This window comes from Salmo trutta, chromosome 20 (assembly GCF_901001165.1).
Source record: "Salmo trutta chromosome 20, fSalTru1.1, whole genome shotgun sequence".
Taxonomy (NCBI): Eukaryota; Metazoa; Chordata; class Actinopteri; order Salmoniformes; family Salmonidae; genus Salmo; species Salmo trutta.
The window spans coordinates 34,211,956-34,284,044 of NC_042976.1; the positions used below are offsets into that span (position 1 = coordinate 34,211,956).

General features: G+C 41.9%; 1 protein-coding gene across 4 annotated transcripts; it reads right to left on the reverse strand.

Annotated features, from left to right (window-relative positions):
* Positions 1–2,514: 2,514 nt before the first annotated feature.
* LOC115155937 (tissue factor pathway inhibitor) lies at positions 2,515–39,905 on the reverse strand. 4 transcript variants are annotated; one of them, XM_029703037.1, is made up of 7 exons: positions 39,749–39,905; positions 14,410–14,610; positions 7,211–7,387; positions 6,251–6,352; positions 5,503–5,559; positions 4,429–4,626; positions 2,515–4,123 (listed from the first exon to the last, which is right to left on the reverse strand). In XM_029703037.1, the coding sequence occupies exons 1-7, from the start codon at positions 39,834–39,836 to the stop codon at positions 4,056–4,058; spliced, it is 891 nt and encodes a 296-aa protein (XP_029558897.1). In that variant the 5' UTR covers positions 39,837–39,905; the 3' UTR covers positions 2,515–4,055. The 4 variants fall into 4 exon arrangements, with proteins under 4 accessions (XP_029558897.1, XP_029558896.1, XP_029558898.1 ...); XM_029703036.1 differs by having other exon boundaries at positions 14,410–14,613; XM_029703038.1 differs by lacking the exon at positions 6,251–6,352 and having other exon boundaries at positions 14,410–14,613.
* Positions 39,906–72,089: the final 32,184 nt, after the last annotated feature.

Sequence of the window (72,089 nt, forward strand, 5' to 3'; positions counted from 1 at the left end):
CATTACAATGTTTTTCATGAGGCCTTATTTTGAGGGCTTACACTCTAAAAAATATTGGGTTGTTTGTATGACCCAACTACTGGGTTGCAGGCATTTGTAAAAAGAGCAAGGTTGATCAGTTGATGCTGTGTAATTGAGATATGACCCAACGGATCAGATCAGAAGACTGGAGGCTTGGCTTAGTAGGGGTGTGGCTTTAATTAAGTACTTTTTGGCCACCTGTGAGAGTAAATGTCATTCCAGTTCATCTGTTCTGTTGAATTGGTATCACTAGTTAGGGTTAAATTGTTTTTATTGCTTAAATGAACTGTATAAAGGTCAATGAGTTTCTTAAAAGCGTACACAAATCCTAAAGTGATAGTACTCACCTTGTTGAAATATGTAAATGATCATGTAAATATTTTTCTACTAGAATATGTATTGTGCAATAATATTAAAAGAAAATTATACATTGCAGTATACAAACGTAGCAATTTTTTTCTATTTCTGTTGATCTTGTGATCTAAAAGTAAGTTACTGGCTAGTTAGGTCTTCAGCCAGCATGGAACAAAAGGGAGTGAAGAGTCGTTCAAAACTCTGACACAGTTGTCAAGTCAACGCATCACAAGAGACATGCCAAACGGGAGATGTATAATTATTGATGCAATTGACTCTGGTTTCTCTTCATTATGCACAACCCTGCTATCCTCTCTCTCATGATCCTTTTCTTTGGACAAACCAGGAGGCAGCAAAGGTAACGGTGGCTTGACCACGGCTGGCGCAGTCTCACTGGTCCAGCGGACAAGGCCGGAATTGCTGGAAGGACTGGGGAAGACGAAAATGTAACTGTGGCTTGACCGCGGCATGACCTGACTCCAAGGACCACCCCAAACCCCAGCACCAGACCAGCTGCCTGTGGAGGAAACGACGGACTGCAGGCCTTGAGGCGAGTAGAGTGCTCCCGACGCGGGCCTTACTCCCTCTACACTTGGCCTGCAGCCCTCCTCCCCTGCCTTTCTTTTTCTTTTTTTTTTTTTTACATCTGCCCTCCTTAGGCAACCACCGACCAGACCAGAACCAGCAGAAGACCAACAGAAAGAGAAAAAATACCAGACTGTATCACCACCAGAACCAGAGGGGTGAAGAAAGGATCAAAGACACCAACCTATGCCTGGAGTGAGCAGACCACAAGGGAGTGCCTCCATTGACCTAAAGGTCACAGGCTTCCAGGTGTGTCTGCTCACTCTGAGGTTTGTCCTTCCTCCCCCTGCAGGACCGGAGTAGATCAACACCCTCCTCCTTCAAATCCCCCCCACCCAACCTGAACAAAATGACCGGGATGAACCCAGGAGTGATGCACAGCTACAACGCGGTGAGGCTGGCACTAATCCCCATCGAGGAGGCTGCCAAGGACGGAGCGCCGCCAATCGCTGGGGAGCAGCTGGAGCAACTTGAGCAGCAATAACAACCGCCAGACCAGAAACCATGACCCGCCTGGAATTCAGCAGGGCAGTTCTACAGAGAGGTATGGGCTTTGAGAACTGCCTGGTGAAACCCCCAGGGCCAGGAATAATTTGAAGCCAGTTTCAAGACCCCCTAGTTACTAGAACAGTTTAGATTAAAATACAGAAATCATAAAGATAAAGGTCCCACTTCACAGTAATTACACTCTCAGACACAGAATCAAAAGTATATAGTTACAGTCCAGTTCCACAACAAAAGCATCCAAGAGTATGACATAGAAGTTTGGTTTACACCATTTTGCCACTCAAGGCAGTGGCTAGGAGGGTCCTGGACGAAGACAATGTCTGGACTGGGGCACGAAAATGTCTGGTTCAGTTGAACCAGACCCAACAGGAGTGGGTGGAGTCTAACATCTCCCAGTACCATCATGCTCCGTCCACTACAACGGCAAGCCCAAACGATGCAGGAACTGCGGCCAGACAGCCAGGTTGGCCGCAGCCATCGTCTGCAGAATCTGTAATATGACCCTGCAACCTGAGTGGGGAAGGGGGTCACTTCTTTAAAACCTGCCCCAATTCCTATGCCGGCAGGGCAAGGGCCACCGCCACCAACCCCGCTAACCCAAATCCCAACCCCTCCACCCAAAATCCCAACCCCTCCACCAGACAATGAAGACCCAGACCTTTCCACAAGTACTTTTTCTTTAATTTTGAGCATTTCTATGCAAAACAAATTTTATGGGTGATATTTTAGTCACTCAAAAGGCTATTTTACATGGGAATCAGAACGGCTGTTCGGGACCTTTAAAAATAGATCCAGCTGCTTGATCAACCCAACATGAATGAAAACCCAAATGATGGTTAAACTAACTTGTGTTGGGTTATTTACGGAACCTGTTACATTATGCTGGCTTGCAAAGTGAGGTGCAATTCCTATTGAAATCCAGCCAGAGTAGGGATTTCCAACCCTGTGAATTTGTAGGTTATTTTATTTGCTTATGCATTAGTCATACATAATTAAAATGCCATTCAAGTTAAAGTTTAAAGCATGGTATTAAATCAATTCATATCATTTATATTTAATAAAATGTAAGTTTAATTGTTCAATCAATGCACATGCAAAAACATAGATATTGAAACAAACAATTCCTAAAATCAACCTGCAATAGAGCATGCTGGGAAATATAATGATGGCAGTGGTTTCAGCTCAGGTCTGGTTATTAACGGTCCTGTTTATCATGAAATTGGATGATATTTGAAGGAAACCAGATCAAAGTATGATGCTAATTATTTTTGATACATCTCCCGTTTGGTAGGTCTCTTGTGACGTGGTTTTCAGCAGCACCGACGGATGTGCTGACTTGACAACTGCGTTTAAGTTTTGAACGATCCATCCCCTCTTTTGTTCCATGCTGGCTGAAGACCTAGCTAGCCAGTAACTAGTTAACGCCAGACACAGATGAAAGGGGAAACACAGTATAAGTATCTTCACCACAGATGAATAGGGTCAACTTTTAAATTATATTTGCTAACACCCTACAGTCAAATTTTGGCACCAGTAGAGTAGCTATCTAGCTATGTAAACCATATCCCTCTAAGCACACCTTCTCCTATGTCGGTTACAAGGCAGTACTTATTTAAATTAGGTAAATATCATGTTACCATTAGTGTATTAAAATGTGAGTTAGGGTGATGTCACCCTATCCCCTTAATAAAACTGCCTCCTGAATCCAAGTGTTTGACATGGGGAAGGGGACCAGTAACTTTATGATCAAACTTTGTAGAAGCAACATTCATTTTTCATATTTTGGTCATCATTTGTTAATCTGGTTTCATCCAAATATCATCCAATTTAATGAAAAACATGAATTTTACTGTTCATGACCTTTAATGTAAGGGTTATGGTTGAGGTTTGGGTTAAGGATCCTGTATAGTGTCTACGATATGGAAATGTTAGCCTATTCTGATAATACAACACTGCCCCCTTGTGAATGAATAACAGACTTATCAGCAGAGTAAATTCCAATAGCATACATATTGCAATATAAAACGGGGCTTTGAACAGAATGAAAATATCCAGAAATGCAATGTTGATGACTATGCAACATTTTATTTAGGCTCCTATTGGTTGATTATATATGTTCTTTCCAACTATGTTTAACAAAAAAAATGTAATGTGCATTTATTTCCATGGTAAGACATTACTCACATGAAGGAATGATCTTGACCTGGGATGAAATAATTACACTGATAATGTAATTGATAGAGATTGTGCTTTATAGTAGCGCTATTTCATGGGTGCTATTGGGTTCCTTAATGTTAATCACTTGTCAATAAAAACAAACTTGTCTGGTGTCCTCAGGAAGAAAATTACAATGATATACCGTCGTTTAGGATGTGACAGTGAAAAAAAGTGTACAATTTTGATATTACAAAACCCCTCCTCATACAAAGAACTAAAAGGTTAAAATAACAAAATTACATAATAGGCCAAAACAAGCCTTTTATACAATTGCTGTAAGACTATAACATAATACCACAGTCAAATAAGAATCATATAAATAAAGTGTAATTAAAAAGTAGTGTAAGAATGATTTAATACAAAGCCTTGATTTAGACAGTTTGAAATAAGATGTTGGTGTTCTTCTTTATCCTGATGGTCTTCCTTTTGTGAGTGGGATCTGGAAATGGCACAACACAAATGACAAGTTGCAATCTTTCAAACACTTCTCTATGGCACTAGTCAAGAAGAAACATTGCATTCTTCAGGTAAACGCTATTTAGCAAAAACACACCTGATTTTTAAACGAAAGGTCAAAGAGTGAAACAAGTGCGGCACTAACACACCTGATTCAACTAATCACGGTCTTCAGTCTGGATGTTGATCATTTGAATCAGGTGTGTTAATGCTGGGCGGGAACAAAAGCCTGCACACCCAGTAGCTCTATATGACCGGTGTTGGAGAAAACGGTAACTTGGATCTTACTCGGCTTCATACACATCTTCATGCAGTGTCTCTTGAGGACAAAGTTGTTCTTGCTGCCCCCACAGCCCCTGTTACGCAACCAATGACATCTCTTTGTCTTGGGGTTGTACACATATCTCCTTTCCGTTCTCCTCTCCTCTCTGTCACACGTCGTGCCCTTGTCAATGGTACTGAGACAGAACTCTGGAGGACTGAAGTCTGAAAGAATTACAAAAAGGCAATAGTAAACTGAAATGACATACAACAAATGACTCCATAATACCAAAGACACATTTTATAACACTAAAGAAAGTGTGTAGGCTACATCGCCCATGCAACTCTGATAGAACATACTTTAATAAAAGCTTTTTATTTTAGCTTTATGGAAACGAGGTTAATGGTAACCTACTGTAAAAGTGACTACGCACTGGGCACACACTGGCTGAAACAAGGTTATTTCCACACAATTTCAATGAAATTACACAGAATGGAATAGACATTGAATTGACATCTGTACCCAGTGGGTACTTGATTCTACTACTTTTCTTTTACATTTGGAATTTACCTCAACAAAGGAAACATTGTTTTTACTACCTCAAGAGTCAAACTGTGGAAAAGCCACAAGATGTCAGCCTTGGGTTACGGGAGTACTGTAGGTATCCTATATCACTTCACTGGAATGACAAATACGAATACAGAAACACTCCTCTCCTGAATTCACTGACCTGGGTGGAATTTTGAGACATGAATTATAGCTACTTGTCTGTGACTGAGGGATGGCAGACTCCCTGTGCCCCTTTTTTACTGTGTTGTGACCTCTGTAACAGACAGTGGTGGTCTGAGTACTTACTCACTTACTCACTCACTCCTCATACACTCCCATTTTAATAGCAGTGAACCAGTGTTACATGGAAGAAGGAGGTGGTATGGTGGGCGATATGCTGCCTTTATAAGTTGTAGTTTGTTTACCTAACTGCTTCTGAAATGGCGCATATAAAAGTACTGTCCCTCTCACCTAGCTATCGCAGTTGCAGCATGGTATGTGTGCAATAGTACACATGAGAAATGACTGCATTCCTGGGTTACAGTACTAACCTGTGGCCTGGTGTTGATGATTCTGCTGCATGTGTGAGGCGCTTAAAGCAAACTCACCTGAAAAATAGGAAATATTCAGCATTCACATGCTGCTTTCAATATGAGACTGGAGCACGGTGGAGCGTGCATTTCTTCTGCCTTTTACCAGTATTAGAAGTTGTGATACTGTAGTTAACTTAGAAGGAGTTAATATCAACTCACCATGACAGAAGAAATATATACAGTAGCAATTCATTTCCACAAAGGTACATGGTGTTGTCATTTCTACTATCTCTATAAAACTTCTCCCTCAGCTTTTTCCTCCCTCCCTCAGAATTCTCTTAAACAGAGCTGACAGGATATCAGCCCTTCCACTTAGTGTCTGTGGTTCATAGTCTTCAGAGACCCCACAACCCCACTTTCCTGTCCCTGCCAATCAGAAGGGCTGACAGAAGGGCAGACTGGCATGCTGGGAAAATGAAAAGCTTCTTGGACAAACAGTTTAATATACTGATGCTATGTACAGTATCATGAACAAGTACTGTAGGGCTACATGCAAAATTAATGCACAAATGAAACAATTACTTTCTCTCTGGTTATTGAAACATTAGATCAATATATGGTTATGTTTATAGACATCCATTTTGTTAAATCAGAATAGGCCTGCCTGAAATATCTTTGGTGCTACTGTACAATTAATTGTCTTCTTTAATCAATTTCTAGAGCTAACATTTGTTTAAGAAATAAAAATACATAAACATTGTCTTACCAGTTACTTTGACAGGTTGTACATTAGGTTTACTAGTGGGTTTTGGGACGGTGACCTCCAATTTAGGAGTCACATCCAATTTAGGGGCCACATTGGCGTTTTCTGCCATGAAACCAAAACATGGTTAGGGTTTACTTACATAATAAGTTACAGCATATAATAGAAATGTAATATAATACAAACAGTTTACTACTCTATTGTTAAAACCTGTTTACAGAGGAACTATTGTAATATGACATACTGTACAACATACAGAAGTTATTATGCTTATGGATTCAGATTTATTAAAGAGAAAAGTTATTTTGAGGCCAATGAAAATGGATTAAGGATTCTGATACAGAAGGAAAATGTAATTATCTTTGAGTTGTCGTCAATATTGTTTTTTTTACATTGTTTGTCAATTTATATTAACACAGACTGCCAGCTAGCGTTGGTCACAGTAGAACAATTTATCCGTTATTTTCTTTGACAAATGCAGTAAATAAATGAATTTAAATTCATTGAAATCGGACTAAAATAATTAACTATGCTCAAAAGGCCAAAAAAAACGATCTAAATGCAAAATGAAGATGAAGCATGACTTGATGGTTTGAAAAAAATCCATCAACAAGATCATTTGCAAGGTAGAGCAATATCGACTGGGCAGCTACATTGAAATTATTTATCTCCTGTGGGTATTTGGTCTTTTAAAAAGGTATGACTGCCTAAAAGCCCAGGCATCACAAAAATGACATAAATGCACTTTGGAGAAGTAATATACTCCCCTAGCACATTTCTATTAAAAGAAGCCTTGACAGTGCTGCTACGGCCATAAGTCCAAACCTTTTTCCTTACATTTGAAAATACTGATCAGCCTCACTGATCAAATCTTTCTTGCAAACCATGTGATTGGTTGGTCCCTTTTAGACTACTTGGGTGTAATGCAGTGTTTTGAAGGGCAGTTTGATGCCGATGCACTACCTGGGTTCTGGCACCTGGCCTGGCACGCTTTCATACTCTTGAAGTTATTGGCGTTGCCGAAGCAGCCTCCGTAGTAGAAGTGCTTGCACTCCTGGCTCTGGCTGTCAAAGAAGTAGCGCGTCACCAGACCTCGGCATGGCCCCGGAGCCTCATTCAGGTGACAGGGACTCTTGTCAGCTGGAGAGAGATGGACAAAGAGAGATGGAGAGGGCAGAGAGAGAGAGAGAACATTATTGAGAAACTGAAAAGGGGAGAAATGGGTACTAGCTACTGGGTCATTTGAAAATATGATAGCTGGGAAATGTGAAAAAGTGCAGTAGAGGGAATGGGCTACTGAGACATCCTGTTCACTGAAATCAAATACAAATCTACACTAAGGACCCTTGGCACCCAGTCAATTGATTGCAAGGGAAATTGTGAATAATAGAAAAAAAGTGGTGGCACTAAGACTGGAGTGCTAGAGAGACTGACTGAAAAGATGGAGCAAGGAAGAGAGAGAAGACATACTTAGGCACGGAGGAAGATTGTGTCAGCAGCCCACACTGTCATGAATAGATAGATGTAAAATAGATGTGGCGAGAAAGATGAATTGACTGGAGACAGAAAAAGAATGAGAGAGAGAGCGAGAGAGCGAGGGGAAAGTGGAGGTAAGAAAAATACACCACATTACACCGAGGAGAAATGGATTTGCAGAGATGCTGAGTTGAAAATCTTACTGGAGCCATAGTCAAATGCTCTAGTGTCGATGAAGCATGTGATAAGAACTAAGCAGATACAGTGCATTCGGAAAGTATTCAGACTCCTTGACTATTTCCACCTTTTGTTACATTACAGCCTTATTCTGAAATGGATTAAATAGTTTTTTCCCTCATCAATCTACACACAATGCCCCATAATGACGAAGCAAAAACTGGCTAAGAATTCTTTTTAAATTGATAAAAATAAAAATCTTAAATATCACATTTACATAAGCATTCCGACCCTTTACTAAGTACTTTGTTGAATCACCTTTGGCAGCGATTACTCCTCGAGTCTTTTGGGGTATGACGCTACAAGCTTGGCACACCTGTATATGGGGAGTTTCTCCCAATCTTCTCTGCAGATCCTCTCAAGCTCTGTCAGGCTGGATGGGGAGCATCGCTGAACAGCTATTTTCAGGTTTCTACAGAGATGTTTGATCGGGTTCATGTCCAGGCTCTGGCTGGGACACTCAAGGACATTTAGAGACTTGTCCCGAAACCACTCCTGCGTTGTCTTGGCTGTGTGCTTAGGGTCTACAGTGGCAAGAAAAAGTATGTGAACCCTTTGGAATTACCGGGATTTCTGCATAAATTGGTCAAATGTTATCTGATCACAAGTCACAACTATAGACAAACATAGCGTGCTTAAACTAATAACACACAAATTATAGTATTTTCTTGTCTATATTGAATACATAATTTAAACATTCACAGTGTAGGTTGGAAAAAGTATATGTGAACCCCTAGGCTAATGACTTCTCCAGAAGCTAATTGGAGTCAGGAGTCAGCTAACCTGGAGTCCAATCAATGAGACAAGATTGGAGATGTTGGTTAGAGCTGCCTTGCCCTTTAAAAAACACTCACAAATGTTGTTTGCTATTCACAAGAAGCATTGCCTGATGTGAACTATGCCTCGAACAAAAGGGATCTCCGAAGACCTAAGATTAAGAATTGTTGACTTACATGAAGCTGGAAAGGGTTGCAAAAGTATCTCTAAAAGCCTTGATGTTCAGTCCATCAGTCCACAGTAAGACAAATTGTCTATAAATGGAGAGAGTTCAGCACAGTTACTACTCTCCCTAGGAGTAGCCGTCCTGCAAAGACGACTGCAAGAGCACATACTCAATGAGGTTAAGAAGAATCCTAGAGTATCAGCTAAAGACATACAGAAATCTTTAGAACATGCTAACATCTCTGTTGACGAGTCTACGATACGTTAAACACTAAACAAGAATGGTGTTCATGGGAGGACACCACAGAAGAAGCCACTGCTGTCAAAAAAAAACATTGCTGCACGTCTGAAGTTTGCAAAAGTGCACCTGGATGTTCCACAGCACTACTGGCAAAATATTCTGTGGACAGATGAAACTACAGTTGAGTTGTTTGGAAGGAACACACAACACTATGTGTTGAGGAAAAAAAGGCACAGCACACCAACATCAAAACCTCATCCCAACTGTAAAGTATGGTGGAGGGAGCATCATGGTTTGGGGCTGCTTTGCTGCCTCAGGGCCTGGACAGCTTGCTATCATTGACGGAAAAATGAATTCCCAAGTTTATCAATACATTTTGCAGGAGAATGTAATGCTGTCTGTCCGCCAATTGAAGCTCAACAGAAGTTGGGTGATGCAACAGGACAACGACCCAAAACACAGAAGTAAATCAACAACAGAATGGCTTCAAAAGAAGAAAATATGCCTTCTGGAGTGGCCCAGTCAGAGTCCTGACCTCAACCCAATTGCGATGCTGTGGCTTTACCCCTTGACGAGCAGTTCACACCAGACATCCCAAGAATACTGCTGAACTGAAACGGTTTTGTAAAGAGGAATGGTCCAAAATTCCTCCTGACCGATGTGCGGGTATGATCCACAACTAAAGAAAATGTTTGCTTGAGGTTATTGCTGCCAAAGGAGGGTCAACCAGTTATTAAATCAAAGGGTTCACATACTTTTTACACCCTACACTGTAAATGTTTACACGGTGTGTTCAATAAAGACATGAAAACATATAATTGTTTGTGTGTTATTAGTTTAAGCAGACTGTGTTTGTCTATTGTTGTGACCTAGATGAAGATTAGATCAAATTTTATGACCAATTTATGCAGAAATCTAGATATTTCCAAAGGGTTCACATACTTTTTCTTGCCACTGTGTCCTGTTGGAAGGTGAACCTCCGCCCCAGTCTGAGGTCCTGAGTGCTCTAGAGCAGGTTTTCATAAAGGATTTCTCTGTACTTTGCTCCTTTCAACCTACCCTCAACCCTGACTAGTCTCCCAGTCCCTGCCGCTGAAAAACATCCCCACATGATGCTACCACCACCATGCTTCACCGTAGGGATGGTGCCAGGTTTCTTCCAGACGTAGATTGATGAAGAAAAATATATAATTTTATCCATTTTAGAATAAGACTGTAATTAACAAAATCTGGAAAAAGGGAAGGGGTCTGAATACTTTCCGAATTCACTGTATATCATTGATGCGATTTCGATGTTTGCGTTGCTTTGTGTATCATCAACTTTGTTTGAGATTATATTACTGCAACACTGCTCACTGCATCCAAGTTACTTGACATAGGCGTTTCAAAGAGCTGTTAGTCAAGGCGAGCTCAAAAATATGAGCTCCCCACCCACAGCCTGTCTTTTCAAATTTTCTGGTAGTTAGCCATGAGAGAAAAAGTAATTTTCAGAATGACTGTTCAGGACCCTTAACATTTTTAAGAACTGTTTGTTTACGTACGCCATTCAAACTGGAACAACCATTTCAGTAAGGGATGCAAAAAAATCTAACTGATTGGATTAGTTTAGAAAAGTTATGTTATTTATCTTTATGAAGCATAAGATAAATCAATCAATCAATATACATGCAAAAACAATAAAAAAATCTCTGCAGTAGAGCATGCTAGAAATATGACAATGATGGGTGTGGTTTTGATTCAACTATGGTTAACACCAAGAGTGGGGTTATGTTACACCAATGAGTGGTTTTGGTTCGATGTGCTGTGTATGAGGTTAATGCCCTTGTATTAGAGTAAAACTAGGCCTTCAAAGTAAGGCCTTATGAAACACTTTTGGTATTGTGTTGCATTATCTACACACACACACACACACACACACACACACACACACACACACACACACACACACATATATATATTTACACACATACATACATATAAATATATATATATATATATTTACACACACATACACATATATATACACACACACACATATACACACACACACACACACACACACACACACACACATATATATATATATATATATATATATATATATATATATATATATATATATATATATATATATATTATATTTACAGTGCCTTGCGAAAGTATTCGGCTCCCTTGAACTTTGACCTTTTGCCACATTTCAGGCTTCAAACATAAAGATATAAAACTGTAATTTTTTGTGAAGAATCAACAACAAGTGGGACACAATTATGAAGTGGAACGAAATTTATTGGATATTTCAAACTTTTTTAACAAATAAAAAACTGAAAAATTGGCCGTGCAAAATTATTCAGCCCCTTTACTTTCAGTGCAGCAAACTCTCTCCAGAAGTTCAGTGAGGATCTCTGAATGATCCAATGTTGACCTAAATGACTAATGATGATAAATAGAATCCACCTGTGTGTAATCAAGTCTCCGTATAAATGCACCTGCTCTGTGATAGTCTCAGAGGTCCGTTTAAAGCGCAGAGAGCATCATGAAGAACAAGGAACACACCAGGCAGGTCCGAGATACTGTTGTGGAGAAGTTTAAAACCGGATTTGGATACAAAAATATTTCCCAAGCTTTAAACATCCCAAGGAGCACTGTGCAAGCGATAATATTGAAATGGAAGGAGTATCAGACCACTGCAAATCTACAAAGACCCGGCCGTCCCTCTAAACTTTCAGCTCATACAAGGAGAAGACTGATCAGAGATGCAGCCAAGAGGCCCATGATCACTCTGGATGAACTGCAGAGATCTACAGCTGAGGTGGGAGACTCTGTCCATAGGACAACAATCAGTCGTATACTGCACAAATCTGGCCTTTATGGAAGAGTGGCAAGAAGAAAGCCATTTCTTAAAGATATCCATAAAAAGTGTCGTTTAAAGTTTGCCACTAGCCACCTGGGAGACACACCAAACGTGGAAGATGGGGCTCTGGTCAGATGAAACCAAAATCGAACTTTTTGGCAACAATACAAAACGTTAAGTTTGGCGTAAAAGCAACACAGCTCATCACCCTGAACACACCATCCCCACTGTCAAACATGGTGGTGGCAGCATCATGGTTTGGGCCTGCTTTTCTTCAGTAGGGGCAGGGAAGATGGTTAAAATTGATGGGAAGATGGATGGAGCCAAATACAGGACCATTCTGGAAGAATGATGGAGTCTGCAAAAGACCTGAGACTGGGACGGAGATTTGTCTTCCAACAAGACAATGATCCAAAACATAAAGCAAAATCTACAATGGAATGCTTCACAAATAAACATATCCAGGTCAAAGTCCAGACCTGAATCCAATCGAGAATCTGTGGAAAGAACTGAAAACTGCTGTTCACAAACGCTCTCCATCCAACCTCACTGAGCTCGAGCTGTTTTGCAAGGAGGAATGGGCAAACATTTCAGTCTCTCGATGTGCAAAACTGATAGACATACCCCAAGCGACTTACAGCTGTAATCGCAGCAAAAGGTGGCGCTACAAAGTATTAACTTAAGGGGGCTGAATAATTTTGCACGCCCAATTTCAGTTTTTTTATTTGTTAAAAAAGTTTGAAATATCCAATAAATTTCGTTCCACTTCATGATTGTGTCCCACTTGTTGTTGATTCTTCACAAAAAATTACAGTTTTATATCTTTATGTTTGAAGCCTGAAATGTGGCAAAAGGTCAAAGTTCAAGGGGGCCGAATACTTTCGCAAGGCACTGTATTATTATAATTTTTTTATGTTAACATTCACTTAGGATCTCATTTAGTGAAGTCCATTTGACCCAAAAAGTGATGAATGCAACAACCATGTCTCTGTCACTAACAAATAGACATGGGTGGTAACTCTACAATTCACTCGAAAGTTAAGGCACTCTGGGAAATGTTCAAATAGGTTTTACACTAAACCAGTGGTTCCCAACTCCAGTCCTCGATTACTCCTAAGCGTACACATTTTTATTATAGCCCTGGACAAGTACACCGGATTCAAATTGTCAACTAATCCTCAGGCCCTCAATACAACAAAAATGTGTGCTGTTGGGGGTACTCGAGGACCGGAGTTGGAAACCACTGCACTAAGTAGGTGCATGTTTTGGTTTTGTCCTAGCACTAAACAGCTGATTCAAATAATCATCAGCCTTTCATAATTTTAAATCAGCTGTGTAGTGTTAGGGGGGAAAAATAGTGATGTTGCGTTTGATACCGGAGTGATGAGGCATGCGTCGAAATTATGAAATTTGAAGCAGTATCCCGATGCTTATATGACTTTATTAGAAGCATGTGATCAATGACATCCAAAGATTACATTTTGCCGAACAACCACCTAATTGGTTTAGTATTGGTTTCGGTAGAAGACAAAAAGGCTGTCCTGCGTGTGTGACGTCATCTATAATAATTCTAAATTATTTTCACCAGCAGGTACCACTAGTGTAGACAATGTTGCTCAAAGCCTCGCGTAATTAACCTATTTGACACAATTGGCTGGAAATGCTCAATGGCTTCAGGAAGCATAGTATCCCCATCACTAACAAAAACCAAACCGTTCACCCCTTGGGGTCCCGAGGACCGAGTTTGGGAAACGCTGGAGTATATGGTCCCAATACTAATTTGCTGTGCACGTAGCCAATCAGCCAACAGCATCATTGTCCCAGTCTTGCCAATAGATTTGGCTGATAGTTTAATAGAAAAACATCCACATTTCTTTGAAATGGCACTGTGTGCATTATGGGAATGTGTTTGTGAGTAAATGTTTGGTCTGACAGTCTTATCAAAGTGAAAACAATGATAGCGTTCCTCCCAAAACCATAAAGCACTAAAACTATATTGCTAATTTTAACAGTAAGTAGTTCCCAGTGTCATATCATATATCATTCAATAAAACCTGCATTCCAAAGCAACTACGTCAACGATGTCATTGCGTTCATTGTCTCAAAGATAATGTCTAATCTATTTTGATACACTGGTAACATGGCTGATGATTGTCTTGAAGAGGACTCAAACCAATAACATAGTAACCAGGGAATAAGTTGACCAGGGAACAGGGTAAAGCAAGTACAAACTACAAAAGGTACATATCCGAACAAAATGTGCATGCTTGCTTCAGGTGTAAAAAAAAATAACAAGTGTCGCTCTGAATATGCAGAATGTTTCCTGGTAGAAAAAGGAAGCATTTTTCACATATCAACAGTCATATTTTCACATTTGACCTGCAGAGAAATCAGAGAAAGGGTCCAACCACTCACCAGACACCAGGCACATTCCCTCACACGCTTCCAAGGTCTCAAAATTGTTGGCGTTGCCTCTGCAGCCACCGAACTCGAAGGACTCACAGCGGCCCGTGTCAATTTCGAAATAGAAGCGCTCCTTTAACGTCTTGCAGGGCCCTTCATCCTTCTTTAGGGCACACAACTCGTGGAAAATGAAGAGCTCGGGCTGGGCTCCATCTGCTATGAAAGGAAGAAAGCCAAAGTTGGCATACAGCCATGCACAGAATTCATGGAAATGCTCTGGTGTAATTTAGGTCATCGCTGTGCTTTAACCTGAGGCTTTGGACTAGATTAGACCTTCTCTCTGGTACATTCCAAACAACTCCAATTTTAGTAGTTCAAGACCCCTTGTTGCGTTCAGATAAATTATTTGACATTACAGCCTCGCTGGTAACTCTCAACAATCCTGAATAGAATTCAACATGTACAGAATTCTCAAGAAATGCACCTAATTAGACGGACTGGAAGTAAGCGCACTCAACAACAAAACCCTAAAAAGTATAGCTGTGACTTTCACAGTGATTTTTAAATGTATTCCACCAAACGCACATACCACGTGTTCTACAAAACATGGAAACAGATGACTTGGAATAATATCAAAACACTGTAGCAAGCCATCAAGATGTTAAATCACCATCTCAGTCTGGGGCTAGATTCAGCCCGTTGTGAAAGTACCGTTCCTTTAGATCAGGGATGATGGTGGGGGGGGGTTGAGTGACAGCCTGCTTTCCAGTGGTTGGATCACTTAACCTTCAACATCCTGATCTTCATCTGCCAAAAGGGACTGGGTTTTCCTTTTCCACACACTGTAGATCAAGTAAGTTGGCCCCTCTGTTTGCCTTAAGGCTACCTTCTATCATATACAGCTGGTCACACATATAATGATTCAAACAACTGCAATGTGACAATCAAGATCGATACCCCTCTATTTTATATCGAAACATGTCAAACATCAACAGTCATCCAGCGTGTGTCGCTTTGTTTGTGAGGGTTGTTTTGATAGCAAACAGCCTGACAAGTAATAATTGCTGCAGGATTCTATGCCCAGCAACACCTGCAGACTCCAGAACCCCACCACATTGCTCAGGCCCCAGCCAGCCCACAGCAGGTCAGCTGTCTTAACAAATACCCTCTCGCCAGCCTGCTGCTAATGAGAACACAGGCGTGGCATTCCAATCTGCCACCTCTTCCACGGATACAATCATGGCCTTCTAGAATGCTGAAGACTTCTTCCTGTACCATTGTTTGATGAAAGAATCTTCCAGAAACTGGCAGTAGGTTTGGGAGTTGAGTTTCAGTCCATCTTCAACCCGAAAAGGTCCAACTACCTCATCCTCAATGATAGCAGCCCATACCAGTACCCCTCCTTCACCTTGCTGGCACCTGACTCAAAGTGGTGCCCTGTGTCCATTATTGATCCAGCCACGGGCCCATCCATTTGGTCTATCAAGAGTCACTTTCATTTCATCTGTCCATAAAACCTTTGAAAAATCTGTCTTCAGGTATTTCTTTGCCCAATCTTGACGCTTCAACTTGTGAATCTTATTCAGTGGTGGTCTTGTTTCGGTCTTCTTGACCTTGGCCATGTCTCTGAGCACTTGACACCTTGTATTTCTGAACACTCCAGGTAGGTTGCAGTTCTGGAATACGGTGGAACTGGAGGATAATGGGTTCCTGGAAGTTTGACATTTAATTCTTCGCAAGTCTTTTGCAGTTAATTTGCGTCTTTTCTTCCCCATGCGTTTTTTTTGCGCCCCAGTTGACTATTCGCAACAAAATGTTTGAATGTCCGGTGGTCACACCTCAATAGTTTAGCTATTTAAAGAGTGTCGCATCCGTCTGAAAGGCATTTTACATTTTTGGCTTTTCAGTGTCAGTTAAATTTATTTTTTGGCCCATTTTACCTGAGGTAATGAGGCTGCCTAATAATTATGCACACCTTGAAATAAGGTGTTATTCACTTTCGCCACACCCTCCCTCATTACACAAATACATATCACCTGAAAATGATAAAACCTGTTAAGGATAGGGGGCAGTATTTTTACGTTCGGATGAAAAACGTGCCCAAATTAAACTGCCTCCTACTCAGACTCAGAAGGTAGGATATGCATATTATTAGTAGATTTGGATAGAAAACAGACGCCCATAGGCGACTGAAGGTGCCCGGGTACCAGTTGAAAAAAATTTATGGAAGTACAGTATATATGGAGACTGTTTAGAGACAAAAATAAAGGGTTAAATACATGAAAAAAAATCTAAAAATGTTTCCTGACGTTTTTAATATCTCTCAGATATTAAAGGGGAGGAGGCTATTTGTTGTTCAATGCATTTGTATGGGCTAGGGCTGACCCCATTTAGTCGACTGGTCGAGTGTTTGGTCGACCAAGTATTTTTTTACTCGAGCAGTTGCATGTAAAAAAAAAGAAGTTTTTATGGCACATCTTAATTGATGCCTGTCTCAGTGTACTAATCCATTGCAGAGGCCGTGACGATGGCACAGCAGTATCACCAGTAGTACCTTTACCGTTAATTCCCATAATTTCTAATCTACAATGTTTATTTGGTAACCATAATTTCTGTTAATGCATTCAATATATTATTGTTACAGTCTTTTACTGTTCTCATTGTCAGAATGGACACATTGTTTGCAGAAAGTGCACAACCTAGCCTGAATAGTGTAGGGAATCATGGTAGCATCTAAATCGCTGTGAAATATATTTTCAATAACAAAACATTGTTTTTACAGCTGTTTGATGCTGTAAAAATGCTATTTATTGTTATTGAAAATATATTTCACAATGATTTATGGTACAATTATTAAACTTTTTTTAAATTACAATGCAGAAATACCCTATGTGTAGCACCTTTAAGCTTGGTATAGTTAGCATACTTATTATTTATACTGTATACATATAATTGACCACTTTCTTTTCACAACACTATTTAATTGGAATATGTGTATGGGGAAAATCCTTATTGGTTTCATGGTGATTATAGTTGTGTTTTCACAAAACAAGAGAACACAAAGCTCGTATACTGTATGCACACAGGAGACCTTGTGCGATCAGCAGAGTAATCACCTCTTTGTACTTGTTTGTGTTTGTTTGTTAAAAAGGTCTCCCGTCTGCCAAGTGAGTCTGCGAGGGACTATCGTGGGACCTCTACATTGTAACAGTCTTTTCAGCGATTGGCTCTGCTAGCACATCAAAGGATATCCCTTAAATTATTTAAACCCTCTTTATTACTACACATTAACCCCTTTGAAATTAAGAACTCAAGAAAAAAGGTGCTAAATATACACAGCTATTTAGCCTGAGTTTACAACAAGCAACATTTTCAAGAAGCTGAAACAAGTGTACAAGCGATACCTGAAGAAAAAGAACAAGCCAAAAGTGCAGCGACTGTCTCTAAAGTAAACCAATGTATACTTGAGGTAACTATGAGGTTATAGTGCTGATGTTGGACCGAGATATCTGAAGTACAAAGCAAACAAGTCAGATGCACCTGAAATAGAGAGTTTCAAAGACACAATTCACTATCCAGTATCCATGCGTAAATGTTTTCTGCCTACCAACGAGTCCATCCTTGAAGGGGATGTGATTATACTGTAGAACCAATGGAATAGATAGGAACCCAGAAAGAGCTGTCTGATGGCACCCTTAGACCGATCCACAATGTAAATGCGCTCTTGATTAAATGGTAAGATCAATATGTACTTATTTTCTGCAATGCAGGCTATCAACATTCAAACAACACAAATGAGAAAAAAGGGAATCCCCATTCAATATACAGTTGATGTCGGAAGTTTACATACACTTATGTTGGAGTCACTAAAACTCATTTTTCAACAACTCCACAAATTTCTTGTTAACAAACTATAGTTTTGGCAAGTTGGTTAGGACATCTACTTTGTGCATGAGACAAGTAATTTTTCCAACAACTGTTTACAGACATATTATTTCACTTATAATTCACTGTATCACAATTCCAGTGAGTCAAAAGTTCACATACACTAAGTTGACTGTGCCTTTAAACAGCTTGGAAAATTCCAGAAAGTTATGTCATGGCTTTAGAAGCTTCCGATAGGCTAATTGACATCATTTGAGTCAAATGGAGATGTACCTGTGGATGTATTTCAAACTCCCTGCCTCTTTGCTTGACATCATGGGAAAATCAAAAGAAATCAGCCAAGACCTTAGAAAAACAATTGTAGACATCCACAAGTCTGGTTCATCGTTTGGAGCAATTTCCAAATGCCTGAAGGTACCACGTTAATCTGTACAAACAATAGCACACAAGTATAAATACCATGGGACCGCTTAGGAAGGTGACGGGTTCTGTCTCCTAGAGATTAACTTACTTTGGTGCGAAAAGTGTAAATCAATCCCAGAACAACAGCAAAGGACCTTGTGAAGATGCTGGATGAAACAGGTACAAAAGTATCTATATCCACAGTAAAACGAGTCCTATATCGTCATAACCTGAAAGGCCGCTCAGCAAGGAAGAAGCCACTGCTCCAAAACCGCCATAAAAAAAGCCAGACTACGGTTTGCAACTGCACACTGGGACAAAGATCGTACTTTTTGGAGAAATGTCCTTTGGTTTGATGAAACAAAAATAGAACTATTCGGCTATAATGACCATCGTTATGTTTGGAAGAAAAAGGGGGAGGCTTGCAAGCCAAAGAACACCATTCCAACCGTGAAGCACGGGGGTGGCAGCATCATGTTGTGGGGATGCTTTGCTGCAGGACGGACTGCTGCACTTCAAAATAGATGGCATCATGAGGATCAAAAATTATGTGGATATATTGAAGCAACATCTCAAGACATCAGCCAGGAAGTTTAAGCTGGGCGCAAATGGGTCTTCCAAATGGACAATGACCCCAAGCATACTTTCAAAGTTGTGGCAAAATGGCTTAAGGACAACAAAGTCAAGGTATTGGAGTGGCCATCACAAAGCCCTGACCTCAATCCCATAGAAAATTTGTGGGCAGAACTGAAAAAGCGTGTGCGAGCAAGGAGGCCTACAAACCTGACTCAATTACAGCAGCTCTGTCAGGAGGAATGGGTCAAAATTCACCCAACTTATTGTGGGAAGCTTACCCAAAATGTTTGACCCAAGTTAAACAATTTAAAGGCAATGCTACCAAATACTAATTGAGTGTATGTAAACTTCTGACCGACTGGGAATGTGATGAAAGAAATAAAAGCTGAAATAAATCAATCACTCTCTCTACTATTATTCTGACATTTCACATTCTTAAAATAAAGTGGTGATCCTAACTGACCGAAGACAGGGAATTTTTACTTGGATTAAATGTCAGGAATTGTGAAAAACTGAGTTTAAATGTATTTGGCTAAGGTGTATGTAAACTTCCGACTTCAACTGTATATACCCCTTCAAATTAGTGGATTCGGCTATTTCAGCCACACCCGTTGCTGACAGGTGTATAAAATCGAGCACACAGCCATGTGATCTCTATTGACAAACATTGGCAGTAGAATGGCCTTACTGAAGAGCTCAATGACTTTCAATGTGGCAACGTCATAGGAAACCACCTTTCCAACAAGTCAGTTCGTCAAACTTCTGTCCTGCTAGAGCTGCCCCGGTCAACTGTAAGTGCTGTTATTGTGAAGTGGAAACGTCTAGGTGTAACAGCCGCGAAGTGGTAGGCCACACAAGTACACAGACCGGGACTGCCGAGTACTGAATCGTGTAGCGTGTAAAAATCGTCTGTTCCCAGTTGCAACACTCACTACCGAGTTCCAAACTGCCTCTGGAAGCAACGTCAGCACAATAACTGTTCGTCGGGAGCTTCATGAAATGGGTTTCTTTGGCAGAGCAGCCGCACACAAGCCTAAGACCACCAAGCGCAATGCCAAGCGTCGGCTGGAGTGGGGTAAAGTTCGTCGCCATTTGACTCTAGAGCAGTGGAAACGCGTTCTCTGGAGTGATTAATCACACTTCGCCATCTGGAAGTCTGATGGACGAATCCGTGTTTGGCAGATGCCCGAATGCATAGTGCCAACTGTAAAGTTTGGTGGAGGAGGATTAATGGTCTGGGGCTGTTTTTCATGTTTCGGGCTTGGCCCCTTAGTTCCAGTGAAGGGAAATCTTAACGCTACAGCATACAATGACATTCTAGACGACTCTGTGCTTCCAATTTTGTGGCAACAGTTTGGGGATGGTCCTTTCCTGTTTCAGCATGACAATACCCCCTGCACAAAGCGAGGTCCATTCAGAAATGGTTTGTCGAGATCGGTGTGGAAGAAATTGACTGGCCTGTGTCATGTAAAAACCTTCCCAGTGTGAAATAGTTCCCAATCGTTCTGATTGTGTTGTGATTGTGACGTCATGTTGTAAAATTTCTCACAGCGTGAAAATAATAATGGCACGCGTCTCTTTGTGTGGATGGCTGAGCTCGTGCGGATGCCTCTCTCTCACCCTCAACAAACTTTTGTGGGCGCGTGCATTTGCTAAATCTGCCAATCCGGACTCAAGCGTTAAATGCTGAGGGTTTATGTGAGGAGATGTTTTGTGATTGCAAAGACTTGGCTCTACTTTTTCGATTGATAGCCGTCTTGAACAAATATATGCACCCTCTCAAAACTAATGCTCGAGGCTGAATGGAAGCAAGTCCCCACAGCAATGTTCCAATGTTAAATAACACACTTTTTGCAAAACTGTAAACACAACTCACTGCTTTACACTCAGTTTGCAATTTAATTACACACTTCTAGCAAAACTGTAAACATTGGTCTCTACATTGCTACACTATTTCGCCAATTGCCTTTCCACATTGACACATGTGAAAACACTTTTAGACAATGAGTTCACTTACAAAATCAGAGCTAGAGCACTATAAATAGGCAACAGGTAAACATTTGGTTTGGACAACAATGGAGGCCAATAGTGGACAGAGAGTAAGAGGGGTGAGAACTAGAGGAGGACAAGGAAGTGAAGAAGTAAGAGGAAGAGGAGGAGAAGAAAGAGGTGAGGTAGGAAGGGGGAGAAGGAGAGGATGGGGAAGAGGTAGGGGAGTCAGGAACACAATAACTGATGAAATCAGAGTGACTGTGGTTGACCATTTTGACAACCATGGGATGAGCATGAGGGAGGCTGGGCAACTGTTTCAACCAAATCTGAGCTGCTATACTGTTGCAGGTATCATCTGGATGTTATGAAATGAGAACCGGTAAGTAACTATAAGTGTTGTAGTCTTACTGGTACAGTAATATGTACTGTACTTTCATAATGAGAAGGATCTATCACTAAAACCATTCAAATGTTTTTACAGAACTGCAAGAAAACCAGTACCTGGTGAAAGAGGTTGACTGTTCACCCCAGAGCCGGAGACCCACATTGTAAATATGGTCATTGCAAATAACTGCAGACTCAGAGACCTGCAGGACCACATAATGGCAGATAATGACAATTCCAGTTTTGGAATATGGTGTTGTTATTTAAAGTACTTCCATCCTTTTCTTGCTTGGTGCTCCCATATTAAAAATATGGCAGGCAAACACACACACACACACACACACACACACACTTTTAAAAGTACCTCTGCGCTCCATCACAATGTCAGTGTAATTACTGTTACCGAGGTCCCCACAGAGGTGATTAGCAGAATCCAATATGACAATATAGCATGCCCTTTCCCTGCACATTCCTCACCCCCTACTCATCCCTTTCAGTTGCTAAATATTGAAAGATATGCTTAAGCAGGTGAAAAGTGTATTTTTTCAGGGTAGATTCAGATTCCTTTTGTTTTGAAGAAACAGAAAGCCCTCATCATGACCTACAATATGTTTTTTCCATTTAGACTTTTCTCCAATAACTAGACAATCTAGCAATAGATGTCAATGTCTTCTCTGTGACTATGGTTTCCTTCATCAACACATTTAGACTACTGGGGCAATGGTGGAGAGACAAATGCAATGAGGGACACAAAAGAGCAGTAAGTATGACCAGAAGGGCTAAAGGTGTAGGTTCCAAATGTGTTCTGGTATCAGGAGAGAAGCTTTAAAATCAGAGCCACTATCAAGTGGCCAGGCCTTCCATTGTTACTAAAGGGAGAGAGGGATGAAGAAAAAAAAAGTTATACGACCTATGAAACAGTCTGAAACTAAAGGTTGACTATGCCAAGTCACTAACATAAATGTTGATCTCAAAGAGCTCCTCTTAATGCAAATCCTTTAAAGGCCCAGAGCAGTCAAAAACCTGCTTTTCCTGTGTGTTATATATACATAAAGGTTTGGACACACCTACCTATTCAAGGGTTTTTCTTTATTTTTACTATTTTCTACATTGTAGAATAATAGTGAAGAAAAGAAAACTATGAAATAACACATATGGAATCATGAAGCAACCAAAAAAAAGTGTTAAACAAATCAAAATTTTTTTAATATTTTAGATTCTTCAAAGTAGCCACCCTTTGCCTTGAAGCTTTGCACACTCTTGGCATTCTCTCAATCAGCTCCACCTGGAATGCTTTTCCAACCGTCTTGAAGGAGTTCCCACATATGCTGAGCACTTGCTGGTTGCTTTTCCTTCACTCTGCGGTCCAAGTCATCCCAAACGATCTCAAATGGGTTGAGGTCGGGTGATTGTGGCAGCCAGGTCATCTGATGCAGTAGATGATGCAGCAGACTCTACTTCTTGGTCAAATAGCCCTTACACAGCCTGGAGGTGTGTTGGGTCATTGTCCTGTTGAAAAACAAATGATAGTCCCACTAGGTGCAAACCAGATGGGATGGCGTATCACTGGAGAATGCTGTGGTAGCCATGCTGGTTAAGTGTGCCTTGAATTCTAAATAAATCCCAGACAGTGTCACCAGCAAAGGACCCTACACCTCCTCCTCCATGCTTCACGGTGGGAGCCAGATGATCTCTTCACGGAGATCATCCATTCACCTATTCTGCATCTCACAAAGAAACAGCGGTTGGAACCAGACCAAAGGACAGATTTCCACCGGTCTAATTTCCATTGCTCGTGTCTCTTGGCCAAAGTAAGTTACGATAATGCCCTTTTGGTGTAAGAGATGTTTGAAAAGACTGCCTGAAATTTCAGTCTGTTTTGGTAGGATGGATTTTTGGCCTGCCTGGTGACGTCACCAAGCGTTATATTAGTTCAAAACCTCTCTGTCAAAAAGAACTAATTTGCAGTTCTCCTCCCCACTCAGACAACTCCCAGACAGTCCTAGAAAAATGTTTTATTGAGAAATTGCTATGAAGCTATTTTTGTTCCTTTTTGACCGTCAGAGTAAGGTACTTAATTGTTACCCAGAAATTATTTCATTATGAGATCAAACAGCTGCATTGGGCCTTTAACAATTCCTTACCTTTGCCCTAACGCAGAGTACATCATTGGACCTCTACCACTCCCACCCCATTATAAGGAACAACTAATAGTCCGTATTGCTCACTCTGTTCAGATCTCTTGTGAAAGGCAAGTTCCGACTTAGTTCAACCAGGCCTATTTTCCACACCTTTTGTACACTCTCTGATATCAGTTGTTCTGCATGAGCACTTAGTATATCATTGCACAACATCTTATGACTTTCCCTACCATGTGACGTGAGAGTTCAGATCTTTTATCTCAAACATATTGTAGGCTATACACTTATCAGAATGTCAGGCTGATTGTATCATAGATACCTAAAAGGCATGTGTCTGAACAGATCTCTCTCTCTCTATCCCTGCATCAGAAGAACACTTGACCTGGATCTGCTGTTTTCATGAGAGTTAACTTCTCACAGTGTGGCTTGTTATTCTATACAGGGTGACATTTTAACTACAGAAAAATGTGAAGATGTTGCCAAAAATCCATAGGCCTAATTAGGCAAGTAATTGTCATGAATGTCAAAATTATTTATTTTTAAAAAGTGTATGTGTATTGGAAAAGGCTTGAGGGCAGTATGTAAACTGGTCACTAATGTGCAGTGGAAGATCAGGTAGATCTAGGAAAACATACACGTCTTAAAAGCAGCTTGGTCATTGCTCTTTTCATCAGGGTTTTGTTTCCAAGTCTTCCAGTAACTCATGCCACATCTCTCGTGGAGCCAGTATCATGTAAATACAATGGATTCCTGACACACATCCCTAAAAAGCATTCGACTTCAGCACTGAATCATTTTCTAAGTCAGCCAGGAAGAACATAATCCTATCCGCTAACAGATGCTCAGTGAAATCCTGATCAGCTCTAACAGACTCAAATGGCCTACATACACTCCCCCCAAAAGTTTCAGTACAAGTAAAAATATATCCGTATCAACTCAGACATGCACCAGCCTGAACTGACTCATAGGAAGAGGAATGACACATGGGGGCATTAGATGGCTGAACACAAAGCTCTTAGTGACACCATACAGTCTGTTACTCCTGGCAACTGCTATAAAAAGTGTCATTTGGCCCTTTGTTCAGTTTTCCCAAGGTGCATCCTATTGATATTAATGTTTAACTCCTAAAATACACACAAACCCATGTCTTAAATATTTTGAAAGACAGCATTGAATATTATAAGCTATTAAATCACATACTGGAAAGTATTGGAAGCCCTTATGAGATATAACCTTTTTTTTTTGCTTGACCAACTTTGTATTGCAGGTGAGGGATGGCCTGATAGCTAGTTAGTAAGGAGCTGATGGAAGGAATGGGCCAGGAGTAGGCATTGCTTCTCCAGATTAAGGCTGGGTGATATGGCCAAAATACCATATTATGGTATTTTTCAAAGTTTTGACAGTGTTTTACAGTATTTGATGTTTTAAATTTGCTTTATGATAGTGCGTGACCCTAGGGTGGCTACACATACACTCTAAGTGATTCCAATAGGTCTTTATCCAGTCTGATTGTTTTATACTGTTCAATTCAACAATAAATAATTTCCTGCACTTCCATCAATGTGCATTTCCTGCACTCATTTGAGATCATTTCCACGTCGGGCTGCAAAAAAATGACAAGGCCTTATTTTTAAACAATTGTTGCAATTGCGATTTGACTTGCGATTTAGATCAAAACATTTGGGTGAAATGATGGAATCACAGAAATATAATTGTTATTCTAATTCTACAGTTAGAATAAAAATAATAGTGGAGTCTTTGAATACAGTGTTGTTTGACATGACAACGAATTAAAATGCCAGGGAGGAGTTATTGTGACAGGGTAGGAACCAAAGTGATGGTCAGTGTTTCCTAGGGGACCCTATAATCTTTGACTACATTAAATGTTTCCTCATGGCTGCGTTTCAAACAACTTACTTATGCCCTTGGGGGAATCCTCGTGACCATCTTTGCCGTCGGTCCAAACAATTAGCAAAGTAAGGGAAGTTGGCAATGTAAGCTACAATTCTGTTCACTCCAGGGCATGATACACCCCATAATTCAATTCGCAATGATTGTACATCCACTAAGAACATACAAGTAAAAACTAATGTAAATAATTTTGAAATGTTGCTACTAATGCACATGACGGTACTAACAGGTATAGTAAAAGTAAGGATGCTTTTGTTTGTTTAGCTTTAGGAAACATTAGCTAGGGCATACAACTTCCCATGACATCCCACTTATACATTGTAATTTTTGATTTACCTGATATCGTCAGACGGCTAGCATTCGACATCTGCGGATGCGTTGTCTTCTAGCCAATATATGAAATGAAATCATTATTGACTAGCTTATATAAAGCGTGCAACAGCTACCGGTGGTTCCAGGATGACTGAAAACACAACCGTGGGATGAACGACTGACACATTTCCGGACAACGGCGGGCCATTTAAAATGTATTAATTCTTCCCTCGCCCTGCAAGTGTCAACTCATCATACGACATGATACGTCATCAGAAGTGTCCACTTCACCTTCGGGGAGAGGGAGTGTCTTTTGTGTTTGGAATGCAGCCTGTGTAGCCAACATATTCATGCTTCGCCAATTCCTCTTTGACTTAGATACTGTTGCACAAACAATGATTTAGGCCTACAACAGCACTGGTATCAGGCTTTATTAGCTAGCTATGTTTGCTCTGACTCTGTAGATGTATTAGCTACCTAGCTAGCCATTTAACTAGCAATTAGTATTAGTGGCTAACACGATTTACCTACAACTTGCTAAGAAAAGACAATCTACCTGTTTGCAGATGTAAGAAACATAAATAGTATAATAATAGTATAATATTTATAGCAAAGTGGAAACGTCGTTGTCATCGACATTGTTGCATGTGCTGCAATGACCATGCAGACGGAACATGGTCTCGTGGTCAAGCAACAACAAATGCGCTCTTTGAGTGATAAGGGGCGGGGCAAGGTCTGTGAGGAAAGTGGCATAGAGAGCGCGCGAAGAGGGAGGACTCAAGTAGAAGTGTAAACTATAAAAATGGATGTTGCACACGGCATATCACATTTTAACAAACCAAACATTCAAATACTGGTATAGAAGGTAAAGTCAAAACCCAAACCGGTCCGTGCATCAATACCGCTATATAGTAAAATACGGCATACTGCCCAGTCCTACTCTAGGTATAGCATCGTAAATTGAAGCACACCAATTTCTCCAAGTGACAGTGGACAGGACGTAGGGATTAACCTGTGGCTGATGCTCCAGCCTGTACTGTACATTTGTCATTTCAACGCTGTGTCAAGCAAAAGTGCACAGTCATTTTCTCACATACTCCACTGTTTGTCACTTCATCCCTGTGCAGTGCAGAGCCTGTCTGGAAGTGGAGAAACAGACCTTTATATGTGCAACTGAACTGACTCCCAAGAGAAGACATATCTTTTCCTGCAGCGACGGAAAAGTCTTGCTGAGTATCTTTGTCGCTCTGATGAAGATAAAGCTGAATATGTATGACAATGTTTTACACTGGCTATTTCTCTTTTTTTACTCTGGCTGGGGGAATAGGAAGTGACGGAAAGTGAAAGTAAATAACAAAAATATAAACGCAACATGCAACAATTTCAAAGACTTTACTGAGTTACAGTTCACATAAGGAAATCTGTCAATTTAAATTAATTCATTAGGCCCTAATCTATGGATTTCACATGACTGGGAATACAGATATGCACCTGTTAGTCATAGATACAGTTCCTTAATAGAAAGTTACAAGTAAAAATGTAAGTCACCCAGTAAAATACTACTTGAGTAAAAGTCTAAAAGTATTTGGTTTAAAATATACTTAAGTATCAAAATTAAATGTAATTGCTAAAATATACTTGAGCATAATTTCAAATTCCTTATAAAATGTTCAAATCAGACGGCACCATTTTATTGTTTTTAAAAAGTATAGATAGCCAGGGGCACACTCCAACATTCAGACATTATTTACAAAAGATGCATTTGTGATTAGTGAGTCCACCAGACCAGAGGAAATGCAGCACGAGTACAACAATCAATGTTGATAGAATTTCGGGAGCCTTTTCCTCAAATTTGCTTTGTTAAAATCACCAGCTACATTAAATGCAGCCTCAGGATATGTGGTTTCCAGTTTGCATAAAGTCCAGTGAAGTTCTTTGAGGGCCGTCGTGGTATCGGCTTGAGGGGGGGATATAGATCGCTGTGGCTATTATTAACAAATTCTCTCAGGAGATTGTTAGATATTCTATCAAATGCCGACCGTACTAAGTTTATTCTAGTTTCATCAGCTATCCAAGTGGCTGGTAACAGACGATCCTTCAGGTGAAGAAGCCGGATGTGGAGGGCTGGCGTGGTTACACGTGGTCTGTGATTGTGAGGCCGGTTGGACGTACTGCCAAATTCTCTAAAACATCGTTGGAGGCAGTTTATGGTAGAGAAATGAACATTCAATTCTCTGGGAACAGCTCTGGTGGACATTAATGTTCAGTATAGATGGGATACTTGACCAATATAGATCAAGCAAAATCATATTTACAGAGCATTCGGAAAGTATTCAGACCCCTTGACTTTTTCCACATTTTGTTCCATTACAGCCTTATTCTAACATGGATTATATTGCCCCCCCCCCCCCCCCCCCCCCAATCTACACACAATACCCCATAATGACAGAGCAAAAACTGTTTTTTAGAAATGTTTGCCAATTTATATATATTTAAGTAAATGTGATATATATATATATATATATATAAAATAGAAATAAGAGTAAAAAAAAATTGGAAATCACATTTACTTAAATATTCAGACCCTCTACTCAGTACTTTGTTGAAGCACCTTTGGCAGTGATTACACCCTCGAGTCTTCTTGGGTATGATGCTGGAAGCCTGGCACACCTTTATTTGGGGAATTTCTCCCATTCTTTTCTGCAGATCCTCTCAAGCTCTTTCAGGTTCGATTGGGAGCGTCTCTGCACAGCTATTTTCAGGTCTCTCCAGAGATGTTCCATCGGGTTTATGTCTGGGCTCTGGCTGGGCCACTCAAGGACATTCCACTCCTGTGTAGTCCTGGCTGTGTGCTTAGGGTTGTTGTCCTGTTGGAAGGTGAACCTTCGCCCCCAGTCTGAGGTCCTGACCGCACTGGAGCACATTTTCCTCAAGGATCGCTCTGTACTTTACTCCATTCATCTTTCCCTCGATCCTGACTAGTCTCCCAGTCCCCGTCGCTGAAAAACATCCCCACAGCATGATGCTGCCACTACCATGCTTCACCATAAGGATGGTGCCAGGTTTCCTCCAGACGTGACACTTGGCATTCAGGCCAAAGAGTTCAATCTTGGTTTCATCAGACCAGAGAATCTTGTTTCTCATGGTCTGAGAGTCTTTAGGTGCCTTTGGCAAACTCCAAGCGGACTGTCATGTGCCTTTTACTGAGGCGTGACTTCCGTCTGGCCACTACCATAAAAGCCTGATTGGTGGAATGCTGCAGAGATGGTTGTCCTTCTGGAAGGTTCTCCCATATCCACAGAGGAATGCTGGAGGTCTTTCAAAGTGACCATTGGGTTCTTGGTCACCTCCCTGACCAAGGCCCTTCTCCCCCAATTGCCTAGTTTGGTTGTGCAGCTAGCTCTAGGAAGAATGGTTCCAAACTTCTTCCATTTAAGAATGATGGAGCCCACTGTGTTTTTGAGGACCTTCAATACTGTAGAAATTTTTTGGTACGCTTACACAGATCTGTGCCTCGATACAATCCTGTCTCGGAGGTGTAATGACAATTCCTTCAACCTCATTGCTTGGTTTTTGCTCTGACATGCACTGTCAACTGTGGGACCTTATATAGACGGGTGTGTGCCTTTCCAAATCATATCCAATCAACTGAATTTACCATGTGGACTCCAAAAAAGTTGCAGAAACATCAAGAATGAACAACGGAAACAAGATGCACCTGAGCTCAGTTTTGAGTCTCATAGCAAAGGGTCTGATACTTATGTAAATAAGGTATTTCATTATATACACACACACACACACACACACACTTGCAAAAAAAAGACGAAAACCTGTTTTTGCTTTGTCATTATGTGGTATTGTGTGTAGATTGAGGAAAAACATTTATTTAATCAATTTTAGAATAAGGTCGTAACAAAATGTGGATAAAGTCAAGGGGTCTGAATACTTTCCGAATGCACTGTATGGTATCTGTTGTGCAATTGATTTAACTGTAAAATGTTTTCACTTTCCGTATAGTACCAGAGCTGGTGTTTAAGACCTAGACCCTTCTTGCACTCTACAGGTTTACTATTCTGATTTCTTCTCAATTTGTATCATTCTGGTTGCAAAAGCATATTACTTAAACCGTTGAAATTATTCACCACAAAATGAATCCACCGCAATATAATATACTCATCATGACCATGACACCTTTTGTCAATAACCATCTCATTCCAGTTTGAAATTGTTTTATGAATGCTTATAAATGGCCAGAACATGTGCAGGGGATTATTATTTTTTTTACTAATTGCAAGAATGCGAATGCAACAGTACGTCTTTTTTTTCATCATGTAGGAGGGTACTGAAACAGTCTCATGTATACAAGGAGGAAAATTACCTCAATGTTCAATGTACTGAGCCAAGTCAACAGATTTCATGATATAACCACATGCACAAACAGACAAGCTCCAAGTTCCGCTGCATTAATATTTCAATGTGCCATTACGAACACCAATCTATTCTTGAAAACAGCTTTAGTAAAACATTCATGACAATAACAACCCTGTTTGGATCAGTTCATATTGTGTGTATACGAAGGATGCAGATATGCTGCCTTCATAGCTGCCTGGCAGAGAAGACAAGTACAATTTACAATCGACAGTAGGCCAGAATATTGATTGCTGTACACTCTTAGAAAAAAAAAGGTGCTCAGTAGAACCATACAGGGTTCTTCAGTTTGTCCCTTAGGGGAACTCTTTTTTTGTGTTGGGTAGAACCCTCTGTAGATTACTACTAAGAACCATTTTATCATCTAAAAGGTTCTTCCTAGAACCGTCTATGAACAGTTCCACCAGCCTTATTAGCCTTTGCATTGAATTATTCATGACAATACATATTTCATAAGGCTTTTCTTTGAGGGCCTAGTTACACCCTAACACAGTGGTGTTAGGAAACTCCTGGTTTACAGGCCACATCAGGCCTGCAAATCACATTACGCTGGCTTGCAAAGTGATGTGTAATTCCCATTGGAATTCAGCCAGTTAGAATATCCAAAAAATGTACTTGTTTCTCAGCTGCAACTTGCATTCAAAATGACTGCAATGGTAAGAAATATTGAATACTGAAACTACCTCACTCATCTAAACAACCATCTCAGTAACGGGTCCAATATATCAAATTACTACCAGATTGTATTAGTAAAATAAAAAAAATAAAAAAAAGTATGTTATTTATCTTTCTGTAGCATAAAATTAATCAATCAATCAATGTACATGCAAAAACACTTACAGTAAAACAAACCATTCTGAAAATCTCCCTGCAAAAGAGCATACTGGGAAATATTATACAGTTGAAGTCAGAAGTTTACATACACCTTAGGCAAATACATTTAAACCCAGTTTTTCACAATTCCTGACATTTAATCCTAGTAAAAATTCCATGTCTTCGGTCACCACTTTTTAAGAATGTGAAACATCAGAATAATATTAGAGAGAATAATTTATTTCAGCTTTTATTTCTTTCATCACATTCCCAGTCGGTCAGAAGTTTATATACACTCAATTAGTATTTGGTAGCATTGCCTTTAAAATTGTTTAACTTGGGTCAAATGTTTTGGGTAGCCTTCCACAAGCTTCCCACAAAAAGTTAGGAGGATTGGGCCAAAATTCACCTAACAGTGCTGGTGTAACTGAGTCAGGTTTGTAGGCCTCCTTGCTAGCACACGCTTTTTCAGTTCTGCCCACATATTTTCTATAGGATTGAGATCAGGGCTTTGTGATGGCCACTTCAATACCATGACTTTGTTGTCCTTAAGCCATTTTGCCACAACTTTGGAAGTATGCTTGGGGTCATTGTCCATTTGGAAGACCCATTTGCGACCAAGCTTAAACTTCCTGACTGATATCTTGAGATGTTGCTTCAATATATCCACATCATTTTTGATCCTCATGATGCCATCTATTTTATGAAGTGCACCAGTCCCTCCTGCAGCAAAGCAACCCCACAACATGATGCTGCCATCCCCATGCTTCACAGTTGGGATACTGTTCTTCGGCTTGCAAGCCTCCCCTTTTCCCTCCAAACATAACAATGGTCATTATGGCCAAACAGTTCTATTATTGTTTCATCAGACCAGAGGACATTTCTCCAAAAAGTATGATCTTTGTCCCCATGTGCAGTTGCAAAACGTAGTCTGGCTTTTTTATGGCAGTTTTGGAGCAGTGGCTTCTTCCTTGCTGAGCAGCCTTTCAGGTTATGTCGAGATAGGACTCGTTTTACTGTGGATATAGATAATTTTGTACCTGTTTCCTCCAGCATCATCACAAGGTCCTTTGCTGTTGTTCTGGGATTGATTTGCACCAAAGTACGTTCATCTCTAGGAGACAGAACGCATCTTCTTCGTGAGCGGTATGACAGCTGCGTGGTCCTATGGTGTTTATACTTGCGTACTATTGTTTGTACAGATTAACGTAGTACCTTCAGTCGTTTGGAAATTGCTCCCAAGGATGAACCAATTTTTTCTCTGAGGTCTTGGCTGTTTTCTTTTGGTTTTCCCATAATGTCAAGCAAAGAGGCACTGAGTTTAGAAGGTAGGCCTTGAAATACATCCACAGGTACACCTCCAATTGACTCAAATTATGTCAATTAGCCCATCAGAAGCTTCTAAAGCCATGACATTTTCTGGAATTTTCCAAGCTGTTTAAAGGCACAGTCAACTTAGTGTATGTAAACTTCTGACCCACTGGAATTGTGATACTGAATTATAAGTGAAATAATCTGTCTGTAAATAATTGTTGGAAAAATTACTTGTGTCATGCACAAAGTAGATGTCCTAACTGACTTGCCAAAACTATAGTTTGTTAACAAGAAATTTGTGGAGTGGTTGAAAAACGAGTTTTAATGACTCCAACCTAAGTGTATGTAAACTTCTGACTTCAACTGTATATGGTCCTATGTAGAATCCTTCTTGCCTTCCAAAGAATCATCAAATATCCCTTTCTTCCCAAAAAGTTTAGGATGTTGAAGGTTCTAAGTAGAACCCTTTGCCTTACAAAGAACCCTTGTCTCCCAAAAAGGGTTCTTCACATCAAAATGGTTCTTGGTAGAACCCTATCTCTCTGCAAAAGAGCCCTTTTGGAACTTTTTTTTCCAAGAGTGTAGTTAAGCAGGTCTGAAAACTTTACTAGATGGCTTACTGACAAAACAAACCCAAGAAGCATGCTGCAGATTAAATTGCCTGCAGGTGAGATTTATGCTCAATTAAAATGGACGCTGTCCCATTAAAAATACAAAATTGGGGCCGAACACTGACTAAGTGTTGAAATCCTAACATTTTCACTGATAGAACCCCCAAAAAACGTTGCTCTTTTACAGATCTCCTGTAAAAATATGTGCTCTAGCTACAGTAGCCTACCTCATAACAATACACTACAACAGAGTTACAGTAGACGTTACTGAAGCCAAACTGCTATGCAATTCCCCTTTGCATATGGCCTGGGGTTTTAGCATAACGAACCACATCAAACACTGAGTGAACAGCTAATTAAATTTCCCCACAAATTAATGAGAGTGAGATTGTTTATGCTTTTCGCCCGCACCAGACAATTGAAGGGGCCTTAAAGGGATTGTGCAAGATTTTGTCTACTTACCCAGAGTGAGATGAACTCATGGAGATCATTCTTATGTCGTTGTGTCCAGTATAAAAGAAGGTAGGTAGTTTCAATGAGTTCCTCTGACTGTTTTTATTTTATCTCTATTTAACTAGGCAAGTCAGTTAAGAACAAATTCTTATTTTCAATAACAGCAATTTAACTGCCTTGTTCAGGGGCAGAACGACAGATGTTTACCTTTTCAGCTCAGGGATTCGATCTTGCAACCTTTTCGTTACTAGTCCAACACTCTAACCACTAGGCTACCTGCTGCCCCTGTGGGTAAGTAGATTAAAGGCTTAATTGCCAAAATAACGCACTATCCCTTTAAGAGTGTGGATCCATTTCACTGTTGGTACTACCGTTGAATTTATAAAAGGGTACGCTACTCTATGACTGTTTTTCCTCAAATTCACCGAAATGATATGCAATTAGCAAATTACAACATTCTTCTATAAGCAAACACTTTTTGCAGAGTGCAGAAAGCAAACACTGCTTATTAGCAGTCAAGCATATTGTATATTCTAAGGTCATGGTTGTGATATACAGGCCAAATAATTGTTGTATGTGTGCGTTTGTGTAAATCATAACAAATGTATTATCAAACTTGTACAATGTGAGGTGCCATAAAAAGGTAAGCATGCAAACAGGCAAACTTGTTAAAGACCAATCTTATAGGGGCTCAATGAACACAACACATTTTCCAGTGTTAAATCAACACAGAGTGTTAAATGAATATTGAAAATGTGGACTTGTATAGACACTGGAACAGTGTTAAGTTAAAGGTCCTGAACTAGTCTCTCATTCCCATGTAAAATAGCCTTTTCAGTGACTAAAATACCACCCATCATATTTTTGGAGGATAGAAATTCTAAAAATTTGAGTTATTTTGGTTTCATTGCTAACTATCAGGAAGTTTGAAAAGACAGGCTGAGTGGGAGCTTATATTCATGAACTTGCCTTGACTGACAGCTCTTTGAAATGCCTATGTCAAGAAACTTGGATGCAGTGAGCAGTGTTACAGTAAAATCATCTCAAACAAATTTGGTGATACACAAAGCAATGCAAACAACAAAAATGCATCAAAGACGTACAACTTTTTAACACGTCTCTTGAGCTGCAGAGTTTTGAATGACCCTCCCCCTCATTTTGGAGGCAGGTGGTCCAAAATAGTTGAGGGTTGTCTAACTCTTATGTATGTATTTTTTGCGTTGGCGAGGGTTGTGTTTTTTTTTTTTTATTGGTCACAAGGGAGAGTAGTGTGTTTTTTCCCAGGTTTACATTCATCATTTTGCAGGTTTTACTGTATAATTTCTTCCATCCTAGACAAATCTCCTTATCTGCTTATGCACAACGCTTTTCCGCATGCTAACTATACCAGTCAGGTCAATATAGACTACCAGTCTGTCTATACAGCCCTTTAGCCACCATTCATAATGGAAATAGTGGTGGGTGGATCGTTTTTCCAGATCTGAAATATGCTAACTAGCAATTATACCACACATAAAATCATCCAAAGCTACACCAATGTTCAATATAAGCGGAGAGGCCATGGTATGCCTTTGCGAATGAAAGAACAGTGAAGACATGAGACATGCAGCTCAAAAAAAACTTCCCTATTGATGTTGTTTAGGGACAATACAAGTATTCTACCTAGACAAGCCTCCAACACCACATTGCAAAAAATAATTGCATTATTGTTTTCAAATGAGTACAAAATTCTACTTCAATGCAGTGAAAAATGTAATTAGAATAACAGCAACAAAGCCCTGTGATTTGAATATTTAATTAAATTTGGATCAGTTGTATGTCTACTCTTGACAGTTTACAAGGTATGGAAAGACATAGTAGCAGGCCAGCGTCGCTGTATTTTAATTGCTGATACTGAGATGCACTGTCTGTTGCGGATCATCATTCTCCCAAGTCGTCCTAATAATGTGGCCACATGACAGGAGGCCGCTGAGGGGAGGACAGCTCATAATAACGGCTGAGTTGGAGTGAAATGAATGGTATCAAACACATGGAAAATATGTATTTGATGTGTTCGATACCATTACATTGACTCCGTTCCAGCCATTACTATTAGCCCAAACTGCCCAATTAAGGTGTCACCGGCCGCCTGTGGACCAAATATGTTCCCAGCAGGCCCAGTTATTCAAGAAAGCTTAACGCACGCTCTGCCTCCTCTCCGATCCGAGCGGCTAATTCTTGAGCACCTAGAACCCATAATGCTACAATAGCCTAAATATTTGTAATTTCACTTTTAAAATGTATTACCTTTTATGTGTGGCATAAACACAACCAGTCACAATTTTTTAAGCTGATTAGGTTACTCTCCAGTAGGCTACCTGCGCACGTTCGTCCAAAATATAATTCCAGCAACCAAAATGTGCAGATTGCGGTGTTGAAAATGCAAACCATGATGTAATTTGTCAGTAAGCTTTGCTTGTTGGTTGTATTTGATATCATTATAAATATACAGTAGCGTCCACAATTTTGAAAATCTGATTTTTACCTAGGTGATAATTGTCTGCAGCTGCTCGTAGTGTAGGTCTAATGAATCAGGAAGGGTAAATTAGTCCACCTCTAAACACGGCGAGTTGAGTTGATGCCAAAGAGCTCCATTTTGGTCTCATCTGACCACAACACTTTCACCCAGTTGTCCTCTGAATCATTCAGATGTTCATTGGCAAACTTCAGACGGGCATGTATATGTGCTTTCTTGAGCAGGGGGACCTTGCGGGCGCTGCAGGATTTCAGTCCGTCACGGCATAGTGTGTTACCAATTGTTTTCTTGGTGACTATGATCCCAGCTGCCTTGAGATCATTGACAAGATCCTCCCGTGTAGTTCTGGGCTGATTCCTCACCGTTCTCATGATCATTGCAACTCCACAAGGTGTGATCTTGCATGGAGCCCCAGTCTGAGGAAGATTGACAGTTCTTTTGTGTTTCTTCCATTTGCGAATAATCGCACCAACTGTTGTCACCTTCTCACCAAGCTGTTTGGCGATGGTCTTGTAGCCCATTCCAGCCTTGTGTAGGTCTATAATCTTGTCCCTGACATCCTTGGAGAGCTCTTTGGTCTTGGCCATGGTGGAGAGTTTGGAATCTGATTGATTGCTTCTGTGGACAGGTGTCTTTTATACAGGTAACAAACTGAGATTAGGAGCACTCCCTTTAAGAGTGTGCTCCTAATCTCAGCTCGTTACTTGTATAAAAGACACCTGGGAGCCAGAAATCTTTCTGATTGAGAGGAGGTCAAATACACTGCTCAAAAAAAATAAAGGGAACACTTAAACAACACAATGTAACTCCAAGTCAATCACACTTCTGTGAAATCAAACTGTCCACTTAGGAAGCAACACTGATTGACAATAGATTTCACATGCTGTTGTGCAAATGGAACAGACAACAGGTGGAAATTATAGGCAATTAGCAAGACACCCCCAATAAAGGAGTGGTTCTGCAGGAGGGGACCACAGTTCCTATGCTTCCTGGCTGATGTTTTGGTCACTTTTGAATGCTGGCGGTGCTTTCACTCTAGTAGTAGCATGAGACGGAGTCTACAACCCACACAAGTGGCTCAGGTAGTGCAGCTCATCCAGGATGGCACATCAATGGGAGCTGTGGCAAGAAGGTTTGCTGTGTCTGTCAGCGTAGTGTCCAGAGCATGGAGGCGCTACCAGGAGACAGGCCAGTACATCAGGAGACGTGGAAGAGGCCGTAGGAGGGCAACAACCCAGCAGCAGGACCGCTACCTCCGCCTTTGTGCAAGGAGGAGCAGGAGGAGCACTGCCAGAGCCCTGCAAAATGACCTCCAGCAGGCTACAAATGTGCATGTGTCTGCTCAAACGGTCAGAAACAGACTCCATGAGGGTGGTATGAGGGCCCGACGTCCACAGGTGGGGGTTGTGCTTACAGCCCAACACCGTGCAGGACGTTTGGCATTTGCCAGAGAACACCAAGATTGGCAAATTCGCCACTGGTGCCCTGTGCTCTTCACAGATGAAAGCAGGTTCACACTGAGCACATGTGACAGAGTCTGGAGATGCCGTGGAGAGACGTTCTGCTGCCTGCAACATCCTCCAGCATGACCGGTTTGGCGGTGGGTCAGTCATGGTGTGGGGTGGCATTTCTTTGGGGGGCCGCACAGCCCTCCATGTGCTCGCCAGAGGTAGCCTGACTGCCATTAGGTACCAAGATGAGATCCTCAGACCCCTTGTGAGACCATATGCTGGTGCGGTTGGCCCTGGGTTCCTCCTAATGCAAGACAATGCTAGACCTCATGTGGCTGGAGTGTGTCAGCAGTTCCTGCAAGAGGAAGGCATTGATGCTATGGACTGGCCCGCCCGTTCCCCAGACCTGAATCCAACTGAGCACATCTGGGACATCATGTCTCGCTCCATCCACCAATGCCACGTTGCACCACAGACTGTCCAGGAGTTGGCGGATGCTTTAGTCCAGGTCTGGGAGGAGATCCCTCAGGAGACCATCCGCCACCTCATCAGGAGCATGCCCAGGCGTTGTAGGGAGGTCATACAGGCACATGGAGGCCACACACACTACTGAGCCTCATTTTGACTTGTTTTAAGGACATTACATCAAAGTTGGATCAGCCTGTAGTGTGGTTTTCCACTTTAATTTTGAGTGTGACTCCAAATCCAGACCTCCATGGGTTGATAAATTGGATTTACATTGATTATTTTTGTGTAATTTTGTTGTCAGCACATTCAACTATGTAAAGAAAAGTATTTAATAAGATAATTTAATTCATTCAGATCTAGGATGTGTTATTTTAGTGTTCCCTTTATTTTTTTGAGCAGTGTACTTATTTCCGTCATTAAAATGCTAATCAATTTATAACATTTTTGACATGCGGTTTTCTGGATTTTTTTGTTGTTATTCTGTCTCTCACTGTTCAAATAAACCTACCATTAAAATTATAGACTGATCATTTCTTTGTCAGTGGGCAAACGTACAAAATCAGCAGGGGATCAAATACTTTTTCCCCCTCACTGTATATCTACAATAATTTACTGGTTTCTGCGCTGTCAGTATTTTATTGTACAGTTACAGTAACCTACAGTCTACTGTGCTGACAGTAATTTACTGAAATTACTGTACATTTTTACAGTGTAGTTTGGAAAGAAAATGGCTTATGCTGGAAAGACAAGACAATAATCTGTCTTTTAGTTATAAAAATGCTCAATTTACTTGAGTGACCAATATAGCCTATGTTATTGGCATCAGCAGAAAGCATCAGCCATATTCCTGGTGAGTGCACATATTCACTCTTTATCATTGTTGGGTCAGTGCCACTTGAGTTTGTTTTCAGAGAATAATTTCCTCCTCCAGTTTAGGTGAACATCATATTGTATTTGTGTCTCCCCTTCTCGTGGGCCTATTATATGGATCAGATAATTTTTATCAATCTGATTGTCAGTGTCAGCAGAGTAGGCTAAAATGTCATTTTTGTCTCATTGAAAGTGTAGCAGAATTGTATGAAACGTGTTTATAAAAGGCAACATTTTACCCGTGCATAGAAAGAATACATTTATCTAGCCTAGGCCCAAAGTCTACGCGCTCAGCCATGTTTTCAAGTGATTGAAATATATTATTAGCCAAAATTATAATTAACTATCTAATCTACAGTACTCATCAGATTAGGAATAGTATGCTATTTTAGACAAGTCTGCAAATGCGATACAAGGAACGCTTTATTAAAGGTGCATTTCTATTGTGAAAATTAGCTTCCCCAAACATCAAACTCACGCGCCGCCAATGCGATTGTACGACATGCACATCTGTGCACAAACACAATAACCCTTATGATTAAGTATTAACAATGATGAAGGTACATGATTTGCAACAACATAACCGAACTGAAACGTGACTGTAGCATAACTCCGTTTTCTGTTTATCAATTGTGGGGATATCACGTGCCATCAGGTGATATTGAATTTGCGAAATCCAAATTACGCACGGGCTTCTTGACACATGAAGTCTATTCGGGAGAAATGTTGTAGAACATACCTTGAAGCAACTAAACAACTGTAGATCGTTGTATGGGCACACAATGGAGAAAATGATGAATCAATAAGTAAAAATGCGTATCTTACCTATTTCAGTGTCCGATTCACAAGATCCCAAATAAGCGGAATGAACTAAAACAATGCATGAAATCAACCAGCTATTCATTGCAGCCATGTCAGCGTTCGGAGAGTAGACTACAGTAAAGTTGTGGTGTGAAAACTTAATGAACTTTTCTTCAAGAGACTGATGGTTGTAGCGGTTTACCCATGCACTTCCGGTTGATAATAGACTATTGGCTATATTTATTCTCCTTAATAGTGAGCTGAACACAAATTCTTAAAACTGTTCATAGTCATATTTTCTAAATTAAAATATGACTATATTTCTGGTATTATTATCATCACTGTTGTTATTCACTCCTGGGTGATTATGCAACTTCGGGCACTTTGGCCGGGCTAGCTTTCAGAAATTAAAACTTATTCAAACACCATTTTACCAGTATTGTACTTGTCTTTGATTTGTCTAGAAACTATATCTGATAATGGCTGCGATCGTACTATTCAGGAATGTATATATTTTTGTCAATTTTCCCAGACAGCCATACACAAATGGCATTTCCATCACGTCATTAAATATCAATTTTAGTTGAAAATGAAATATCATACAATTGATTTATAACGGATGTCTTACACATTTGTACATGAACTTGTATTGAATATTATTTAAAGTGATTTTTAAGGTTTTCCTAATATTAATAATTCAACACGACGCCTGAATGTATAAACATGCCTTGGTGACAGCTGAAAACATTTATTTATCATGAAAAACAATATATTTCCATCCAACCTTTTTGTGAGATTATGATGACAACCATATGATTTCCCTATCTAAAACAAATAAATGTATGTAAATTATACATAATATACTCATTTACCTCAAAATATGGGTTGTGATGGAAATGACAAGGTGTGGTGGAAATGACATCTATGTAAAAAAAAAAAAAAAACGTATGAAAACAATATTTTATTGCAAACATTTTGAACAACAACCATTGCTTAACATTTCAGACCTATACTGGGTTGTAGGCCACTCACAAAGTGAGTGATGCAGTAGCCGATGGGCAGAGCTCAAGGAAGTAGGCCAGTGTTTTTGAGAGATGGGCCCAGATAGCAGAGGGGTCATGCCACATAGAAGAGCTCAGTGAGCAAAGTGAAACTATCATTTGTGGTATATCCAACACAGGTGTGGAGGGTCACCTGCTTGTGAGAATCACCAAAGTGAACTGCCTGGATTTCACTGGTGTATTTACACAGGTAGTTCTCTGCAAAGTCAATATGCACAATGATCTCCTCTTTCCCCAGATTCTCTTAATTCTCTCAGTTGAGTATTGGTGTCGAATGTTGTACACGTATTTCCCCAACTTCTCTTTCAATCCTTTGGAGAAGTCCTCTAGTAGAATCTGCAGTGTGCCACATACCTTTTCTTTTACTGTCAAATGGACAGTGAACTTCTCCATGTTTCCCTCTTTGTTTTTCTTCTCTCTCTCTTCAGCTTTGTTTTTCCACTCAAACCACCATGTCTGCTCACCAGCATCAAAGTCAGATGTTTTAAGCTATTTTGCTTGACAAAGGGAGCACTCTCTATACATGCACTCTTTCTTCAGGTTCTCACAGCACTAAGACTCAATAACTTTCTCCGTGTTGCTGCAGCTGATCACTTTGTGATACTGTAGTTTGTACTCCATGAACTGGAGGTTGGCGTGGGTTTTGCAGAGGCATGTGTCCCTATCCTGGACTGTTGGCTTGACAACCCAAAAAGGACATATTTTGCAGAATTCACAGTAGGAAATTTGAATTTCTGAATATTCCCTCTTAAACTTCTGATAAAGGATCTGAATTGTGGCATTCAAGAAGCGCTTCTGCTTGTTCTTCTTGTTCCTCGTTAGTGTGTCCTTTTTCCCTGTTGTTGCTCTGCTGCTGTCATCACATTCATAGAATCTAGTGAATTTCTCTTCTGTGGTAGTGCTAATTCTTTTACACTGATTTTTCCTGGAGTATTGAAGACTTGATGGCCTGTTTTCATTTGCCCTCATTGCTTTTGCTGAAAATTCAAATTCTCTGTTTGCGGCTTTGACCAGGCCATACTTTCTCAGGATGTTGCCTTTGAGCATTTTTGAAGCCACTTGTTTGTCTTTGGTGCGGCACATTTTTTTTATACTTTTGTTTTAACTCTGCAATGATGGCATTTTGAAACAATAAAATCCTTCTCAAGTTCTTCGGAGTTCCCTTCATTTGCTGTTTTGTCTTTGTCTTTGGGGAATCTTGTCTCTTCATTTTGTTCATCAGTCGATGATACCTTTTTTTGTATTTTTCAGCTTTCCGTAAAGGATTATCAAGTTTGACATTTGTCATACTAAGATCTCTGTATGCTTTTGAGCGACCTCTTCCAACCTTTTTCCTTCCAGCAAGTATTCGACTTCTCATTCCTGTTGCAGACTATGAGGAAGGGGTATCAGGGTGTTTATCAGGAGCAGGTAAGTTAGGGGCAGGTATGTTAGCCTCATGTTCTGGCTGCAAGTCATCTGGTGACTGAGGTGGTGTGTTGCCTGATAGGTAGGTCTCCATCTGGTGACTGAGGTGGTGTGTTGCCTGATAGGTAGGTCTCCATTGCAACTCTTCTCTTTAAAGTCTATCTTCTATTCCATTGGTTACATTTTCATTGCCATCTCTTGTTTCTTTGTTCTCGCTTTGTAAGCTCAGAGATAGATTTCACTTCTCCTGTCTCTATTTTTCTTCCAGTATCTCTCCCTGTCTTTTTGCAGATGTTCCTGGTATCGTACAGGATAATTTATTATTTTGTTTCTATATGTCTGTGACCTTTGTGCTGTTTTATGTGGCATCTTCTAAAAATAAAGACGTGTTATGTATGGTACGACGTGCTGTACGTCATACTGTACGTTGTCATGGTTTACGACAGTGTGCTGCTTTACGGATTAATGGGTTGTCAGAATGAGTGGCACGTCATTAAACGACAGAGTGATGTACAATGTGAAACCGTGCAGATGTGCGTTCTTCTACAGCTAGGCTAGATATAACATTGGCGACGAAGATGGCTGAATTCAGTTTACCACCGCCAGCACCATTCCTCGCCGTGCCTGGCGAACCTCCAGTCCCGTGGAATAACTGGCTTGAAAGCTTTAACACTTATCTCGAAGCTATGGACTTTTCTACAATCTCCGACAAGCGGAGGACAGCACTGCTCCGTCACTGCCTCGGTACAGAGGGACAGAGGATTTTCAGAGCGCTTGGATCGGCTCCTACATTCACTGCTGCAGTCAGCCTCCTACGGAATCACTTCGCCGGGAAAGAGCGAGTGCTCCCCCGACGCTACCGGTACGGAAGAGACACAGACGGCCGGGTGAGTCCATTCAAAGCTACGTGGCTAATCTGAGGGATTTGGCTAGCTTTTGTAACTACGGGACACTTCAGGACGAGATCATCAGGGATCAGTTGATAGAGGGGACGTTATGTGAAAAGACAAGGGAGAAACTACTTTTGGAATCGGATAATTTACAACTAGATGTAGCTATTAAAATGGCACTCCAGGTTGAAGCGGCGTTGGAATGCTCTATTATGCTAACAGACAGCTCTGCAGCATACCCTCGGCCCCTAGCCATTCTCACACAGCAGCTTCAGCCCGAGCAGGCGCACTACAACGATCACGCGCTGCGCACGGCCTCCCACGTCGATAGCTGCATGGACACAGACACCGGCATGCCCGTGCAGCAGGCACACAGACAAACAAACAGAAGTAGCTGTGGCAACTGTGGGGCTAGCTCTCACAATTCAAGGGCTTCAAACTGCCCAGCCCGTGGGAAAATATGCAAGAACTGTTCAAAATACAATCACTTTGCGAAAGTATGTCGTTCTGCCCCAGCTACTAGCTCCACCCAGCACAGGACCTTAGTTTCATCTCACTCTCAACATGAACACACGGAAATCCGAACTGTCTCCACCAACCATGTGTCATTCAGGACATGCACTGTGCAGCTGGGTGAGGTGGGTTTGCCTTTGCTGCTGGATACTGGCGCTGCGGTGTCGTTGCTCAACTTTGCCACTTACTACAAGTTTTTCAGTCACCTACCACTCCAACAGCCCTCCACTGCCCTGTGTGGGTACGGCAGATCCAAGATAGACATTGTGGGCACCCTCCAGGTCCCAGTACACTACGGCACCAAGCATCTGCCATCATTCACATTTCATGTTGCAAAGCGGGGTGCCAACCTCTTGGGCCTCGACCTCTTCACAGGCTTGGGATTCACACTGAGAGATGACAGTGGGTCAGCTATCCACCAGGTTACCTGCACATGGCAACAGAACTGGCCAACTCTGTTTGATGGACTGGGCTGCCTCACAGCCTTTACTCACAGGCCCCTAGTGAATCCGGAAGTGACCCCAGTCATGCAGCCCCTACGGCGCATTCCCTTTGCACTGCGTGATGACGTCACAAAAGATCTCCAGGCACAGTTGGATGCAGACATCATTGAGCCAGTCAACGTTGCCCCCTGGATTTCAAACTTGGTCATTGCAACCAAAAAGTCAGGTGGAATCCGGACCTGTGTGGATCTCTGTGCTGTGAACAAGGCCGTTGTCCCGGATAAGTACCCCTTGCCTACAGCTGAGGAGCTGACCGCACCATGGCTCCACGATCTTCACAAAGCTTGACCTTCGTCAGGGTTATCTTCAGGTACCCCTCCATGCAGCTAGCAGAGACCTCACGGCCTTTGTCACACATGCTGGCGTGTTCAGATATACACGCATGCCTTTTGGACTTAGCTCCGCCCCCAGCTGCTTCCAGAAGGTGATGAGCACCATCCTCGCTGGAATACCTGGGGTAGCGGTCTATCTGGATGACATCGTGGTCCACGGCCCTGACCTCCACATCCATGATTATCGACTCCACAGAGTATTCAGCGCTCTACTGCACAACAACCTGACCCTTAACGGTGGAAAGTGCACCTTTGCAGCTCCAGCCGTCGAGTTTGTGGGGTTCCGCTTGTCGGCCATAGGCATTGCCCCACTCATGTCGAACATTGAAGCCGTCCACCGGATCCCGGAACCGACCTCAGCCTCTCAGGTGGCCTCATTCTTGGGCATGACAGCTTAATACCTCCGGTTTCTGCCCCACTACTCCCAGACCACAACGCCCCTTCGCCAGCTCCTCAAGAAGGATGAGCAATGGGCCTGGACGGCAGCCTGCTCAGACGCGGTCTGCTCACTGAAGAGCCAGCTCACCACAGCCCCAGTCTTGGCTCACTTTGACCCCGTCTGCCCCACCATTGTCACGTGTGACGCCTCAGCTGGAGCACTAGGAGCTGTCCTCTCACAGCTGCAGAAGGGCATTGAGAGGCCCGTCGCCTTCGCCTCAAGGGCCCTGAGCCCCACAGAACAACGGTACTCTGTGGGCGAACGAGAAGCACTGGCCTATGTCTGGGCATGCGAAAGCTGGCACCTCTACCTATATGGCCATCTGTTCACGCTCCGAACCGACCACCAGTCCCTCACAACGCTACTGTCGGCATCAGGAACTGGCCACAAGCCACTTCGGCTGCACAGATGGGCCGACCGCCTCAGACAGTACGACTATCAGCTGAAGTTCACTCCGGGGAGGGATACCGTGGTGGCAACCTCCTCTCACGCTCCTTTGACGCTCCTACTCCGACCGTCTTGCCAGACGACAACGAAACAGAGCTTGTACAAATGCTTTACGCTCCTCTTCAGTCAGTCGTCTCACTGGAGGAGCTGAAGCAAGCTTCGGAACAGGATCCCTCACTGTCTACCCTGCGCACCTACATACGCACTGGATGGCCAGCACATGTGCAGGAAGAGCTGCCAACTTTTGCCAGGGTGAAGCACGAACTTTCTTGCTGGGAAGAAGTCTGTGTCTCGAGGGTTTTGCACTGTGGCGCACGAGGGGCACTTGGGCATAGTGAAGGTCAAACAGCGATGTCGAGACCTTGTGTGGTGGCCAGGCATCGACCACGACATTGAAGCCCTGGTTAGGGATTGTGCTGCATGCCTCCTCAGTGGGAAAACAGGACAGTCCGCCCCACCCCCCCTGCAGCCTCTCGCATGGCCGTCCCGCCCCTGGGAGCACATCCAACTGGACATCTGTGGCGAGATCCATGGACACGCAGTCCCTCACCATCAGCGCTTCCTGATGGTGGTGTATGACCTCCACTCTAAGTGGCCAGAAGTGGTTCCTGTCGGAACTGTCACAGCACAGGCCATCGTGGACATCCTAGACAGCCTGTTCACAAGGTGGGGCCTACCCCTCACCCTTACCACGGACAATGGGCCCCAGCTAACCTCTGCCGAGTTCTCCTCATATCTCAAAAACAAGGGAATCAAACACATCCGCACGGCCTACTACAACCCACAAGCTAACGGAGGGGTGGAACGCTTCAACCAAACGCTGAAGAACGGCATCAGAGCGCACCTGGTCCAGGGGTGCACGTTCCAAACTGCTTTGAATCAAACGCTAATGCACTACAGAGCAAGCAAACACACAACAACACAGGTCTCCCCGGCATCACTCATGCTAGGTCGTGAGATGGAACTGCCACTGGACAGACTCAGAACACAGAGAGTAGCAGAACCGGCGTCTAGGTGCACCCAAGAACAGCAGGCAGTGACCAGATAGATATAACAAAATACTACTTAGTTTTCAACTTGTGCACACCTTGGAGCATTTTCTAGATTCAATTAATTTAAAACATGATTAAATAAGCCTAAAGTAAAAAAAAATAAGTTAAGTAAAAACGAATAAGATAATGGATTGTGTCATTTCCACCACACTTTTGTGATGGAAATGACATTTCTACAGTTTCTGGAGAAAATTGACAGACAGCTTAGCATGCTTTAATTAGTATTACAACTAGCATATCGTTTACCTTAAATACATAAAATATATATTTTTTAAATCTAAAGTTCTACCACAAATTAAAGATATTATAGCCTGTTTGGAAATGACTGACAATTAAAATATTTTCTACACAAGCAATATTTACCTCCACTTTTCTTAAACTTCTGGACATCACATCTGGAACAACTGTCCATTGCAGCCATGTGCTTCAGTGTCACAATATATAGTATCCATAGTAACTAAATTAACATTCTCTTGGAAAAACTGTATTAATGAGGAATTTGTACTCAGTGGTGGAAATGACACCACTCCCAAAGGACAGGTATATTTTGTGTAAAAAACAATATAAAGGGCATACTCACAATAAATATTGATATAGATTCTATTTAATTGACTCTTTCTGTAGTACATAACATTATATAATGTGTAATTATTCATGTTTTCTCATAGAAAAACATAGAAGAAGCTTAAAAGTCTGGGTCAGGGACAAGGGCAAAATAGTGAAATTGAGGTATAAAATGCATCTGAAAAGTAGCTAAAATATTTGATAGAGAGGTGTTTAAAAAAGTATGGGGTGATTTATAGTGTGAACTTAACATACAAATATTTGTTTTATTTTTATAAAATCCCCAAAATTGACCCGAGGACATGGAAGTGCCTGTAGTTGCATAATCACCCTCCTACTGTATTGATGATAGTGCGGTGTTGAATTTGTGTATGACCGTTAGCCTACACTTCAGGTAATATAAATAGCTAGGAAAACATTTACATGAATACATTATGTTCGTACTGTGACCCCCGCCGTTTGGTGCGACGCAGACTCGGTGGAAAGTGTGGTGAAATGGAGAAGACATTAGCTGTGTTCGAATACCCATACTAACATACCGTATACTACATGCGTAATGAGTATATACTACATACTGTTAGTTCATTTTAGCATTCTATAAACAAATGGTATCGTTTCAGTTGAGCATACTAGAGCTTTGCCTGTCTACCGAAAGTTGATGCTGTTGCTATGCAACCTCTTGCTAGCTTGTTAGCATAACAAATGACAAGCTATACATTTTACGATTTTGGGTGTGTTTGTAAATTCAATCTGGACTGCCAGAGTGCGCTCAGAGCATCAGAACGCACACTAGACGCTCTGGCCGAGGAGTAGGGTTGATTCGAGCTTTCAACAGCAGTCAAGCACCAATGCTAACTGGCTAATGTTGGCTAGCTACTTAAAGACACAAATGAGAGAACACCTCACTCTGGCCATTTTACTCGCCCAAGTATAGGTGGATAAGGCTGTTTTCATGTTATCGAGAGCATTGGTGAATGTAACTGTGCTGTTGGCAACAATTTAACTATGTTTTTTTGCAGACAAACAGCCATATTCAACGGGTGTTGAGCATTGGTAAACTCATCAGTTAGTTATTCAGCGTGAGAGTGCTCTGAAATCGGAGTAGATAGCCAGCTAACAATGTTCATTGAAAAGTATAACAACTATACCACTTACCTAAGAATGATGTGAATAATCAAGTCAATAAACGTTGGGTAGTTAGTTAGATAGCAGATAGTTAATATACTGCCTGGCAAGTTCGATGTAGTAGTAGCAGCCAACTAATGTTAGGTAACTAGCTAACACACTGGTACATACTGCTGTAATGCTTGGCGGTTCGTAAGGATAGCGTACCTAACAAATTGTCAGCCAACGTAACGTAACTTATTTGAAAATGCATGACTTTATTGCTCAACATTAGCTTAACATTTGTCATAATTAGTTCAAGCAATGAATTTGTATCCGCTCTTGTTGGACTTGGGCTGCATATTTTCCGCCATTTTCTTCAAATCTGAAAACGTTGTGAAGCCACCCCAATTTTCTGAAGAATTGCATTATGGGCCCTAAAAGCACAGAAATAGTGTCCACTGCATGTATACTTTGTATTTTGCCGAATTTAGTACGACATCCGGGAACTTTTGGCATACTAACTATATCCACACTATGACCAATAAGCATACTATATACTCAATTCACGTCACAAATAGTATGGTTAGTGTGGTTAGTATGAGTATTCGAACACAGCTACAGTCTGACCTGCTAAGTTTTGATGCAGAGTCTTTGCCCGACAAGGTCAAGTTAGGATGTGTTAGTTAACCTGTGAGAGCTTTTTTGTTCCTGAAATACTACGGTGTTTTAAGTGCCAAGCTTATGGACATGTTGTAGTGTATAGGAGTGAAGAGACGAAGGAATGTGTAGTATCAGTGGAGAAAGTTGTGTGTGTCCGGTGAGAGAAAGGCAGGTTGAGGTTGCCAGGGTCAGAGTAGTACCAAAAGTGTAGTATGCTGAAGCAGTTAACCCTCCTGTTATGTTGCGAGTCAGTTTTACCCATTTCCACTTTTGAGTTGTCTAAAATACTAGTTAACCTCTCTTTTTCTCCATGAAATTAAATAACTTTTCTTCATTTAGGGTCATGAATCTAACTTAAAAATGTGGACACACTAATGTGTTGTGGAATGTCTGTGCAGATTTTGTATACAAATTTGATGTTGTGCGTCATTTTGACCCGGAGGCTTTCATGTGTATCGATACTTGCAAAAGGTCCAAAATAAACAAGTGTCTTTGATGTATTTAGCGTTGACTGGTTCCGATTGCACTTTTATAATTATGTTTGGGTGAAAAGGAGTTTCCCAAGCATCTCCTTCTCAGTGCGAGAGCAGCAGATCTCTGACACAGTCAAAAATGAGCTTCAAAAGATTTTCAGTCAATGAAGACTTATCACAAATTCTGGACTGTGACAGTGAAATAGAAGAAGAGGTTTCAGAGATAGAGGACGATGCTGTTGATGATCCAGATTGTGAATTTTTCTTTGAAGAGGATTCAGAGGAGGGGTCTGCCATACCATCCCGTCCATCAGATGAGAGGGAGAGCATGCAACAACCATCATCCAGAGAAGAGAGGACATGGAAGTCTAAAGATGGTAATATAGAATGGCCACCATCACCACAATGAAGTCAAGGTAGACTGTCAGCTTCCAATGTAATCAAAATTGTTCCAGGGCCTACACGACTTGCTCTGCCCCCCTCGCCAAGACAGTAAAACCAGCACCACTTGTGTAGAATGCAACAAATACATCTGCAGTAAGCACACACGTACATTGTGTTCAACATGTGAAGAAAAAGACTGATGGGATAATTTTGACCAACGGGGTCAAATCCCACCTAAGTGTTAATGTTACTGGGAAATACAAAAAATGCCTATTGGGGAAACAGAAAATGCTTGTTTGTGAGAAATATGTTTAACAAATAGTTCTTAAATATAGAGTTTTTTAAATCAAATGTTCTTGTAATTCTTCTTTCTGAAAGGTCTGACAAGACAAAATAAAGTTTTGTCTGTTTTTACTTGATTCTTTGACTGTCTTGAGTGTGTTTAAACTGCGGGTCAATCTGACCCATACCACAATGGACGTCATTTTTTTTAGCAAAGCACAAGGGTTAAGAGAGTGATAGAGGAAGATGGGTACAGGATGAGTGATCCTCAGAGGATTCCTGTAAGTAGGCAGAGACCAATAGAGAGGTGTGGGAATAATACAGTGGGTATAGAAAGTCACCACACCCTTTCAAAATGTTCACCTTTTGTTGCCTTACAGCCTGAAATTAAAACTCATACAATTGGATTTATTTACACACAGTGACCCACAATATCCAAGTAATTTTTGTTGTTGAAAAAACCCCTTCCAAATAGAGTATATTACTGTTTTACTTGTAATTAATTTTCAAAGTGAACACCCCCACTTAGAATTGCAATTACAAACTTGCTGAGGTGTAACCAACCACCTTCCAGATTACAAATCAAGCTAATTGGCTTCCCTCTGTGATCAATTGTAGTGACTTTGATTAGTTCAGAATAAAAGCAGTTGTTCATAGAGGGCTCCACTGCTTAGTAGTTCAATTTAAAGTGAATAATCCAGTATGGGTGGAATGATAATTTCAAAAGATTTATTGAGATAAAGTTGTGGAAATGTACAAGTCAGGAGATGGATATACAAATATTTCAAAGGCTTTGTCTATCCCTCGGAGCACAGTTAAGACCATTATTAAGAAGTGGAGTGCGTATGGCACCACCCAGACCTTGCAAAGATCAGGCTGTCCCTCCAAACTGGATGACCGGGCCAAAAAACACCATGACTACACCTGGCAAGGAGGAGACTGATCAGAGAGGCTACCAAGAAGCCAATGGCAACTTTGAAGGAGCTTCAGGCCTTTATGGCAAAGGCTGGTCAATGTGTGCATATGACCACAATATAACAAGCGCTCCACAAATCTGGCCTCTATGGTAAGAGAGTGGCAAGAAAAAAAACTATCCTCAAAAAAAGCCACATCAAGTCTTGTTTGAGCTTTGCCAAAAAGCACATTGAAGATTCCGAGGCCAAGTGGCAAAAGGTGCTGTGGTCAGTAAAATGTAACTTTTTGGCCTGAATGCAAAACGATATGTTTGGTAAAAACCCAATACATCTTTCGACCCAAAGAACACCATGCCTACAGAAGAGCACGGCGGTGGCAGCATCCTGTTGTGGGGGTGTTTCTCTTCAGCAGGGACTGGAGCACTTGTCAGGATAGAAGTGGAAAATGGACAGCGCAAAATACTGACAGATTCTTGAGGAGAATCTCTGCCAGGATGTTGAAAATGGGAAGATGGTTCACATTTCAACATAACAATGACCCAAAGCACACCGCCAAAGCAACAGTACCATGTCTGAAGAACATGAAGGTGAATGTCCTTGAGTGGCCTAGTCAGAGCCCCGACCTAAATTCCATCGAGAATCCGTGGAATGACATGAAGAGTGCAGTCCATGATTAGTCACCATGAAATTTGACTGCGCTTGAACAATTCTGCAAGGACGAATTGGTGAACATTGCAGTCTAGGTATGCAAAGTTAGTAGAGATGTATTCAAAGAGACTCGTGGCTGTAATACAAGCAAAAGGTGGTTCCACCAAGCATTAAGTCAGGGGGGTGTTCACTTACTCAAATAGGGTATTTTTCATTTAAAAAAAAATGTTTTCTCACTTGGATATTGTAGGTTACTGTGTGTAAATAAAACTGGAAAAAGTCAGATTTTATGTGTTTTCATTTCAGGCTGTAAGGCAACAAAAGGTGAACATTTTGAAAGGTGGTGGTAACTTTCTATACCCACTGTATGTGTTTCAGTAAGGTGGCGTTCTTAGCATTCATAACCCTGGTTGTCAACTATACTGCAGAAATGGAATGTAAGTCAGATAAAATAGAGGTTGTGGTGGCAGCTGCAGAGAAGTACTTCGAATTGGGAGGTTTTACCGCTGAAGATTTTCAGGGGGTGTTCTCCAAGACCTTTGGCCTGGTGTAGGTTAAGATAGGGTTAAATAGTGGAATGGAGTGGTGGCTCCTTTTTTATTTTATTTTATTGTGAGGGCTAATAGTTGGCAGGGTAATTTTCCTTCCCAATTTTGTATTACCAGAAGTTAATGTAGCAAGGCCGTGACTGGCCTTGTACTCCAGTACAGTAGGTGGCGGTGAATGCACCTAAAAGTTGGATGCGATCTGCCAACCCAATCCAAAAGAAGTCATAATTTGGTTCCATTTCAAATCAAATTTTATTTGTCACAAGCGCCGACTAAAACCGGTGTAGACCTTACTATGAAATATTTACTTACAAGACCTTAACCAACAATGCAGTTTTAAGAAAAATATGTGATAAGTAAAAAATAAGAAATAAAAGTAACAAATAATGAAATAGCAGCAGTAAAATAACAATAGTGAGGCTATATACAGAGGATACCGGTACAGAGTCAATGTGTGGGGGCAGCGGTTAGTCAGGGTAATTGAGGTAATATGTACATGTAGGTAGAGTTAAAGTGACTATGCATAGATAATAAACAGAGTAGCAGTAGTGTAAAAGAAGGGGGGGCAATGCAAAAAATCTGGGTAGCCATTTGATCAGCTGTTCAGGAGTCTTATGACTTGGGGGTAAAAGCTGTCGTGTGGTAGCAGAGAGAACAGTCTATGACTAGGATGGCTGGAATCTTTGACAATTTTTAGGGCCTTCCTCTGACCCCGCCTGGTATAGAGGTCCTGGATGTATTGGGCCATACGCACCGCCCTTTGTAGTGCCTTGCGGTCGTAGGCCAAGCAGTTGCCATACCAGGCAGTGATGCATCCAGTCAGGGGGCTCTTGATGGTGCAGCTGTAGAACCTTTTGTGGATCTGAGGACCCATGCCAAATCTTTTCAGTCTCCTGAGGAGGAATAGGGTTAGTCGTGCCCGCTTCACGACTGTGCTTGGACCAAGGAACTTGAAACTCTCAACCTCCTCAACTACAGCCCCGTAGATGAGAATGGGGGCGTGCTTGGTCCTCCTTTTCCCGTAGTCGACAATCTTCTCCTTTGTCTTGATCACGTTGGGGGAGAGGTTGTTGTCCTGGCACTACACGGCCAGGTCTCTGACCTCCTCCCTATAGGCTGTCTCATCGTTGTCGGTGATCAGGCCTACCACTGTTGTGTCATCTGCAAACTTAATGATGGTGTTGGAGTCGTGCCTGGCTGTGTAGTCATGGCTGAACAGGGAGTACTGGAGGGTACTGAGCACGCACCCCTGAGGGACCCCCGTGTTGAGGATCAGCATGGCGGATGTGTTGTTACCTACCCTTACCACCTGAGGGTGGCCCATCAAGAAGTCCAGGATCCAGTTGCAGAGGGAGGTGTTTAGTCCCAGAGTCCTTAGCTTAGTGATGAGCTTTGAGGGCACTATGGTGTTGAATGCTGAGCTGTAGTCAATGAATAGCATTCTCACATAGGTGTTCCTTTTATCCAGGTGGGAAAGGGCAGTATGGAGTGCAATAGAGATTGCATCATATGTTGATCTGTTGGTGCGGTATGCAAATTGGAGTGGGTCTTGGGTTTCTGGGATAATGGTGTTGATGTGTCCATGATCAACCTTTCAAAGCACTTCATGGCTACAGACGTGAGTGCTACGGGTCGGTAGTCATTTAGGCAGGTTACCTTAGTGTTGGGCACAGGGACTATGGTGGTCTGCATGAAACATGTTGGTATTACAGACTCAGACAGGGAGAGGTTAAAAATGTCATTGAAGACAATTGCCAGTTAGTCAGCGCATGCTCGAAGTACACGACCTGGTAATCCGACTGGCCCCACGGCCTTGTGAATGTTGACCTGTTTAAAGGTCTTTCTCACATCGGCTACGGAGAGCGTGATCACAGTCGTCCGGAACAGCTGATGCTCTCATGCATGTTTCAGTGTCAACATATTTATTAGTGAAACCAAGTGCTGTGACATACTGTATATACATTAAATCAAATAGCCTAGTACACACCAAAACTTTTCAAATGTTCAAATCAAAAGGCTATTGCACAGAAAAACGTGGACACTCGTGTGCATCTCAAATCCAGAACTAAAGCACTGATCATTGGGAACAAGATCAGAATGACTGCTAAGAATTGGTTCATCAATTAAATAATGAAATAGGTAGCTTGGCCTACAAAACTAAAACGATATATATGTTCAAATCAAAAGGCCTAATTACTATTACATCAATAACCGAGCAACATCCCAAGTTCCCAGTGCCAACACATTCAGAAATCAAAAGATGGTTTAGTATTTAGTTTAAAAGCTCTGACGAAGGCCAAGAGAACAAGAAACACTTTTCAGTGAGAAAACAGAAGTGCAGTTTCGGGAAGGCTTTCCACTAGATGTTGGAACATTGCTGCGGGGACTTGTTTCCATTCAGCCACAAGAGCATTAGTGAGGTCGGGCACTGATGTTGGGTGATTAGGCTTGGCTCGAAGTTGGCATTCAATTCATACCTAAGGTGTTTGATGGGTTTGAGGTCAGGGCTCTGTGCAGGTCAGTCAAGTTCTTCCATACCGATTTCGACAAACCATTTCTGTATGGACCTCGCTTTGTGCATAGAGGCAATGTCATGCTGAAATATGAAAGGGCCTTCCCCAAACTGTTGCCACAAAGTTGTAAACACAACTAGAATGTCATTGTATGCTGTAGTGTTAAGATTTCCCTTCACTGGAACTAAGGGGCCTAGCCAGAACCATGAAAAACAGCCCCAGACCATTATTCCTCCTCCACCAAACTTTACAGTTAGCACCATGCATTGGGGCAGGTAGTGTTCTCCTGGCATCCGCCAAACACAGATTTGTCCGTTGGACTGGCAGATGGTAAAGAATGATTCATCACTCCAGAGAATGCATTTCCATTGCTCCAGAGTCTAATAGCGGTGAGCATTACACCACTCCAGCTGACGCTTGGCATTGCGAATGGTGATCTTATGCTTGTCTTAGGCTTAGGCTTCTGTGGCTGCTCGGCCACGGAAACACATTTCATGAAGCTCCCAACAAACAGTTATTGTGCTGGCGTTGCTTCCAGAGGTAGTTTGAAACTCGGTACTGAGTGTTGCAACCATGGACAGACAATTTTTTAGCACTCGCCGGTCCCATTCTGTGAGCTTGTGTGGCCTACCACTTCGCGGCTGAGCAGTTGTTGCTCCTACACGTTTCCACTTCACAATAACAGCACTTACAGTTGACCGGGGCAACTCTAGTAGGGCAGAAATTTGACGTTGAAAGTCCTTGAGCTCCTCAGTAAGGCCATTATATGTCAGCAACGATTGTGGAAGATATAGCCGATTCCACTAATTTGAAGTGTCCACATACTTTTGTATATATAGTCTATCTTCCACTATGTCAAAATTGTGCATGTAATTAAGTTTAGTATCACTTTTCTACCAATACAATGCATTTTTGTTGAAAATTAGGTAAAAGTATTCAACTACTGAAAACTGAAACAAACAAATGGACCAAACAAAGACAAATAGATGAATCCCACTTTTCCAGTCTGCTGAAGGCGTGTGGTGGTGGCTTGATAAACAGCGCCCCCAGCTCTACCAGGGGCATGCTTCGAGGTGGTCACGTTTTGTGGCCTTGCCGTTCCATTTCTTGACTTCCCCTGCAACACAAACACAAACAGTTATATTAAGTCAAACTCTCGAAGTAATGGATATGGAGCATCTGCTGTATGGCCTCGGTTACACCCAGCACTTAAATGTGACTTCTGTCTTCTGATCACTCCAAGCTGCATTAGGTCTGGATGCACAAAAGTCACATTGTGCTCGCATTAGGTTCAGATCTGCCAGGGAGGGAATTGTTTTCGGAATTTGACATAGTCTCGATGCAATCAGGCCACAAATTATGCATAAGCAATGTAAAGAGATGGGGTGAATGACTGGGGAAAAGTACATTCTACACAAATTACTTTTATAATAGCAAAGAACAAATGTGTGTGCCTGAAAGGAAATAAACGTTCATACAGCGAGCTATTACATGAATATCGGTGGACAATTTGTGCTAATGTAAATGAACATAGATAATGTAACATATTTCCTTTTGCTTACGTGATGAACCTCTAAGGGGATATAAATATTTACCATCTTAACCATGTGTGACCTCTCACCTCTCGGGGTGTAGAAGTGTTCTTCCTAACCAGTCCCTCAACAGCTCTCAGACTGAGCTCCACCCTCAGAGGAGAGGAAGGCTGGGGAGAGATGGAGGGATGGAAGGATGAATGGCTCAATCGTTCAACAAGTCAGCAAAATAAAGATTGCGTTGATAAGCTTAATTGTCCATCTCCCACCCACGGAGAGACCTACAGTATATACTGTATATTACCCTCCAAACAGCATGGCTCGTCTCCTGGTCAGCTGATATATCTGTAAGGGGTGAGCGAATCATCACTGGTTTATACACACACAGGACAGGAACATAGAGCCTTGTTAATACAACACTACTATACCATGCCTTCTTAACTGCCCGTGGGAAGATTAATTAAGTTGTAATGATTTCAATTAAATATAAAACTTCAGTCTCACAGACATTTTATTCATAAATGTAGTATTGCAAGGTATTACAGGGTTATGGGTTTTGATTATAATACCGCTATCTTTTACCTATCCAGCTCTGGCACAGCGACTGCAGCCCCTGGACACACACACACACACACACACACACACACACACACACACACACACACACACACACACACACACACACACACAACAACATTGTCATAAATACACATATATCATCACAACAGTAAAGACGTTGTTGTACACTCACCTGTATAAGTAGTGGCCTCTCCCTGTGCTGTGCAAGATAGCCCAGAAGAACCCTCAAAACGTGAGTCTGGGAATGAATTTGAAGACTTCAGCTAAAACAGAGCCTTTTCAATTCCAACAATGATAGATGACTAGATTCATAGTACAGAATGAATGACTGATTGCCCAGTTCACCATCTCACCTCATACTTGTATTGGACCAGGAGCATTTTATCAGTGATGACAAACTAGGCTTCTTTGTTCTTCAACACCAGGTTCCCCATGATCCTAGACCCCTGTCAGGCCTAGAGGAAAAAGAAGACTTACAGTACGAAAGAAAGAGATGGGACAAAGACAAAGACACTGACACTTTTTTCTCACCTCTAGTTCTCTACCTTTCCCTTACATGTTTACAGCCTGCACCAGCCCAGTGAGCACACTCTCCAGCCAGCACTCCGGACAGTCTCCAGCAGCTTTCAGCACACCCTCTGCCACACCATGTCTGAGTGTGTACAGGAGGAGAAGCAAAGGGCCAGCACCTTAAACACTAACCCTGCAGAAAGAGACACACAATCACAGTTTAGAACTCTTCTGATGAATGGAAAAGTGTTGTGGTTGACAATCATCAATGCAGGAGGAACACGTAATGTTTGAATGCAGCCTTACCACTGTGTCCCTGAACACAGGCAGAGGTGGACTTTGTGATTTGGAGGCCCCAGTCTGAGGCCCCGCACCCCTCCTAAAATTATTTTATGGGATTTATACTGAAAACATGTCATTTAACTGTAAAAATGTGTTACCTTTTAGTGTGCCATGAACACAACCAGTCAATGTTTTCATGTGATTGTCAAACAAATCACTTCAAAAAGTAGGTTACCTTCTCACGTTAATCCAAAATAATTCCAGCATCTGAACAGTGCACTGTGCACCCGCAAACTTTCTTTCAATTCGCTAGTGGCTGAAACTATCTCACGGGAAAAAGCATCCAAGCGATCGGAACAGCTCCCCTCAGTCTTACTATACAGTGGCAAGAAAAAGAATGTGACCCCTTTGGAAATACCCGGATTTCTGCATAAATTGGTCATAAAATTTGATCTGATCTAAATCTAGGTCACCACAGTAGACAAACACAGTCTACTTAAACTAATAACACACAAACAATTATATGTTTTCATGTCTTTATTGAACACACCGTGTAAACATTCACAGTGCAAAGTGGAAGTATGTGAACACTTGGATTTATTAACTGGTTGACCCTCCTTTGGCAGCAATAACCTCAACCAAACGTTTTCTGTAGTTGCGGATCAGACCTGCACAACGTTCAGGAGGAATTTTGGAACATTCCTTATTACAAAACTGTTTCAGTTCAGCAATATTCTTGGGATGTCTGGTGTGAACTGCTCTCTTGAGGTCATGCCACAGCATCTCAATCAGGTTGAGGTCAGGACTCTGACTGGGCCACTCCAGAAGGCGTATTTTCTTCTGTTGAAGCCATTCTGTTGTTGATTTACTTCTGTGTTTTGGGTTGTTCTCTTGCATTACCCAACTTCTGTTGAGCTTCAATTGGCAGACAGATAGCCTAACATTCTCCTGCAAAATGTATTGATACATTTGGAAATTCATTTTTCCATCGACGATAGCAAGCTGTCCAGGCCCTGAAGCAGCAAAGCAGCCCCAAACCATGATGCTCCCTCCACCATACTTTACAGTTGGGATGAGGTTTTGATGTTGGTCTGCTGTGCTGTGCCTTTTTTTCTCCACAGATAGTGTTGTGTGTTCCTTCCAAAAATCTCAACTGTAGTTCATCTGTCCACAGAATATTTTGCCAGTAGCGCTATTGAACATCCAGGTGCACTTTTGCAAACTTCAGACGTGCAGCAATGTTTTTTTTGGACAGCAGTGGCTTCTTCCGTGGTATGCTCCCATGAACACAGTTCTTGTTTAGTGTTTTACGTATCGTAGACTCGTCAACAGAGATGTTAGCATGTTCCAGAGATTTCTGTAAGTCTTTAGCTGACACTAGGATTCCTCTTAACCTCATTGAGCATTCTGCAATGTGCTCTTGCGGTCATCTTTGCAAGACGGCAACTCCTAGAGTAGCAACAGTACTGAACTTTCTCCATTTATAGACAATTTGACTTACCATGGACTGAGGCTTTTAGAGATACTTGGAGATTCCAGTTTAATGCAAGTCAACAATTCTTAATCTAACCTTCTGAGATCTCTTTTGTTTGGGGCATGGTTCACATCAGGCAATTCTTCTTGTGAATAGCAAACTCAAGTTTTGTGAGTGTTTTTTATTGGGCAAGGAAGCTCTAACCAACATCTCCAATCTTGTCTCAATGATTGGACTTCAGGTTAGATGACTCCTGACTCCAATTAGCTTTTGGAGAAGTCATTAACTTAGGGGTTCACATACTTTTTCCAACTTACACTGAATGTTTAAATTATGTATTCAATATAGAAAAGAAAAATATAATAATTTGTGTGTTATTAGTTTAAGCACACTATGTTTGTCTATTGCTGTGACAGATGAAGATCAGATCAAATGTATGATGTTACCCTACTCTTCCACCAAGGCAAGTGCAAGTTCCCGGACATTTCTGGGGGAAATGGCCCTAGCCCTCACCCTCCGATCCAACAGGTCCCAGATGTGCTCAATGGGATTGAGATCCGGGCTCTTTGCTGGCCATGGCAGAACAATGACATTCCTGTCTTGCAGGAAATCACGCACAGAACGAGCAGTATGGCTGGTGGCATTGTCATGCTGGAGTGTCATGTCAGGATGAGCCTGCAGGAAGGGTACCACATGAGGGAGGAGGATGTCTTCCCTGTAATGCACAGCGTTGAGATTGCCTGCAATGACAACAAGCTCAGTCCGATGATGCTGTGACATACCGCCCCAGACCATGACGGACCCTCCACCTCCAAAACGATCCTGCTCCAGAGTACAGGCCTCGGTGTAACACTCATTCCTTTAGAGATAAACGCAAATCTGACCATCACCCCTGGTGAGACAAAACCTCGACTTGTTAGTGAAGAGCACTTTTTGCCAGTCCTGTCTGGTCCAGCGACGGTGGGTTTGTGCCCATAGGCGACGTTGTTGCCGGTGTTGTCTGGTGAGGACCTGCCTTACAACAGGCCTACAAGCCCTCAGTCCAGCCTCTCTCAGCCTATTGCGGACAGTCTGAGCACTGATGGAGGGATTGTGCGTTCCTGGTGTAACTCGGGCAGTTGTTGTTGCCATCCTGTACCTGTCCCGCAAGTGTGATGTTCGGATGTACCGATCCTGTGCAGGTGTTGTTACACGTGGTCTGCCACTGCGAGGACGATCAGCTGTCCGTCCTGTCTCCATGTAGCGCTGTCTTAGGCGTCTCACAGTACGGACATTGCAATTTATTGCCCTGGCCACATCTGCAGTCCTCATGCCTCCTTGCAGCATGCCTAAGGCACATTCACGCAGATGAGCAGGGACCCTGGGCATCTTTCTTTTGGTGTTTTTCAGAGTCAGTGTCCTAAGTTTTCATTACTGTGACCTTAATTGCCTACTAATTAATTGCCTACTACACTAAGCTGTTAGTGTCTTAACGACCGTTCCACAGGTGCATGTTCATTAATTGTTTATGGTTCATTGAACAAGCATGGGAAACAGTGTTTAAACCATTTACAATGAAGATCTGTGAAGTTATTTAGATTTTTATGAATTATCTTTGAAAGACAGGTTCCTGAAAAAGGGCCATTTCTTTTTTTGCTGAGTTTTTGTACACCATGTATCTGATGCTGTCTGCCCCAAAATATTATTACCTGCCATAATCCTTTCAGCCAGACAGTATCAGATACATGGGCTATACATACATGTCCTCTGCCTCAGCTCAATGACAATGGAAATATTATCAGCAGCACCTGTCTTTTTCCTAAGTAAATGTATATTGTATTCCCCTAGAGTCTAAGGGCTGGGTTTCTACTACACTAACATATGGAATTGTTTTAAGATGGTCATACCAAGGATCATTTAGCTATTTGAATTTGAATTTTAGGACCCCTGTAGGTATATATATAAAAAAAATGTATGAAACATTGAATTTGGCCTTACTGTGATTACCCATAGAAACGCATAACAACAGATTCATACATGGAAAACAGATAGTTTTCACTATGGAAAATATGTAACCAAGATGGCGTAGCAGTTGGACGTGTGTTTTGTCTTGTCCCTTCCTGTCCTGGGAAAATATATATTTTTTCCTTGTTTTTTCATATATATTTTGTTTATATTTTAATATCACTTTCCATCTACGGACTGAATATACTCTCCTGCAACCTGCCTCACCCAATGTGGTACGGATCTGCTATTTATTTATACTTAAGAACCGGAACCCCCATCAAGCTAGTAGTCTGTTAGCCATTGCTAGGCCCATCTCCCGGCTAGCCAAAGAGGCCCATTAGCCACTCCTTGGGCTACAATACCTATTTTGCCAACTGGCCTGGACCCCTGCCAATTCATCACGACTGGACTACCGACGTAATTCCGCCCGAGGTTTTTTTTCAACTGGCTCCTCCATCACGACGTCCCCTGAATGCCCACCCGCTAGCACATCGGACTGTTAGCTTAAGAGGCCCATCGGACAAATTCTTTGGCCACTATACCTATTTTGCCAATTGGCCTGGTTAACCACACGGAGTCCTGCTGATCCGTCCTCTAAACCTGAGCCCCTAACAGAAGCTAGCCAGCTAACTAGCTAACTAGCTAGTAGTCAGCTAGCCACTGCTAGCGTTCATTAGCTACCTTTAGCCCGGACAACTCTCGCCAGTCTGCACAGCACGACTCAAACCAGAGCAAATCGGAATTATTTTTCTCCATATCTCCGGTTTCCTACGGCAAGCTCTGAACCTTTTTTTTCACCTGGATCATCGCAGCTAGCTAGCTGCTATCCGAGTGGCCACTCCTGGCTAATGTCTCTGTCCCAAAGCAAGAACCAATTAGCCTGGAGCTAGCCCTGCTAGGCCCATCTCCCGGCTAGCCAAAGAGGTCAAATCAGTCACTCCTTGGGCTTCAATACCTATTTTGTCGATTGGCAAGGACCCCCACCGATCCATCACGACTGGACTACCGACGTGATTCGCCCGAGGGGGTCTCTCAACTGGCTCCTCCGTTGCGACATCCCCTGAATGCCCATCCGCTAGCCTGCTAGCCACGGCCCGCTAGCTGTCTAGAGCACATCGGACTGTTAGCTTAAGAGGCCCACCGGACAAATTCTTTGGCCACTATACCTATTTTGCCAATTGGCCTGGTTTACCACACTGAGCCCTGCTGATCCGTCTGCCGACGTAACAGCACGAGGGGGCCACAACAGACTTTCTTCCGTCGCGACATCCCTCAAAGGCCCTTCTGCTAGCTTGCTATCCCCGGCCTGCTAGCTGCCTGACGCCACTCACTGTGCTCCTATGATCACTCGGATACGCATGCCTATTCCTAACGTCAATATGCCTTGTCTATTGCTGTTTTGGTTAGTAATTATTGCCTTATTTCACTGTAGAGACTCTACCCCTGCTCAATACGCCTTAGTTAACCTCTCTAGGGCCGGCGGGACGAAATCGTCCCACCTACGTAACAGCCAGTGGAATCCTGTGGCGCGTTATTCAAATACCTTAGAAATGCTATTACTTCAATTTCTCAAACATATGACTATTTTACAGCATTTTAAAGACAAGACTCTCGTTAATCTAACCACACTGTCCAATTTCAAAAAGGCTTTACAACGAAAGCAAAACATTAGATTATGTCAGCAGAGTACCCAGCCAGAAATAATCAGACACCCATTTTTCAAGCTAGCATATAATGTCACATAAACCCAGAAGACAGCTAAATGCAGCACTAACCTTTGATGATCTTCATCAGATGACAACCCTAGGACATTATGTTATACAATACATGCATGTTTTGTTCAATCAAGTTCATATTTATATCAAAAACCAGCTTTTTACATTAGCATGTGACGTTCAGAACTAGCATACCCCCGCAAACTTCCGGCGAATTTAGTAACAATTTACTAAATTACTCACGATAAACGTTCACAAAAAGCATAACAATTATTTTAAGAATTATAGATACAGAACTCCTCTATGCACTCGATATGTCCGATTTTAAAATAGCTTTTCGGTGAAAGCACATTTTGCAATATTCTAAGTAGATAGCCCGGCATCACAGGGCTAGCTATTTAGACACCCAGCAAGTTTAGCCTTCACCAAACTCCGATTTACCATTAGAAAAGTTTGATTACCTTTGGTGTTCTTCGTCAGAATGCACTACCAGGACTTCTACTTCAATAACAAATGTTGGTTTGGTCCCAAATAATCCATAGTTATGTTCAAACAGCGGCGTTTTGTTCGTGCGTTCAAGACACTATTTGCAAATAAGGGTCACGCGCACAACGCATTTCGTGACAAAAAATTCAAAATATTCCATTACCGTACTTCGAAGCATGTCAACCGCTGTTTAAAATCAATTTTTATGCCATTTTTCTCGTAAAAAAGCGATAATATTCCGACCGGGAATCTGCATTAAGGTAAACAGACGAAAGAAAATAAAGCATGGGGTCGACTCGGGCACACGCCTAAGCCTATTGTCCTCTGATTGGCCACTTGTCAAAAGCGATAATGTGTTTCAGCCTGGGCTGCCTCGATATCGTTCAGCTTTTTCCCGGGCTCTGAGAGCCTATGGGAGCCGTAGGAAGTGTCACGTTACAGCAAAGATCCTCAGTCTTCAATAAACAGAGACAAGAAAAACAAGATCTTGTCAGACAGGCCACTTCCTGTTCAGAATCTTCTCAGGTTTTTACCTGCCATATGAGTTCTGTTATACTCACAGACACCATTCAAACAGTTTTAGAAACTTTAGGGTGTTTTCTATCCAAAGCCAATAATTATGTGCATATTCTAGTTACTGGGTAGGAGTAGTAACCAGATTAAATTGGGTACGTTTTTTATCCGGCCGTGTAAATACTGCCCCCTAGCCCTAACAGGTTAACACTTTAGTTCCACCTCCCACACATGCGGTAACATCACCTGGTTTAAATTATATTTCTAGAGACAATATCGCTTTCATCATCACTCTATGCACAGGTTTACCCCCACTGTATTCACATCCTACCATACCTTTGTCGGTACATTATGCCATTAATCTTTTCTACCGTGCCCAGAAATCTGCTCCCTTTACTCTCTGTTCTGAACGTACTAGACAACCAGTTCTTTTAGCCTTTAGCCGTACCCTTATCCTACTCCTCCTCTGTTCCTCTGGTGATGTACAGGTTAACTGGGATTCCTGGGAGTGCATTCCGATGAAGATCATCAAAGGTAAGTGAATATTTATAATGCTATTTCTGACTTCTGTTGACTCCACAACATGGCGGGTATCTGTATGGCTTGTTTTGGTGTCTGAGCGCTGTACTCCGATTATTGCATGGTGTGCTTTTTCCGTAAAACTTTTTTGAAATCTGACACAGCGGTTGCATTAAGGAGAAGTGTATCTATAATCCTATGCATAAAACTTGTATCTTTTATCAACGTTTATGATGAGTATTTCTGTAAATTGATGTGCTCATTCACCGGAAGTTTTGGAGGCGAAACATTTCTGAGCATTACGCGCTGTATGTAAAATGTTTTTTTTTTAATATAAATATGAACTTTATCGAGCAAAACATACATGTATTGTGTAACATTGAGTCCTGGGAGTGTCATCTGAAGAAGATCGTCAAATGTTAGTGATTCATTTTAGCTGTATTTCTGTTTTTTGTGACGCCTCTCCTTGCTTGGAAAATGGCGGTGGTTTTTCTTGTCTAGGTGCTGTCCTAACATAATCTAATGGTATGCTTTCGGCGTAAAGCCTTTTTTTTTTTGGCGGAACGGGGTTGCGCTAGCGGAACGTCTTTCCTCAACAGGTTTTAAGCATCACCAATCCAAAATTAAATCTAGAATCAGCTTCCTATTTTGCAACAAAGCATCCTTCACTCATGCTGCCAAACATACCCTAGTAAAACTGACTATCCTACCGATCCTTGACTTTGGCGATGTCATTTACACAATAGCCTCCAACACTCTACTCAGCAAATTGGATGCAGTTTATCACAGTGCCATCTGTTTTGTCACCAAAGCCCCATATACTACCCACCACTGCGACCTGTATGCTCTCGTTGGCTGGCCCTCGCTTCATATCCGTCGCCAAACCCACTGGCTCCAGGTCATCTGTAAGTCGTTGTTAGGTAAAGCCCCACCTTATCTCAGCTCACTGGTCACCATAGCAGCACCCACCCGCAGCACGCGCTCCAGCAGGTATATCTCACTGGTCATCCCCAAAGCCAATTCCTCCTTCGACCGCCTTTCCTTCCAGTTCTCTGCTGCCAATGACTGGAACAAACTGCAAAAATCACTGAAACTGGAGACTCATATCTCCCTCTCTAGCTTTAAGCACCAGCTGTCAGAGCAGCTCACAGATCACTGCACCTGTACATAGCCAATCTGTAAATAGCCCATCCAACTATCTCATCACCATATTGTTATTTATTTTGCTCCTTTGCACCCCAGTACCACTACTTGCACACTCATATTCTGCACATCTATCACCCCGGTGATTAATTTGCCATACTGTAATAATTTCGCCACAATGGCCTATTTATTGCCTCACCCCCCTTATCCTACCTCATTTGCACACACTGTATATAGACTTTCTCTATTGTATTATTGACTGTATGTTTGTTTATTCCATGTGTAACTCTGCGTTGTTGTTTGCGTTGCACTGCTTTGCTTTATCTTGGCCAGGTCGCAGTTGTAAATGAGAACTTGTTCTCAACTAGCCTACCTGGTTAAATAAAGGTGAAAAAAATGTTTTCACATTTTTATCAAAAGGAAGTGTCTGTCCTATATCTGAGAGATATTAGAAAGCACAGAAAAAAAAGGTTTTACTGTGGAATTACCTGTATACATACGTGGAAATGCCCTATTCACTTACATGCATCTTTCAGCCCAGTACCAGGTTACCTTCGATTGAATCTCGTGACAGTTGTGGTGGTCGTAGAGCAAAACAACCATCGTGTTTGTTAGACTATCATCTTTCCATTGAGAGGTCATATTAGTGTGTAGCTCAAACGGTTCGGCAATACAGATGTTTTCGTTGGAAGAACGATTTTCAGGATGTCTCCTGGTCTGACAAACAGTGCAGTAGCTCTGCTACCTTCCACCGCAGATGCAGAAGGCCGACATCAGCAGATGTGGTGAATTGACACGCAGCCCATGCAAAAACGGATATCTCTAGTTTAAACAGACAGATTTTGATGGGGATTTTTTATTATTATTTATTAATTATGCCTCGAGCGGAGCATGAGGGGGCCTCAATTGGATAAAAATGTTTAACATGTATTCTCAGTTTATGAGGCCCCTTAATGGCCTGAGGCAATTGCCTCTTCTGCTTAATGGTAAATCCGCCCGTGAACACAGGCCTTCCCCAGTGCATGGGCAACAAAAGTCAGGGAGCAGTCTATTCCATCTGGTAACAACACAGTGTATTGACAGTGAGTGACACACATAATAACATGTATGTTCGATGTAGACAGTTAAAGTTAAAACAGCCATAAATAGGACCTTAATCAGAATTGACTAATTCCTGTCTAAGCCGGGGGAGGGGGGAAGGGTACTACTAAGCTGTATGGAAGAAGAAGGTCATACCAATGATCATTTTTCTATTTGATTTTGAATTTTAAGACCCTTTGAAGTATTAACAAAAAAAATCTGAAAAGATTATTTGATGAAGAAAAAAAAAAGAAGTGCCTTACCGCTATTATCCCATACAAACGCATTGAATAACAGATTCACTACATGGAACATCAGACAGTCCCAGAAAATACATCTAAAGGAAGTTTGTCCTAAAGTGTCAATTCTATGTCTGAGAGATATAAGAAAGATCAGGAAACATTTGTAACAATGAACCCTTTTTATATGTATTTAACCCCTTGCTTTTGCACTAAACAGTCTCCATATACTGTACTTCCATACATTTTTTCAACTGGCACTGGGGGACCTTCAGAGGAGTCTTGTGAGGCCTGTAGGCGTCTTAGAGCAAAACCAACATGTACGTGTTAGTGAAAGTCTCACCTTAGCCCCAACTGTTCGGATGCTACAGACAGAAGTTGGCAAATTGGCAATACCGACTTCCGAAAAAACGACAGTCTCATCTTTCCATAGAGGGGTCATGTAGGCCAAATCGTTCAGACGCGACAGACGATTTCCACCCAAAAACTGTCTTTTGATATTTGTTTCATTAGTCCATTGTTGACATAGGCAAAACATTTTGGGACTGTCAGCAATCAAGTTTTCAAGACATGTAACTTTCGAAATACATAAATCTTCCCTGTATGATGCATTTTGCATCATAGGATGCTGTTTATTGTGTTTTATCATCAGCTATGCAAAAATCCAGCTGTTACATGACGAAACTTGTGTAACAGCCCATCAACATGATGCTGATCTGTGATAAAAGGCAAAAAGCCTTTAAAAAAATTTGCCTGGGCATATTGTAAAAACTCTTTTGTTGATGTGATCCTACCATGTCTACAAAAATTCTGTTTAACAATAAAGTGAAGAGCATCACAGCCTAACAAAACTCTGGTAAGGAGAATGCACAGCTCTCTCATTTTTGTAGTGCATTTGCCAGTGAGAGTGCACACAGACACAGACAAGATAGCATGGGAGAAGCAAAAGTGGAAGTGGTAGAGAAGGGGTAGAGAATGCATTCTCACCTTGCTAGCTAGCATCTGACTGCAGAGCTGTGTTCGAATACTCATACTAACCACACTAACCATACTATTTGTGACGTAAATTGAGTATGTAGTATGCTTATTGGTCATAGAATGGATATAGTTAGTATGTCAAAAGTTCCCGGATTTCGTACTAAATTCGGCAAAATACGAAGTATACCAGCAGTTGACACTATTTCCGTGCTTTTAGGACTCCTAATTAAATTTTTCAGAAAATGGGCGTGGCTTCACAACGTTTTCAGATTTGAAGAAAATGGTGAGCAATGTAATAAAGTAATGACTTTTCAAATAAGTTATGTTACCCATTATGTTGACTGACACTTCGCTAGCTACACTATCCTTACGAACCGCATGGCATTGCAATTACTGATGATTGGCTGAGAGAAATTGATGCATTAACTTCTGGCGCCTACAGAGATGGCCGCCTCGCTTCGCGTTCCTAGGAAACTGTGCAGTATTTACTTTTTTTATGTGTTATTTCTTACAATGTTACCCCAGAAAATCTTAGGTTTTAATACATACAGTCGGGAGGAACTATTGGATATAAGAGCAACGTCAACTCGCCAACATTACGACCAGGGATACGACTTTCCCGAAGCGGATCCTCTGTTTGGCCTACCACCCAGAACAATGGATCGGATCCCAGCCGGCGACCCAAAACAACGACGCCGTAGAAGGGGCAGATGGAGCGGTCTTCTGGTCAGGCTCCGTAGACGGGCACATCGCGCACCGCTCCCGAGCATACTACTCGCCAATGTCCAGTCTCTTGACAACAAGGTAGACGAAATCCAAGCAAGAGTTGCCTTCCAGAGAGACATCGGAGACTAACGTTCTTTGTTTCACGGAAACATGGCTCACTCGAGACACGCTATCTGAGTTGGTACAGCCACCTGGTTTCTTCACGCATCGCGCCGACAGAAACAAGCATCTCTCTGGTAAGAAGAAGGGTGGGGGTGTATGCTTTATGATTAACGAGACGTGGTGTGATCATAACAACATACAGGAACTCAAGTCCTTTTGTTCACCTTACTTAGAATTCCTCACAATCAAATGCCGACCGCATTATCTACCAAGAGAATTCTCTTCAATCATAATCACAGTTGTGTATATTCCCCCCCAAGCAGACACATCAACGGCCCTGAAAGAACTTCATTGGACTCTATGTAAACTGAAAACCACATATCCTGAGGCTGCATTTATTGTAGCTGGGGATTTTAACAAGGCTAATCTGAAAACAAGGCTCCCCAAATTCTATCAGCATATCGATTGTGCTACCAGGGCTGGCAAAACCCTATATCACTGTTATTCTAACTTCCGCGACACATATAAGGCCCTCCCCTGACCTGCCTTCGGAAAAGCTGACCACGACTCCATTTTGTTGCTCCCAGCCTATAGACAGAAACTAAAATAGGAAGCACCCGCGCTCAGGTCTGTTCAACACTGGTCTGACCAATCGGATTCCATGCTTCAAGATTGCTTCGATCACGTGGACTGGGATATGTTCCGCATAACGTCGAACAACAACATTGACGAATACGCTGATTCGGTGAGCGAGTTTATTAGCAAGTGCATCGGTGATGTTGTACCCACAGCGTCTATTAAAACATTCCCCAACCAGAAACCGTGGATTGATGGCAGCATTCGCACAAAACTGAAAGTGCGAACCATTTGCTTTTAATCATGGCAAGGCGACCGGAAACATGACCGAATACAGTGTAGCTATTCCCTCCGCAAGGCAATCAAACACGCTAAGCGTCAGTATAGAGACAAAGTGGAGTCGCAATTCAACGGCTCAGACACGAGAGGTATGTGGCAGGGTCTACAGTCAATCATGGACTACAAAAAGAAAACCAGCCCCGTCGCGGACCACGGCGCCTTGCTCCCAGACAGACTAAACAACTTTTTTACTCGCTTTGAGGACAATACAGTGCCACTGACACGGCCGCTACCAAAACCTGCGGGCTCTCCTTCACTGTAGCCAACGTGAGTAAAACATTTAAACGTGTTAACCCTCGCAAGGCTGCAGGCCCAGACGGCATTCCCGGCCGCGTCCTCAGAGCATGCGCAGACCAGCTGGCTGATGTGTTTACAGACATATTCAATCAATCCTTATCCCAGTCTGCTGTTCCCACATGCTTCAAGAGGGCCACCATTGTTCCTGTTCCCAAGAAAGCTAAGGTAACTGAGCTAAATGACTACCGCCCTGTAGCACTCACTTCCGTCATCATGAAGTGCTTTGAGAGACTAGTCAAGGACCATATCACCTCCACCCTACCTGACACCCTAGACCCACTCTAATTTGCTTACCGCCCCAATAGTTCCACAGACGACACAATTGCCATCACACTGCACTCTGCCTTAACCCATCTGGACAAGAGAAATACCTATGTAAGAATGCTGTTCATCGATTACAGATCAGCATTTAACATCATAGTACCCTCCAAACTCGTCATTAAGCTCGAGACCCTGGGTCTTGACCCCGCCCTGTGCAACTGGGTACTGGACTTCCTGACGGGCCGCCCCCAGGTGGTGAGTGTAGGTAACAACATCTCCACCCCGCTGATCCTCAACACTGGGTCCCCACAAGGGTGCGTTCTCAGCCCTCTCCTGTACTCCCTGTTCACCCACGACTGCGTGACCATGCACGCCTCCAACTCAATCATCAAGTTTGCAGACGACACTACAGTGTTAGGCTTGATTACCAACAACGATGAGACGGCCTACAGGGTGGAGGTGAGGGCCCTTGGAGTGTGGTGTCAGGAAAATAACCTCACACTCAATGTCAACAAAACAAAGGAGATGATCGTGGACTTCAGGAAACAGCAGAGGGAGCAGCCCCCTATCTACATTGACGGGACAGTAGTGGAGAGGGTGGAAAGTTCTAAGTTCCTCGGCGTACACATCACGGACAAACTGAAATGGTCCACCCACACAGACAGCATGGTGAAAAGGTGCAGCAGCGCCTCTTCAACCTCGGGAGGCTGAAGAAATTCGGCTTGTCACCAAAAACACTCACAAACTTTTATAGATACACAATCGAGAGCATCCTGTCGGGCTGTATCACCGCCTGGTACGGCAGCTGCTCCGCCCATAACCGTAAGGCTCTCCAGAGGGTAGTGAGGTCTGCACAACGCATCACCGGCTGCAAACTACCTGCCCTCCAGGACACCTACACCACCTGATGTCACAGGAAGGCCAAAAAGATCACCAAGGACAACAACTACCCGAGCCGCTGCCTGTTCTCCCCACTATCATCCAGAAGGTGAGGTCAGTACAGGTGCATCAAAGCGGGGACCGAGAGACTGAAAAGCAGCTTCTATCTCAAGGCCATCAGACTGTTAAACAGCCATCACTAACATTGAGTGGCTGCTGCCAACATACTGTCTCAACTCTAGCCACTTTAATAATGGAAAAATGTATGTAATCAATTTATCACTAGCCACTTTATATAATGCTTACATACCCTACATTACTCAACTCATATGTTTATACTGTACGCTATACCATCTACTGCATCTTGCCATCTTGATGTAATTAATTGTATCACTAGACACTTTAAACTGCCACTTTATATAATATTTTCATACCCTACATTACTCATCTCATATGTATATACTGTACTCTATACCATCTACTGCATCTTGCCTATGCCGTTCAGGCATCACTCATTCATATATTTTTATGTACATATTCGTATTCATTCCTTTACACTTGTGTGTGTATAGGGTAGTTGTTGTGATGTTGTTAGGTTATATTACTTGTTAGATATTACTGCATGGTCGGAACTAGAAGCACAAGCATTTCGCTACACTCACATTAACATCTGCTTACCATGTGTATGTGACCAATTAAATTTGATTTGATTTTGATTTGTACCGGTATGTTAGCTAGTTACCATCCTAACGTTAGTTAATACATCGAACTTGCCAGGCAGTATATTAACTATATGCTATCTAACTAACTACCCAACGTTTATTGATTTGATTATTCACGTCATTCATAGCTAAGTGGTATAGTCGTTGTGAGTTCTCAATGGACATTGTTAATTCTGGCAATCTATTCTGATTTCAGAGCACTCTCGCGTGCCAGAGCGCAGAATAACTGATGGATTTACAAATGCTCAACACCCGTTGAATATGGCCGGTGTCAGGACAGACAAAATCAAGTGTAATTAAATTGTTGCCAGCAGGACAGTTACAATCACCAACGCTCTGGATAGCATGAAAACAGCCTAACCAGTTCTGCAAGAGCTTGTAAAATGGTCAGAGTGAGGTGTTCTCTCATTTATGTCTGGAAGTAGTTAGCACGTTAGCCAGTTAGCTTGGATGCTTGATGCCGTTGTGAGGTCAGAACGCTCGGATCAACCTTACTCCTCGGCCAGAGCATCCAGTGTACGCTACTGAGAGAAGAAACACTCTGAATTTACAAACTGACAATCTGACAACGCTCTGGATTTGCGCACTCTGGCACTCCAGATTGAATTTACGAACACACCCGAAATCGTAAAATGTCTTGCTAGTCATTTGTTATGCTAATCAAGCTAGCAAGAGGTTGCATAGCAACAG

Bases quoted from the DNA above. Each gene is read 5' to 3' on its own strand.
- LOC115155937 (XM_029703036.1), bottom strand. From the start codon at position 39,836: ATGGCTGCAATGAATAGCTGGTTGATTTCATGCATTGTTTTAGTTCAT. The intron at 14,614-39,748 runs GTAAGATACGCA...TTCCTTTCATAG, and splicing joins TGAATCGGACACTGAAATAG to CAGATGGAGCCCAGCCCGAG. The intron at 6,353-7,210 runs GTAGTGCATCGG...GTTTCATGGCAG, and splicing joins GGCCAGGTGCCAGAACCCAG to AAAACGCCAATGTGGCCCCT.